General features: G+C 43.6%; 1 protein-coding gene across 3 annotated transcripts; it reads left to right on the forward strand.

Moving 5' to 3' along the window:
- The first annotated feature begins 6,657 nt into the window (after positions 1-6,657).
- LOC310823874 (GMP synthase [glutamine-hydrolyzing]) lies at positions 6,658-36,954 on the forward strand. 3 transcript variants are annotated; one of them, XM_083696758.1, is made up of 17 exons: positions 6,658-6,799; positions 17,388-17,536; positions 17,990-18,104; positions 18,198-18,295; positions 23,108-23,211; positions 23,367-23,560; positions 27,318-27,483; positions 27,704-27,855; positions 29,178-29,351; positions 29,528-29,633; positions 29,742-29,857; positions 30,381-30,506; positions 30,980-31,095; positions 31,168-31,298; positions 31,423-31,595; positions 31,789-31,902; positions 34,763-36,954. In XM_083696758.1, the coding sequence occupies exons 1-17, from the start codon at positions 6,773-6,775 to the stop codon at positions 34,862-34,864; spliced, it is 2,163 nt and encodes a 720-aa protein (XP_083552884.1). In that variant the 5' UTR covers positions 6,658-6,772; the 3' UTR covers positions 34,865-36,954. The 3 variants fall into 3 exon arrangements, with proteins under 3 accessions (XP_083552884.1, XP_083552885.1, XP_083552886.1); XM_083696759.1 differs by having other exon boundaries at positions 31,789-31,836; XM_083696760.1 differs by lacking the exon at positions 31,789-31,902.
- Positions 36,955-72,089: the final 35,135 nt, after the last annotated feature.

Consider the following 72,089-nt stretch of genomic DNA (forward strand, 5'->3'; position numbering starts at 1 on the left):
AACAGGGAGGCCCTACCCAGTATTAGTATAGTGTTCTAATAAAGGGAAGTCCTACCCAGTATTAGTATAGTGTTCCTAATAAAGGGAGGCCCTACCCAGTGTTAGTATAGTGTTCCAAATAAAGTGAAGTCCTACCCAGTATTAGTCAAGTATTCCTAATAAACCATACGGACAATGAGGAGCTTACAGACACCGTCCTCTCTTACATCCGTAAGTGCTCTGATGATGTGACCCACAAAAAGACCATCATCACTCGGGCTAACCAGAAGCCATGGCTGACAGGGGCTGTCCATCGGCTGCTGAGGGCCAGAGACAAAGCCTTCAGAGCCGGGGATGAAAATGGCCTGAGAACAGCGAGAGCCAGCCTGTCCCGTGGCATCAGGAAAGCAAAACTGGACTACACAAACAAGGTTACCTGCCACTTCAAGGACAGCAGAGACACGCGGAGCCTGTGGCAGGGCATTCAGACCATAACGGACTACAAGCCCGCGCCACAGACCTGCGACAACAACATATCTCTGCTCAACAACCTCAACAGCTTCTTTGCACGGTTTGAAGCAACAAACAACACAAGCCCACAGAAAACTCCACCCCCCCCCCACGATCAGGTCCTGTGCCTGTCTGCTGCCAGTGTGAAGAGGACACTCTCTACCATCAACCCCCGCAAAGCAACAGGCCCAGACAACATTCCAGGCCGTGTGCTGAGGGACTGCGCAGAGGAGCTTAAGGATGTCTTCACAGACATCTTTAACACTTCTTTGAGTCAAGCTGCTGTCCCATCACATTTCAAGAAATCCGTTCCATCCTGCTTCAATGACTATCGCCCTGTAGCACTGACCCCCATCATCATGAAGTGCTTTGAACGGCTAGTCATGTCTCACATTAAGTCCATCCTCCCCCCCACCCTGGACCCCTTTCAGTTTGCATACCGAGCAAAACGTTCCACAGAGGACGCAATCTGCTCTGCTCTCCACCCAGCCCTCACCCACCTGGAAAAAGCAGACTCATATGTGAGAATGCTTTTCATAGACTTTAGCTCAGCATTTAACACCATAATCCCACAACAACTGATCTGTAAACTGGACCAGCTGGGGCTCAACACCTCCCTCTGCAACTGGCTGCTGGACTTCCTCAGTGAGAGACCACAAGCAGTACGAGTCGGCAACAACACCTCGAGCAGCATCACACTCAGCACAGGGGCCCCCCAAGGCTGTGTGCTCAGTCCCCTGCTCTTCACCCTGCTGACTCACGACTGCACACCAACCTACAGCACCAATCACATGGTGAAGTTTGCGGACGACACAACTCTGGTGGGTCTCATCTCCAAGAACGACGAGACCCACTACAGGAAGGAGGTCAACCTTCTGACCACGTGGTGCAGAGACAACAACCTCCTGCTGAATGTCAGCAAAACGAAGGAGATTGTGGTCGACTTCCGGAGAGGCCACACCGAACACCCACCACTGACCATCGATGGTGCTGCTGTGGAGAGAGTGAGCAGCACCAAATTCCTGGGGGTGCACATCAACGAGGACCTCTCCTGGACCACCAACACTGCATCACTGGCGAAGACAGCCCAGCGGCGCCTCTACTTCCTCCGCAAGCTGAAGCGAGCGAAAGCTCCCACACCAATCCTGACAACATTTTACCGAGGCACCATTGAAAGCATCCTGTCCAGCTGCATCACTGTGTGGGGCAGTAGCTGCACCGAACACAGCAGGAAAGCACTGCAACGCATAGTGAACACAGCTGGTAAGATCATTGGTGCCCCACTCCCTTCCTTGCAAGAGACTTACTCCACCCGCCTCACCCGAAAAGCTATCTCGATTGTGAGCGACGCAAGCCACCCCGCACACAGTCTGTTCAGCCTCCTGCCTTCTGGAAGAAGGTATAGGAGCCTCCGTGCCCACACCACCAGACTCACGAAAAGCTTCATACCCCAAGCTGTCAGGAAGCTAAATTCTCTCCCCTCAATTCCCCCAGCCACATCCTCCAAGCTGTCAGGAAGCTGAAACCACCCCCCCCCTCCCAACCCTTCAGCCCTCCCCCCCTAAAAACACTACGGACTCTGGACAATCCACTATTCTATTGTTATAATCTACTATTGCACTATTATTTGTACACAGAATACACAGTATTTGGCTGCTACTTACTGTCTTTACTGACTGTTCTTTTTGCACTGTTTAAATTATTTTTATTGAATGTTTTACTTTTAGTATGTCTTGTCTTATCTGTTGTGCCTGGGCACTTTATCTGTCTCACCGTGGGAGAGTGAGAAACGTCCTCTTGATTCCTTTGTATGTCTTGACATGTGAAGAATTGACAATAAAGCCACTTTGACTTTTACTTTGATAAAGGGAGGCCCTACCCAGTATTAGTATAGTGTTCTAATAAAGGGAAGTCCTACCCAGTATTAGTATAGTGTTCTAATAAAGGGAAGTCCTACCCAGTATTAGTATAGTGTTCCTAATAAAGGGAGGCCCTACCCAGTATTAGTATAGTGTTCTGTGGTGGAAGTCTAGGATTTACCACTCTGTACTTTAGCTCTTCAGAGATGAGATTCAAGAAATAAAGTCCTGAGTAGCCACAATATCTGAGTCCGGTATTTATTATTGCTTGCAAACAAGAGACAGGAGCCTAACAGCAGCCCAGTGTAAATCCGAGGGACTGTTTAGTGCAAGTCTGAAGAGGCGATTCTCACGGTTGTCTTTATACAGATGAAACAACAAATGGTAGGTGCCACAAAGTCTATCACCTGGCTGACTTCTGCTTACACGAGAGGTCGCGGGAGAGAAAGAACAATGGGAAGACTTCCTATCATATCCTATTGATCAATCGGCGTTCAACATTTCACACCTATCCACCTTCCTGTCGGCAAGATATGTTTGTCCCCTTTGTTCTCTCTCTCTCCTACCCCTCACCCCAGAACCACAGCTATCCATATGGTAATCATATGTGTTTCTCAGAACAATGGCTATAGAACTTTAGAGGTGTGGTAATAAAGGAGAAAATGTAATCACAGTATTTACACAAGTCGTATCAGTCATATGGAAGTGTATGTGTTACAGTCCCTCCCCCTAACCAACCCTCTGGCACCACCTTGATACTCGATCATCGCTGGAGCGCCCAGCCCCTGTTCACTATCACCCATCATCACACCTGCAAACCATCGGCAATCACCTCCCTATAAGAACCCTGCCTGAACTCCACTACGGCGCCAGAACATACTGTGTCGAATGGTAATCTTCCACGAGACCCGCAGAAGCTTCAACTCTCCCAAGTATCCCTACGCAATCCTAGTGTTTTTGTTTTTCCTTGTGATTCACCTTGTCTTCCTGTGCCGCTCCAGAACCCCCCGGACTCCCTCGTTACCCCTTCCACGGACCCAGCCCTACCCTGCACTTCGACCTTACCCCCACCCCTCTCTGCTACTGGATTCCCCGTTAACATACCCTGGACTGGACCCTGACGAGCCCCTTGGATTATCCTTCTCTCCCCGACCCCTCTCTGCTACTGGATTCCCCGTTAACGTACCCTGGACCAGACCCCGACGACCCCCTTGGATTATCCTTCTCTCCCCTACCCCTCTCCCTATTTATTATTATTAAAATACACCTTCGGGCTACACATCTCTCTGTGTGCCATCATTTGGTTCCTCAGACGTTCCTTGTAATAGTATGTTCTTCAAACAGTTCAATCAATGTATTTTCCATAACAGTTCCTAATAAAGGGAGTATTACCCAGTATTAGTATAGTGTTCCTAATAAAGGGAGTATTACTGTTACGGTTCCCCCTCTTAACCAACCCTCTGGCACCACCTCGAGGCCGCGGCGGTCATCACTGGAGCGTCTTCCTCCCAGTTGACAGCGCACCTGGACTCGATCCTCAATCAGCACACCTGCGACCCATCCCCAATCAGCACCCTATAAGAACCCTGCCCGATCTTCACTCCAGTGCCAGATCGTACTGTGACTTACGGTAAACCTTTCCACGAGACCTGCAGACGCTTCTAGCCCTCCCGAGTTTTCCTAGCTGTTCCTTGTGTTTTGTCTTTTCCCTTGCGACTCACCTTGTTCTTCTGTGCCCCTCCAGAACCCTCGTTTTCCTCTGACCCCCTCGTCAACCCTTCCACGGACCTACCCCTCTCTACTACTGGATTCCCCCGTTAATGAACCCTGGACCGGACCCCAACGACTACCCTTACGGATTACCCACGGCTCTCTCCCCCTCCCCCGAACACTGGACCTCCCGCTATCGACCCCCGGACCGGACCCCGACGACCCCTTGGATTATCCTTCTCTCCCCTACCCCTCTCCTTATTATTATTATTATTATTATTTACCATTAACTACGCCTTCGGGCTAAACCCTACCCTCTCTGTGTGCCGTCATTTGGTTCCTCAGACATTCCGTTGTAACAATTACCCAGTATTAGTATAGTGTTGTAATAAAGGGAGTATTACCCAGTATTAGCATGATGTTTTAATAAAGGGAGTATTACCCAGTATTAGTATAGTGTTCCTAATAAAGGGAGTATTACCCAGTATTAGTATAGTGTTGTAATAAAGGGAGTATTACCCAGTATTAGTATAGTGTTGTAATAAAGGGAGGTCCTACCCAGTATTAGTATAGTGTTGTAATAAAGGGAGTATTACCCAGTATTAGTGTAATGTTTTAATAAAGGGAGGCCCGACCCAGTATTAGTATAGTGTTCCTAATAAAGTGAATATAATCAATAGGTACTGTTCTAACAAGTCCAGATAAGAGATGACAAAACAGATGACTTAATAGGGAATTGATTTTATTTAGACCGACCAACACATTGTACATCCTAGTTAAATGGGAAACAAAAGCAAACATCTTCAATTAAATTGCAGATCAAATCATAACATGCTCATCCACTTGATACTTAAATGGATAAAACAAATATATTAATGCAAAGATTTGCAAGGCCATCTCAAAATCACTTTATAGTCATACTCATAAAGTTTTTCTAAGAATAGAAATTTACAAATAATTGTTGGGTCTGCTCCAGCAACAAGTAGGTTCACTCGTTTCCAGCAGTCCATCGATGAGGGTCATTAACCACCACAGCCCCTGGAAAGACAAAATAATCTGAGATCCACTGCATGCATGTGTTCATTTGTTTATGTTAATTTATAAATGAATTATTTTTTCTCCAAATACTGCTTTGTTTCCTGGGGCCAAAATGCAGACAGCATCGGGAATCACAGGAAGCTCTGCAGCCTTGACATCCAACCCAACACAGATGCTCTTGCTCCTGGTGAGGACATAAAACCGAAGGCCAAGCATCCAGTGGGCATGTCCACAAAGCCATCAACAATAGCACGGAGATGGGAGTCTCCTAAAACCAGGACAAACTGTGAGAAGAGAAGTTGTATTACTGTCAGGGCAAGACAATGTACACAGAAAACTGCAGTAAAAAAAAACTGTTTATAGAGAAACATGACAAAGGAAGTGTGCTAACAATACCAAGGTCATTACTGGGTAATTATCACCTTTTTATCCAGGGTCTTGTTTGGCAGAGCTTGTGGCAATGGCCCGGAACACAAGGCCACTTCAGAACTTTATGGCGGAGACCAAAAGTTGACATGACTGTAACATTAAATAAATAGAGAAAAAAAACATTTAGTATCATAACATTTTGACCAGAACTTCATTACTCATATGACACTCCTCATGTTTTATACTCAGTTGATATGTATACTAGAAGTGTTGTGGAGTACAATGGTAGTGAAAATCATGTTTAGCTTTGGAAAATATTTTGTGTACAGTCCATTATGTGTCCGCTATGCAGTGCAGCAAGGGTAATTTGAATATTAGAAGAATTACAAACCCTTAAGAACAGAAATAATACATTAAGGGCCGGTTTCACAGACAAGGCTTTAGCCTAGTCCTGGACTAATTCACACTTTCAATGGCAAATTGCCACTGAGGATGCTTTTTAGTCTAGGACTAGGCTTGTCTGTGAAACCGGCCCTAAAAGGATTAAATGTTTATTTCCAGATATAGTTACATATAATTAGTGGTTCCTTTATCCATATTTAGTATTTCTAAATGCTTAAACAAGTTTCACGTGGGCTGTTTGAACAGGGTTTGAATGTATTTAGATACATTTACATTAACCGGCAGTAGGTGGGCGGAGTTCCCTATTGGAGCTCAGAGAACACAGACAGTGATATGTTAAGTAATTTCCAAAAATGAAATATACTCTTTAATTGTGATTAATATGCCTCCTAAAGACATTTCAAAGAGTAGAACAACTGTACCTCTTCATAACCAAATAAATAAGGAATGACTGTATTGTTTATGTTTACATAGATGTAATGTAAACAAATTGTGTATATGTTCAAATCATATTTTGAAAAAGTAATGCTGCTCTTAGGGAATGTACAGGTGTCACACCTTCAAATTCGCATGACATCAGTCAGATAACATGACTGAGTTCTAACTGGGGCCACTGGATAAACTGTATTATCTTTATGGGGGCATCTCTTTCTACTCAACCAACTTTTTTTCGTGGAGGTTTGTCAAACTCCTCCCTTGAAGGCAAAAAACATCGACGATTCAGATCCCACCCATTCGAGTTGTCGGATGTTGCAGCAGTACAGGGACACATTTGCGACAGTGGTCGGCGCGCAAACTTCGTTCTATCACACTGATTGCTACGAGCTTCTTGTCCCCTCTCTGCTGTGCACGAGATCTGAAGACGAACGAGGAGAAGGAAAGAACTCATTCCGCCACAGTCATCCATGGCTCTGTGCAACGGGGATACCAAGGTCAGTATGCAGCCCACAATGGCCTAGTTAACGTTCGCAAAGTTAGTAACATATTCCGAATCTTGTAGTTGTGTGTCGATTGGAAATTAGTGTCGAGGCTCCCGCTCGATGTCGGGCGCTGACAATCCTTGGTTAGCTACGGCCTGTGGTTAGCTAGTAGCTATGTGTGTTTAGCATGGCGTGCTCCGCCGCCGGTGATGCATGTTGCAATGTCTAGTATCTGCCAAACATCCACCGACAATGTCATTGGCTAGGTTTGCTACCGAAGTACACTGGTACTGTTCTTGGCTAGCAAGCTACATATTTTGCTCGGCGCACATCCCAAGCTGGGATAGCTGGCTCGTAGCTGATCCAACCGCGTTGATTTCTAGCATTTCAATCTGCATTGTGGCTCGTAGCTGCCGCGTCGTCGCCACAGCTGGATAGGGTAGCATACCATTTTAACCTTATTTGCAAGAACAGTGTGCGTGAATTTGTTTTGAGAATCCACGTAATTCAGTGTTGGTCATTGTGCAAAGAGCTCGCTAATCAGTCTATCTATGCAGATGTGTTGACAGATATCCCAGTTGTATAGCCTAGGCTAATGATCATTTCCATATGAAGTAGCAGCTCGACCAGACCACTCAAATGTACCTTTCCAGAATCTGCCCGACAGACTGAAGATCGTCACGCCGAACAAGCAAGGCGTGTTCATAAATTTCCAGCTCAAGATATCTGCAGTTTTGTGCTTAACAATCGGCTAATCAGTGAGAAAATGCTTGTTTTTAATTGACGGAAGTACCAAGTTTCAGTAACCACGTGGGGGCATGCTGCTCCCTATACTACTGCATAAGTGTACTATTTCTATTGAAAATTACATGCATGTCAAAGTAACATCTCGCTTAGAGTCCTGCATCCAGACAAGGTCCATTACGGATACATTTTGTATGGATCCAGGGTAATCGATGTGGAAATATTCCACATACTCTAGGTCCTTTATTTTGGAACGATAGGGACTTATTGGACCGCACTCAAAACGGACAGATGCTGTCTCTTTCATTGCGTACTGTTCCAGACAGACAGTTTGGCAGGGGTCACAGGCACTTTGGATTTAAGCCTATGAAACTGTCCCATTTAACTTTCTTTATGAACAATAAAAAGCCTGATTTGGCTTCCATTTCTTTTAATAATACAATTCAAGAACATACTGTAATTAGGTGTGGTACCACCAATGTTTTTTCCCCCCTTGCCATTGCAGAGAATATAGTATACACTTTGTGACAAAGTGAAGACGTCACATAAATTTAATCATCGAAAATAATACTTGAAAATTATAAGTCCCCGCCCCTTTGGGGGCGGATGTGGTGGGCTGTTGATGCTTGTCCAATGAGACGTGGGGGAGAGGCTAAGGTGTTCTGGTGTTTGTCGGAATTTGACATTTTTATGAGGATGTGGTCACCCACGTAGGCTATAGAATCGTGAGAATGGAATGTATGGATTAGGGGGGGCCCCAGGGGGCCCTGAACTGTCTGAAGAACCACCGTGGGTTCAGCTAAAGTTTGTCACTGATAAGGGCTGTGGGATGGGTGGTGATGACTTTATGCTGCATACAGGCATCTGTCAAAATTGCATATGAGGCTTAAAATAAAAGTTCAATACTGTGGGTTAAAATGTGCAATTAAAAAAAGGCAATTAAAAAATGGTTAGGCTGCTACTCTAGTGCTAGTATTGTGTTCAATAATGAAGGGTTAGGGTTAATAAAAGGGGGGCTTAAAAAAAAGGTTCAATTTTTAAAAATGTTTAGTTTCAAACGAGGGTCTGACCCAGTGTCACGGTCGTGTCACTGATAAGATCACGTGTTTCCCGGGCAAAAAGGTGTATATATATATATGATCCTGTGTGAGATCTGTAGTAGTAGTTGTGGCTATATGACAGTGTCTAAAATGGCGTCTACAAGGATGGAGGGGGAATTGGAAGGGTGTTTATTGCACCCTGAGACGTGGATGAGAGGCTAAGGTGTTCTGGTGTTTGTGAAATTAGTTGTAGCATCTTGACATTTTTATGGGGATGTGGGCACCCCCATAGGCTATAGAACCGTGAGAATGGATTGGATGGTTTAGGGGAATCCCAGGGCCCTGAACTGTCTGAAGACCAGCCGAGGGCCAGCTAAAGTTTGCCCCTGATAAGATCATGTGTTTCCTAGGCAAAAAGGTGTATATATATATATATATATATGACCCTGAGAGCTTTTTTCAACGTTTGCCATGTGGGACAGTGAACCTGCATTCTGTAATCCTAGTTTTTGTAAGATATCCTGAAGCATGTTCTAAATGTTTTTTCAAGAAAAAAGTGGCTTGAAAGTCTTGGGATCTTTAGCATTGAGCTGTAAGACCAAATTGTTAGGAATGTATTTGTTGGTCGAACAAAGCTTTTGGCTTTTTCCTTTTTTTTCTACATGCCAATGGAACAGCATTTTTAGCACCTTTTTTTTAAATTTGAGATGGATATGGGAAGTTTAGAAACCAATGCTGGATAACAATACAATCTGACTTAAAGAAGCGTATTGCATATCTTTGAATATAGACATGTTGCATATGTAGGTATGTTTGCAAGTAACATGTCTGTAAAGAAAAGGGTAATGAAAGTCATAGCAGCTCACCACCAAAAATCTGAATTTGACTATGGGTATTGTCTCTTATTTTAACCCTTGGCTTGACATTTTTAAATGTACAACATGTACCGCTATATTCCCATAGACACATATAGAGTTCATGAAAAGTATCACTAATTTGGATCGTTATCTCACAATTTGTTATTTAGGTCGATTTTTAGGATAGAACTTGAGTTGATGGTATTATTGTGGGAACTCAAATCAGTCACTCAGCTTTTTCTATTGGCTACCCTCATCAATACAGAATATGTGCTTGTCCATTGAAATGTGAATGTTCTCGTTTCAGTACGCTGAACGCTTCATCTTTCACTCCACCGTTTCCTAAATCATTTTACCTCATATCCTTTGTTCATCCTAAATTTGTTTCTAATACTGCTTATTCATGTTTTAAGTTACCTATTTATACCAGCACCTTAGATTACCAGACCTGTACAACATTTGATAACAATGTTATTTTTGCACTAAAATAAAATGACTTTTGGAGCTATTGCTTGAGTTGAGTCTAGTGTGTTTCAGATGGTTGGACGTTCAGATTGTTCTGTTTTAGAGAGGAGAGATGATGAGGGCAGGTGGATGTTCATCATGAAGCTTACTTTGTTTAATACCAGGCTAGTTTGTCGGGTGAGACCACACCAACTCATTGCATAGCTTGTTAACCAACTGGTCACGGATACACGTAATGTACGTGCACTACTAATTCAGAAATTCATTTTTACACCCATTGGTCGAGAGGGATACTAACTAGCCAACTAGCATGCAGTGGGTGATATTACAGAGAATAATGCCTTTAATGTTTTATTACAGAAATAACTGCCAATAGGTTGTCATTGAATCTCCCCCCATAAAATGTTGCTGTTCATTAGTTATGATCTCAGTTTTGAGCTATGGTGAAGCGTAACAGTGCATATGCAAAACATTGTGAAACTGACATTTATTTTGACTTTTGTTGGACATTCAATATGTAGGCTAGGCTATATCTTACTGGTTGTTTGTAGTCTGTCTGTCTGTCTATCTCTAGTGTGTGGAAAGTATCCAGCAAATTGGTTCTTCGATGAATGTGTGTAGGCCTAGTACTTGTTTCTGTGGTCACCAAAACTACAGCATTTATAGAGAAGTCAAGCTGCAAAAATGCATCATGGAATGATGCCACTGGCCATGCAGGTAGAACTAGTTACATATCAGGATGTAGTTGAATTATCTGTCAACCTGTACATTTTTCATCGTTAGGGGACACAGTTTATCTGAAGCTAATCTATTTCCAGTGAATGGATATGTTCATGGGTGTGTGTGTTGTCATTCCAATGAGGGATAAGTGCTTAATTTGAGAGTGACCTGAACAATAGCAAGCACAGGATGTAAATAATGAAATCACATTTAAATCATACATGCACCTTTTCTAGTCTAGTACTTGCATAAAAACTAGGCTTACGGGTGCCCTCTGATCAGATCTTGACAGTTTTTAGGGAAAAGGCACATTTAATTGCGAAAGAGTATGGTTATGAGGGGTCTGTTTTGTTTAACTAAATGGCATATCATCATGGATATCATAGACCAATTCAGCTCACCAGTAGGCACATTTCACGTGCCTCTGTTGCTTGAATGCAACAATTGAATTGGATTCAATTGGATTGTCTGTTGATCTTTTTTCATCATGCTTAATCGAGTTGTTGGGAGTGTTTTAGAGATTGTTTAACGTCGTCATTGCTCGGCTTTACCCTTTGTTGGTTTGTATGACTTCTTCAACTGGTCCCTACATGGATGTCTCAGTTCAGTTGTCAATCTCCATTCAAAATGGGCTAAGAATAGTATAGATGGATGCCTTTTCCATATGACCCATATTTCTCTGTGTTGCAGAAGGACATTCAAGCAAACAATGTTAATAACAAAATGAAACGTGAATCTGGGTTTGCACTATTGTAGGCCTATAGCCCAGTGTTTTTCAACCTTTTTTGAGCCACGGCACATTTTTTACATTGGAAGAATCTTGCGGCACACCACCAACCAAAAATGTTACAAAATGACACTCTGTAGCCTGATACAGTATATATAATTACAATATTAGTCTCTAATGGCATCTCCATCCACAAAACGCACATTGGCCAAGAGCTGAGAATGTCCACTAATATCCGTAGACTCATCAAGTTGCAACGCAAATTTCCTACTGATGCGTATCTTTCCCAAAACATGACTTTCGATGTCTGTAGACATGTCATCAATACGCCTGGCAATTGCGTTAACTGAGAGCTGGACTTTAGCTATGTCTTTAACCGCGTCAGGGCCGAGCATCTCGTTGACAATGGCTTTGCAGGCAGGTAGTATTAATGTCTCTGCCACAGAGTGGGACTTTTTTGATTTAGCTACGAGTTCAGCAACTAGGTAACTAGCTTTGAGGGCTTTCTCATTTACCTTTGTGGTTTTTCTCATAAAAGTTGCCTGTTTCTCTGTGATTTCACGCAGGCGAACAAAATAGTCCATCGGCTTGTTTTGAAGCGACGGGTGTTTCGTTTGGAGATGGCGTTTAAGCTTGCTTGGCACCATGGCGCTGTTGGACAGCTTCTCGCCACACACCAAGCATAATGGAGTCGGGGTCGTCTCATCCCCGGTGAAAGTAAATCCGAACGAAAGATAGCTTTCGCTGTATTGCCTCGAGCTCACCGTCTTTGCTTTCTTTTTACCACCACTCATACTAGGGCCTTCACCTGGGTCAGAATCTTGTCCAGGGCCCAGTTCGGAGTTTGCATTTTTCCATTTGAAAAACTTCTCCATCACTGTCAACCACGACCTGTCGCATGCGTCACTAATTCTCTTGTCTCTATGCAGGAAAGAGGCAATTAGCTACCTGCTGCCACCCGGACGAATATTACATTACTCTGCCAGTCACTATATTACAGCACAGACACTCGACAATGGCATATTATTTGCAGATAATAATTAATAAATGTTAATTAAAAAAAAGTGAAATTGGATAATTTCTCACGGCACACCCAACGATCTCTCACGGCACACTAGTGTGCCGCGGCACAGCGGTTGGGAAACGCTGCTATAGCCTACTGCTGACCATCTAAACATCTCCTAAAAGTATAATGTCAGATATATAGGCACAGTAATGCCTCTCTTTGCCTTTCTCCTATCTTCCCCTGAAGAGCTAACCGCCCCTTATAGTAGAGTATAACTTATTTTCTTAATTCAAAGGTAACAATAGGTAACACTGAATGTACTGAAAGCCAGAGTGTTGATATACTTTAAGAAATGACATATCCACCTGTAATATGCGTATTATGCATGTTCATTAACTTGAACTTATTGACCCCTCAAATTGGGATAGTAAGAAGTCGAAGTTGTCTTTGTTTTCTGATGTCTGTTCTCTGGCAAAAATTGACCCTAAGAATGAGACTGATGGAACATTAGTCATGTTAGTCGTTGAATAGGCATCTACTAGAAAGATTGAAGTTGACTTCTCTTGTATTTTCTGCAGGCCCTGCTACAGTATGATGGTCTCATATCTCTCTCTGTTTTGAGTAGTCAACATTTTAGTTTATTTTTACTCAAAACAGAGTGATATATGAGACCATCATACTGTAGCAGGGCCTGCAGAAGCCATCATACATATTTTTGGGGAATAAAAGAGCAACATCTAGACATAAGCTAAACAAACAAAAATACAAGAGAAGTCAACTCATAAACCATAACGGACAACGGTACGAGAAGCATCATTGTTATGGAGCCATTACGCGTATTAAAGGTTGTAGAGGGGGTTTAACGATAACCATAACATTTTCAGGCATTCCGCAAAAGGTGCCAAACATTAATTGTTTCTGTTGGTTACTTGAGGAAAAAACTGTCGTCTGATGGGAATATGAATAGTAAAAGCTGAAGCCAAAATTAAACATACAATAAGATCACACGACACCGCAACTATGGTAACAGCTCCTCTATTACAGCACCTCAACAGGCAATACAAAGTAGGACCAATCTTCGCACCAGCTCAAATTCAATCTTTCTAGTAGATGCCTATTCAACGACTAACATGACTAATGTTCCATCAGTCTCATTCTTAGGGTCAATTTTTGCCAGAGAACAGACATCAGAAATCAAAGACAACTTCGACTTCTTACTATCCCAATTTGAGGGGTCAATAAGTTCAAGTTAATGAACATGCATAATACGCATATTACAGGTGGATACGTCATTTCTTAAAGTATATCAACACTCTGGCTTTCAGTACATTCAGTGTTACCTATTGTTACCTTTGAATTAAGAAAATAAGTTATACTCTACTATAAGGGGGCGGTTAGCTCTTCAGGGGAAGATAGGAGAAAGGCAAAGAGAGGCATTACTGTGCCTATATATCTGACATTATACTTTTAGGAGATGTTTAGATGGTCAGCAGTAGGCTATAGGCCTACAATAGTGCAAACCCAGATTCACGTTTCATTTTGTTATTAACATTGTTTGCTTGAATGTCCTTCTGCAACACAGAGAAATATGGGTCATATGGAAAAGGCATCCATCTATACTATTCTTAGCCCATTTTGAATGGAGATTGACAACTGAACTGAGACATCCATGTAGGGACCAGTTGAAGAAGTCATACAAACCAACAAAGGGTAAAGCCGAGCAATGACGACGTTAAACAATCTCTAAAACACTCCCAACAACTCGATTAAGCATGATGAAAAAAGATCAACAGACAATCCAATTGAATCCAATTCAATTGTTGCATTCAAGCAACAGAGGCACGTGAAATGTGCCTACTGGTGAGCTGAATTGGTCTATGATATCCATGATGATATGCCATTTAGTTAAACAAAACAGACCCCTCATAACCATACTCTTTCGCAATTAAATGTGCCTTTTCCCTAAAAACTGTCAAGATCTGATCAGAGGGCACCCGTAAGCCTAGTTTTTATGCAAGTACTAGACTAGAAAAGGTGCATGTATGATTTAAATGTGATTTCATTATTTACATCCTGTGCTTGCTATTGTTCAGGTCACTCTCAAATTAAGCACTTATCCCTCATTGGAATGACAACACACACACCCATGAACATATCCATTCACTGGAAATAGATTAGCTTCAGATAAACTGTGTCCCCTAACGATGAAAAATGTACAGGTTGACAGATAATTCAACTACATCCTGATATGTAACTAGTTCTACCTGCATGGCCAGTGGCATCATTCCATGATGCATTTTTGCAGCTTGACTTCTCTATAAATGCTGTAGTTTTGGTGACCACAGAAACAAGTACTAGGCCTACACACATTCATCGAAGAACCAATTTGCTGGATACTTTCCACACACTAGAGATAGACAGACAGACAGACTACAAACAACCAGTAAGATATAGCCTAGCCTACATATTGAATGTCCAACAAAAGTCAAAATAAATGTCAGTTTCACAATGTTTTGCATATGCACTGTTACGCTTCACCATAGCTCAAAACTGAGATCATAACTAATGAACAGCAACATTTTATGGGGGGAGATTCAATGACAACCTATTGGCAGTTATTTCTGTAATAAAACATTAAAGGCATTATTCTCTGTAATATCACCCACTGCATGCTAGTTGGCTAGTTAGTATCCCTCTCGACCAATGGGTGTAAAAATGAATTTCTGAATTAGTAGTGCACGTACATTACGTGTATCCGTGACCAGTTGGTTAACAAGCTATGCAATGAGTTGGTGTGGTCTCACCCGACAAACTAGCCTGGTATTAAACAAAGTAAGCTTCATGATGAACATCCACCTGCCCTCATCATCTCTCCTCTCTAAAACAGAACAATCTGAACGTCCAACCATCTGAAACACACTAGACTCAACTCAAGCAATAGCTCCAAAAGTCATTTTATTTTAGTGCAAAAATAACATTGTTATCAAATGTTGTACAGGTCTGGTAATCTAAGGTGCTGGTATAAATAGGTAACTTAAAACATGAATAAGCAGTATTAGAAACAAATTTAGGATGAACAAAGGATATGAGGTAAAATGATTTAGGAAACGGTGGAGTGAAAGATGAAGCGTTCAGCGTACTGAAACGAGAACATTCACATTTCAATGGACAAGCACATATTCTGTATTGATGAGGGTAGCCAATAGAAAAAGCTGAGTGACTGATTTGAGTTCCCACAATAATACCATCAACTCAAGTTCTATCCTAAAAATCGACCTAAATAACAAATTGTGAGATAACGATCCAAATTAGTGATACTTTTCATGAACTCTATATGTGTCTATGGGAATATAGCGGTACATGTTGTACATTTAAAAATGTCAAGCCAAGGGTTAAAATAAGAGACAATACCCATAGTCAAATTCAGATTTTTGGTGGTGAGCTGCTATGACTTTCATTACCCTTTTCTTTACAGACATGTTACTTGCAAACATACCTACATATGCAACATGTCTATATTCAAAGATATGCAATACGCTTCTTTAAGTCAGATTGTATTGTTATCCAGCATTGGTTTCTAAACTTCCCATATCCATCTCAAATTTAAAAAAAAGGTGCTAAAAATGCTGTTCCATTGGCATGTAGAAAAAAAAGGAAAAAGCCAAAAGCTTTGTTCGACCAACAAATACATTCCTAACAATTTGGTCTTACAGCTCAATGCTAAAGATCCCAAGACTTTCAAGCCACTTTTTTCTTGAAAAAACATTTAGAACATGCTTCAGGATATCTTACAAAAACTAGGATTACAGAATGCAGGTTCACTGTCCCACATGGCAAACGTTGAAAAAAGCTCTCAGGGTCATATATATATATATATATATACACCTTTTTGCCTAGGAAACACATGATCTTATCAGGGGCAAACTTTAGCTGGCCCTCGGCTGGTCTTCAGACAGTTCAGGGCCCTGGGATTCCCCTAAACCATCCAATCCATTCTCACGGTTCTATAGCCTATGGGGGTGCCCACATCCCCATAAAAATGTCAAGATGCTACAACTAATTTCACAAACACCAGAACACCTTAGCCTCTCATCCACGTCTCAGGGTGCAATAAACACCCTTCCAATTCCCCCTCCATCCTTGTAGACGCCATTTTAGACACTGTCATATAGCCACAACTACTACTACAGATCTCACACAGGATCATATATATATATACACCTTTTTGCCCGGGAAACACGTGATCTTATCAGTGACACGACCGTGACACTGGGTCAGACCCTCGTTTGAAACTAAACATTTTTAAAAATTGAACCTTTTTTTTAAGCCCCCCTTTTATTAACCCTAACCCTTCATTATTGAACACAATACTAGCACTAGAGTAGCAGCCTAACCATTTTTTAATTGCCTTTTTTTAATTGCACATTTTAACCCACAGTATTGAACTTTTATTTTAAGCCTCATATGCAATTTTGACAGATGCCTGTATGCAGCATAAAGTCATCACCACCCATCCCACAGCCCTTATCAGTGACAAACTTTAGCTGAACCCACGGTGGTTCTTCAGACAGTTCAGGGCCCCCTGGGGCCCCCCCTAATCCATACATTCCATTCTCACGATTCTATAGCCTACGTGGGTGACCACATCCTCATAAAAATGTCAAATTCCGACAAACACCAGAACACCTTAGCCTCTCCCCCACGTCTCATTGGACAAGCATCAACAGCCCACCACATCCGCCCCCAAAGGGGCGGGGACTTATAATTTTCAAGTATTATTTTCGATGATTAAATTTATGTGACGTCATCACTTTTTGTCACAAAGTGTATACTATATTCTCTCATTGCTTTCCTTGCTCCCAACTAAAGTTCTTGGATAAGACTATCTTTCTCAAAAACATAACCTTATTTTTATGAAACCATCTGACCCTGTGTCAGGTGGGTCCCAAACATTTTAGAACCACTGGCTTATGTTTTTTTAATGTATTTTTGTCATTATTATTTTTTTTATTTTTTTTGGGGGGGGGGGGGGGGTACAAAGAATGGTTCGTGTGAGGGAGCAGTGGTGATTCTGGATGCTGGAGCTCAATACGGCAAGGTGATTGACAGACAAATCAGAGAGCTCTTTGTCCGCTCAGAGATCCTCCCGCTAGAGACGCCAGCCTTCGCCATTAGAGAACAGGGATTCAGGTGAGTCGATACAACATGATGCTATAACACACTAACAGTTGTGGCCATGGGGCAGTGGTTTTGGACAGGACCAACAGTGTGTGGGTGGGAGAGAGAGGCTTTTTGGAGACAGTTTTTTTCCATTACAGTTTGCAGTTTGAGAAATCATCACCCCCACCCTTACAAATACCTACATTCCCCCTCTTATGGATTATATACTTATGCGTTATTATATGCGTTATATACTTTTTTCATGATGCCGTGTTCTCTCCAGCCCCGCAGGGTTGTCTTGGCTCATACACACTTTGTCTCTTTAACACACACACACCTTAAGGACTCGCAATGGGAATAACCATGAGTTTGTGTGAACAGAGATAATGGGCCTGTCTGAACTATGCAAAGACTAGCCTGTTTTTCTCTTGTGTACATTTGATTTTAAATGCCCCCCCCCCCCCCCCCTTCCTGTACCCCCAGGGCGATCATCATCTCGGGTGGGCCTAACTCTGTATATGCCGAGGATGCCCCCTGGTTTGACCCTGCCATATTCACCATTGGAAAGCCTGTCCTAGGGATCTGCTATGGCATGCAGGTAAAATACATACACATACGCACTCAGTCTCAGTAACACTCCCAGGCTGCTATGTTTTACCATGATGGCACATACTGTTTGTCCTGTCTGCAGATGATGAATAAAGTTTTTGGTGGAACAGTACACAGGAAGAGCGTGAGGGAGGATGGGGTGTTCAACATTGGACTGGACAACTCCTGTTCCCTCTTCAGGTGGGTTTGTCTTTTGAACATGTCACCCAAAGAGCTCTCTTTACCCAGTCCCAAACCAATCCCTGGCCCCTAGGTATGTCTCTTTAGATATAAATTGGTTTTATTTATATTGGTCATGGTTTGCCAGTATTTATTGTCTTTGAGCTAATCTCTTGTCGCTGATTTTGTTGCAGTCCGGTTATAGGTGTTTTTGATTGAGGGGGCAAGCTCAACTGAAAACAGTTACACCCTAACCAGAGAGGGGGAGCAATGGCAAGAACAAGTTTCTCATTGGTTTGTCCCAAAGCCATGTTTTATATGTGAGCTGGAGAAAACTCCACCAGTTGCATACTTTCCCTCGTTGTCACCCAACCAATTCAGAAAATAAGATATCTGCAGTTTTCCACCTCTCAGACACATATATATATACAGTGGCTTTGGATTTTTTTTTTTTTTTTTTTTACATTTATGGCATTTAGCAGACGCCTTTATCCAAAGCGACTTACTTAACCAATTTGTGCCGGATGCTGCGCGACGCAACATTGCATCTACCGCCGGTTGCTGCGTGGCGCAGCATTTTTGATTTGTCGTAATTTTCATGAGTGCAGCATATCAATCAGACATACACGTGCGTTTAAAAAATCTACAATAAACGCACGTGTATGTCTGATTGATTTACGTGATTTTCGGCGAACCACACGACATTTGGGTGCTCACGTGGTTTTAAAAAATCAACAAGACCCACCTCGTGTATTTGAACCAATGACAGTGCATTATATGCTGCACTCATGAAAATTACGACAAATCAAAAATGCTGCGCCACGCAGCAAACAGCGGTAAATTCAAAGTTGCGCAATGCAGCAACCGGCGGTAGGCATCGCGCGGCATTCGGCACAAATGGGTTAAACAAATGTATTTGTTGTAAGTGAATCATCTATCCATCAGTCATCATAAGATAAAGCAATCGATGCTCGGACCAGGGGCCATAGGCAGTCACAATGCTAGAAGAAGGAAAAATTATTATTATTATAATTTTTTTCAATAATGACTTCTAACCGTCATGAACATGAATTAAACTCAGCACAAGTGGTCACATGACCAACTAATACAAGTTAACATTACGTTATATCTGACTCCAAAAGATATTGTATGATTGATAATGAGTTGCTCATCCCTGTGTGTCAGACACTATCATATCGGATCCTAGATTCCATTAAGAATACCCAATATGCGATGACCATGCTTATGTCACAAGACATGGTGAGGAGTTACACATGGTCAAATACCTGATGTGATGACTGGAGTCTACGTGTTAACTATGCATGTGAACTTTAGACATTAATGGTGAACTCTGTGATAACCTGGTCACGATTATGTTTTGCTGTTTTAACAGAGCCTTTATTTAGCACACATCACATTAATGCACATAGGAAGAATGAGTGTAGAGTGTCAACAAAATAACCAATTTAACAATTTCAAAGAAACATAAAAAATAAACAAACTGTAATAAACTAATGGAAGTCTAACGCTGTGTGTCAAAGACAACACAGGAGACCGGTGTACATAGGCCTAACCTGAGAAACTCAAATGAGATCGCTGTCCCTCTCCTTAAGTATCATTCCCAACAAAGGACAAGGTGTAAGATGCAGTGCATTGGAAAGTATTCAGACCCCTTAACGTTTTCCACATTTTGTTATGTTACAGCCTGATTCTAAAATGGATTAAATTAATTTTTTCCCTCATCAGTCTACACACAACACCCCATAATGACAAAGTGAAAACAGGTTATTAATAAAAAAACTGATATCACATTTACCTAAGTATTCAGACCCTTTGCTATGACACTTGAAATTGAGCTCAGGTGCATCCTGTTTCCATTGATCATCCTTGAGATGTTTCTACGACTTGATTGGAGTCCACCTGTGGTAAATTCAATTGATTGGACATCATTTGGAACCGCACACACCTATCTATATAAGGTCCCACTGTTGACAGTGCAGGTTAGAGCAAAAACCAGGCCATGAGGTCGAAGGAATTGTCCGTAGACCTCCAAGACAGGATTGTGTCGAGGCACAGATCTGGGGAAGGGTACAAAAAATGTTCTGCAGTATTGAAGGTCCCCAAGAACACAGTAGCCTCCATCATTCTTAATTGGAAGAAGTTTGGAACCACCAAGACTCTTCCTAGAGCTGGCCGCCCGGCCAAACTGAGCAATAGGGGGAGAAGGGCCATCGTCAGGGAGGTGACCAAGAACCCAATGGTCACTCTGACAGAGCTCCAGAGTTCCTCTGTGGAGATGGGAGAACCTTCCAGAAGGACAACCATCTCTGCAGCACTCCACCAATCAGGCCTTTATGGTAGAGTGGCCAGACGGAAGCCACTCCTCAGTAAAAAGCACATGACAGCCCGCTTGGAATTTGCCAAAAGGCACCTAAAGGACGGAAGGAGAAACAAGATTCTCTGGTCTGCTGAAACCAAGATTGACCTCTTTGGCCTGAATGCCAAGCGTCACGTCTGGAGGAAACCAGGCACTACTCATCACCTGGCCAATACCATCCCTGAAGCATGGTGGTGGCAGCATCAAGCTGTGGGGATGTTTTTCAGCGGCAGGGACTGGGAGACTAGTCAGGATCAAGGGAAAGATGAACGGAGCAAAGTACAGAGAGATCCTTGATGAAAATCTGCTCCAGAGCACTCAGGACCTCAGTCTGGGGCGAAGGTTCACCTTCCAACAGGACAACAACCCTAAGCACACAGCCAAGACAACGCAGGAGTGGCTTCGGGACAAGTCTCTGAATGTCCTTGAGTGGCCCAGCCAGAGCCCGGACTTGAACCCGATCGAGCATCTCTGGAGAGACCTGAAAATAGCTGTGCACCGACGCTCCCCATCCGACCTGACAGAGCTTGAGAGGATCTACAGAGAAGAATGGGAGAAACTCCCCAAATACAGGTGTGCCAAGCTTGTAGCGTCATACCCAAGAAGACTTGAGGCTGTAATCGCTACCAAAGGTGCTTCAACGAAGTACTGAGTAAAGGGTCTGAATGCTTATGTAAATGTGATATTTCCGTTTTTTATTTTTAATAAATTAGCAAACATTTCTAAACCTGTTTTGGCTTTATGATTATGGGGTATTGTGTAGATTGATGAGGGGAAAAACAAATGCAATCCATTTTAGAATAAGGCTGTAACATAACAAAATGTGGAAAAAGTGAAGGCGTCTGAATACTTTCTGAATGCGCTGTACATTACAATCGCAAAGGAATTGACATGGTGAAGGTGCGATTTCTTCAGGATGTCCACCAAGCTCATTCCACTGTAAATAGGTATACACATTTAAATCAAAGCTGACGCCACCAAAATCCATCTTCACTCCCAAAGTTTGGATTTTAAATCAAACAATTGCTATGATGTTAAAGTAGAGATGATCAGCTTCTATTTGATGGTATTTATGTCCATATTGATTTCACCTTTCAGAAATTACAACCCTTTTTCTTTTACCCTATTTTAGGGTACCCAAATGTAATGGGACAATTGGCTTGACAGGTGTTTCTGGTAAGTCAGGTGTGTTCTGTCTCATTTGTGCAGCCATAAGAGAGCTGGCAATGTCTAGTATTGATTCTAGGCTTTACATTTGCCTTTGGAGTTCGCTATTGGTGTCTGTCAACATGAGGACCAAAGCGGTGTCAATGAAAGTCAAGGAAGCCATTATTAGGCTGAAAAATCTGAAAAGAAACATTGCCAAATCCTTAGGCTTGCTGAAATGAAAAACATGCCCTGGTGAGTTCAGCAATCACAAACGGTCTGGTAGGCCAAGGAAGACTTCTACAGAGGATGACTGAAGAATGGTAGGTGTGAATGGGTCAGAGACCTACCATCTGCAGAGTACATCACCAGCCAAACTACAGATGCTTCACTGCAAGGTGCAAGCCACTAGTTATCCTCAAAAAGGATGGTCAGGTTAATTTGCTAAAAAGTACCTAAAAAGGTCTTGTGGACAGATAAGTTTTAAATGACAATATTAATGAGTGATTGCAGAGGAAGGTTTGGAGAAAAAAGGATCTGCCCAAGATTTACAGCATACCACCCCATCTGTGAACCATGGTTTGGAGGGTGTTAGGTTTGGGCATGTATAGCTGCCACTAGAACGTACTAACTTGTCTTAATTGATCATTGTTACTGCTGATGGCAGCAGCAGAATGTATTCTGAAGTGTACAGAAACATCTTGTCTGCTCGAGTATAAGCAAATGCCTCCAAATGTATTGGATGGCGCTTCATCTTACAGTAAAACAATGACACAGCAACTAGGGATTTTTTCTGGGCCAAAAAAAGTGTACATGCATTTCATTTCCTGATAAGACTTTAGGTACTTTCCTACTACTGAAGATTGCTGCAGAGCATCACCAGAGAAGATACCCAGCGTCTGGTGGGTCAATGGGTCTCAGACTTCTGGCAGTTATTGCATGCAAAGGATTGTTGACCAAATACTAAACATGAGTGCTTAATTTGGACATTTGATGAATCTGTCCCATCCCTTTTTGGGTACCCTGAAAAGGGGGGACCAAGCATAAGTGTGCAGACACCAATAGCAGACAAGAAATAGGGGGCGTGTTATAGAGTTGTAATTTCTGAATGGTTAAACCAATATCTACACAAATACCATCAAATAAAATAATCTCTACTTTAACCTCACAGTACTTGTTTGATTTAAAATCCAAACTTTTGGAGTCCAGAGCCAAAAGAAGAAAAAATGCTTCACTATCCCATTATTTACGCAGGGCACTGAAAATACACACACCCACCCTTTAACCCCTGTGTATATTCCTGCTCTCAGAGGTCTTCAGAAGGAGGAGCTGGTGTTGTTGACTCATGGGGACAGCGTGGACAAAGTGGCCGATGGCTTCAAGGTGGTGGCCCAGTCAGGAAGCATTATTGCAGGTAAGTTGGGGCAGAGGGACCCTGGGCCGGGGATGAATATATAGTAAGATAACTTGACCCCTAAACATCTTAATGAGTAGTGTTATGAAAACTTCTCTGACCCTGTATAAGTGTTTAGAGCTCTGAGCTCTCATCCCTCACTGCTGTCCCCCTAGGTATTGCTAACGAGCAGAAGAAGCTTTACGGCACTCAGTTTCACCCGGAAGTGGATCTGACCGAGCGTGGCATGGAGATGTTACATAATTTCCTGTTTGAAATCGCTGGGTGCACAAGTAACTTCACGGTGCAGAACCGCCAACAGGACTGTATTACTGAGATTCAACAGAAGGTGGCCAAGTCCAAAGTGCTGGTGAGCAAGCCGTATGTGTGTGAGCCAAACGCTTAGATCCAGAACATACAGAGCCAGAGAGGTGTAGCGGGCAGGGAGTTAAACTGAGCAATTAAAACACTCAATTTAAACCATGCTCGCTAGTGAAAAAAGGTGACTGTCTCCCTCTGCTCTCATAAAGTGGATTCCTTCTCAAGGGAGAAACTGAGATTCAAACACAGTGAGAACTAGGTTTTATCATCAGACATGCTTTGCCGAACACTCTACCCTAGTTCATGCATGCACACATTTTGATTTTGCAGTACATTGTGTGGATACTTAGCTTTGTAGTAATTCTAACTGTGAGTACTGTACAGTAGGCCAGTGTTTTTAAAAGGTTCATACTGCCATCGCAACGATGGTCAACCTCAACGCCGCCGCTGCTGCTACAAGTTGTGAAGATGTGTGATGTGCTGCCGAAAGTTTGCCTTATCAGCTTACCTTATCAGAGATTGGCAAAATCAAGTTCATTATAGCAGCTCATGAATTACAGAGATGAAGAGTGGAAATGGTTTCAATATCAGTTCATCTTTACGAGGACCAAGCAATGGGACCAACACTTTTCTCAGCGCGGGGGAAATGTTATAGCACAATCTGACATGAATAAGCGTGAGTCGGCTTTGATAATGCAATCTATTGATTACAGAATAAAGTTAGGAATTGTCAAGTGAGATAGGAGTAAGGATGTTGGGTTGAGACTGGATAGAAAAGTAGCCTGCAGTTATCATTAAAAAAACTTCATCATCGTTGTCATAATAGAATGTTCGAATTTTCAGCAGGGGGGCCTTCTCTCATCCACTCAATGTAAAACCCTGCTGCGTCAAACATCTTTATCAGAATTGGTGACATGATTTAATATTTGGGTGATATTAAATAGAAGTGTACCAGCCAGTGATTTACTGACAAATCCACTATTGACAGTTGAAGTTAATTTTGTCTGTCAAACAGCAGAGAGATGCACTACTGCTAGCTGCCTAAACCAACTAACAGTAAGGGTTTGCAGTAAACGTGAGGTAAAGTTGATCAGTATCTGCAACTATCTATCTATTGTAGCCTACCTACCAACGTGACATGGAAAGAAACATGTGAGCTGGCCGAGCGGCTGGCTCTCTCAACTAGCAGAGATTTGGCTTGTTGTGAACGTATGGCGACTGTATGAATTTCCTGACAGATTCACTGCATAAACTTCCATCTGATTTAGCCTAATTTGTTATTGATTAGATAAGGTAATGTCACTGTAGATAGTCGGTGGTCAGCCTTCCATAAAGTATCCATGGATTTTACTGTGTAGGCTATAGCCTATGTGGAACTAACTAGCATCTTTTGATTGGCTACAGAAGCCACTACATGCCGTAAAGCATTTAGTTTGCTTAACGTGAGGGTAAATTGGCCACAACATCGATGTAGCATGTCAAAAAAAAAAAAAAAGAATAATCAAATGTCATAATTAGGGGCATGCCTTTTTTCATATTGAATGTATGCATAGAGAGGTGAATGCCACTTTTATCAACCTATGTGGGAAATCTGTTCTGACTGCCCTAGACCATATTACATCAGATAATAGTGGTTTTATTTGATATAAACCAGAAAATAACCACAGTGTTTTCAATGCGTTTCTATCAGTTAGAGGGCAACGTTCGCAGAGCCTATTGTGACGCTTAATGATAGCCTAGTGAGGCTATATTAACAAGTGTTATGTTACGTATGTTGCCATGTTACTCTGCAGTTGTCAGAAAGAACATAAGTACCAATTTCTTTACAATTCCCTCTATCTTAGCTCACACCTTAATATACCGATAGCAACATGCGCTCTGGTAGATATCACACTGGTTAGGCTACTCCTAAAGCCTGCACTTCCTCGTGGTGTAGCCAAAAAGTAATTTGAAATGCATAAATGAACACAAGCATTTTCTTATTTTCGTGATGTAAAATGGAATTTCTAAAATATGCAACATTTTGGCTACAGTAAAATGAATGTTTGTATGTCAATCTTCTTCAGATTGATCTGAACTCCGGTTTTACAGAGCAGGTTTCGGACAGGTGATCCGGGCCCCTCCTGCCAGTGCTGGTGAATTCTGGGGGGACGTATGTAGCGGACACTACTTAGAGACACTGATATAATTCACCAGCGTGTTTGTATTGTGTTATATGGGCTAGGGCCTTTTAAGACTTGGTCGCAGTTGTGATGTAGGGGGTTACGCATTTTGTTTTTATGCTCCAGTTGTTTTCACTGTGGTGATGCTAGTTGTGAGCGGAAAATTCATCTCAACGCATTTGGGCTTTTCACTGCAAACAAGTCTCCGGTTCCATTGTTCCCTTTGACTCCTACATGCCCACAGCATACTACCTCATCTGTGAAACATGGTGGAGGGGGTGTTATGGTTTGGGCATGTGTAGCTTCCGCTTGAACTCGCTAACTTGTCTTCATTGATGATGTTACTGCTGACAGCAGCAGCAGAATGTATTCTGAAGTGTACAGAAACGTCTTGTCTGCTCAAGTACAAGCAAATGCCTCTAAATTCTTTGGATGGCGCTTCATCATACAGTAAGACCCAAAACATACTGCCATAGCAACTTGGGAGTTTTTCAGGGTAAAAAAAGTGTGATGTTCTTGACTGGCCATGTCTTCAGATTTAAATCCTATTGAACATGCCTTTCATTTGCTGAAGAGGAGACTTAAGGCAAAACGTCCTCAAAACAAACAACAACTGAAGATGGCTGCAGTACAGGCCTGGCAGAGCATCACCAGAGAAGATACCCAGCGTGTGGTGGGGTCAATGGGTCACAGACTTCAGGCAGTTATTGCATGCAAAGGATTGTTGACCAAATACTAAACATGAGTGCTTAATTTAGACATTTGATAAATCTGTCCCATCCCTTTTTTGGTACCCTGAAAAGGGGGGACCGAGCATAAAAAGTGTGCAGACACCAATAGCAGACTCCAAAGGCAAACGCAAAGCCTGGAATAAATACTAGACATTGACAGCTCTCTTATGTCTGCACAAATGATGTGAGGGAACCCACCTGACTTACCAGAAACACCTGTCAAGCCAATTGTACATTTGTACCATCAAATAACAGCTGAGAATCTCTACTTTAACCTAATAGTAATTGTTTGATTTTTAAATAAAAAATGTTGGTGGTAAGGCACCAGGGTATATTCCATGTCTGACATAATTTTATAAAGTGTTCATGAAGACACAAGTTTATCCAAGGACCTCATTTTAGAATTTCTCCGACAATAATTTGTACTTTTCCAAATTGAAAAAACAACTGTTAGGCTACTCCTCACGTAATTCATCCAGCTTGCCATTATTGTTAATTAAGTTAAAATAAATGCATGTTTTCACAGTGAATTAAATTAAAATATACAATTAATATCAGCTCACCAATTGGGAAAGTGAAGATGCTCATTAGCTACGGTTTCACAACAAGCCCATCCATTAGAATTGCTCAACAATGCAGTGGTTGTATTGCCGAGGTGAAATGGCTAAAATAAAATGTGTGGAGAAGGCCAGTTGATTGTCACGGTACCTCGGCAATGCCGCCACACCTACTGTGTATGTAAATACTCAGGGTGGGTTATTTCAACAATTCACTCAGAGATATGTAAATTATACTGCCTGTAAAGAGACTGCTGACCAATGTCACCCTGATCGCAATGACCGACAGCACCGTTCACCAAAAAAAAAAAACTGATTGCTGTTGATTGACATGCGTGTCCAATGGTGTTTGCTAGGTGCTGCTGAGTGGTGGGGTGGACTCCACAGTGTGCACTGCCCTGCTGAACAAAGCCTTGAACCAGGATCAGGTGATTGCAGTGCACATTGACAACGGCTTCATGAGGAAGAGGGAGAGCCAGAGTGTAGAGGAGGCCCTCACCAAACTGGGCATCAACCTCAAAGGTCAGGTGTCAAGACTCAGATAGCCATATGTTGACTCAGGAAAACTACAGTGTGAGAAGCAATGGGATGTATTGGGTATCTTTTTAAGTCCTTCCCTCTTTTCTTCAACCCACTTCCTAATGAGATAATGGTGGGTTTGTCTTTCTTTTTGCCCCACCCCTCCCTATCTTTCTTGTCCTTCCATCTCTTAATTTCCCTCTTCCCATCTCTTTCCTTCCAGTGGTGAACGCAGCACACACCTTCTACAATGGCACGACAACCCTTCCCATCTCAGATGAGGACCAGACACCACGGAAACGCATCAGCAAGACCCTCAACATGACCACCAACCCTGAGGAGAAGAGGAAGATCATTGGGGACACCTTCGTAAAGGTGCGTCGGTCTATCTGTTTATCTAGACAGGTCTACCTGTCTATAGCTGTTCTGGCTGCACCTCTCCCAGGGCTCCAGGCGGAGCTTTTTCATTTGATGGCACCAGCACATGATTTGGTTGCACTAAATTGTATTTCCGCAATTGAAAAGTGAGGAGGCTAATTATCTCTCGTCATTACAATGGTCTTACTATTTACAAACGCATACAGAATCATCGCCTATTCTTCGATGATACAAAAATAACAAAACATTGTTTGATCATGACATTGCAATCGCATGCGGGAGAAGGCACTTCCAGGCAGCTGCATAACACTGACATTATAGGCCAAGAAAAAAATCGTAGGATATCAATTTATTTTTTTTATTTTTTTTAATAATAATAATTTTTTTATTTTTTATTTTAAACAGCTGTCCACGAACAGAGTTAAAGAGTATATACAAATGATAAGGGGATGAGATCATGAGATCTCCTGAGAGAAAACCTAAATATGTTTTCTTACTGGACATTTTGTGCTGCTTTTGTGAAAGCCTCCGCTCTGTATACATAATGTGCATGCAAAATACAATATCCTTGTGTTGCCACAACTTGAAGGGTCAGAAATTAACACCTGACAGACACACAATGCGGGTAGGCCTACATTTCCCTTGTGGCGGGTAAATCTCAGTGATCACGTGCCACTCTGGCGGATGCTTGTAAATGGCAGCACTTTATTCAGTATCATCAGAGTTTTTAAATATCTATCTGGTATTATAATTCAGGTCTAATCATTTTAGTTCCTCGGCTTTCAAAGATTGGACAGATGCGTTTCGCTTTGACACTGTGCACAGTTTGAGGTGGATAGACCAACTTGCAGTGCGAGAGTGGTCGTCCTGTAGTTTTCCTTTCCCAACATCAATGTAGCAAATAATTTATCGGTTGATCATTGTTGTTTTTATGTAGGCCCATGGCTTTCCCTTCAGCCGGAAAACTACCAGAGAATAGTTTTGCAATCGCAGCGATTGTAAACATGTCTTGTCAAGGGAAATGCGCAAAACAATGTTTTTCCTGATGCAAAGCATCAGTCATGGGCCATAAGGTTGCCATTGGAACAAAATGACAGAGAGGGCTGAATGAATATCAAACATTATCAACACAACATTGTGTTATAAAAATATTATGTAGGCTAATGAGAACTCTAAGAGAGTTTTTGCAGCTCGTGTCTGGGGCGACCAACACATTATTTTACTCATGGTCGCCTTGTCTCCTTTGTCCAACCCTCTTGGACTGTACAAACATCATTACTGTTGTGGTTGACTTCCTGCTGTGTGATTGGCATCTACAGGTGGCCAATGAGGTGATAGGAGAGATGAACCTGAAGCCTGAGGAGGTGTTTCTAGCCCAGGGTACCCTGAGGCCAGACCTCATAGAAAGCGCCTCTTCTATTGCCAGCGGCAAGGCAGAGCTCATCAAAACACACCACAATGACACCGAACTTATACGCAAGCTCCGAGACGAGGTATGTCAGGCCTGCGGGATCATTGTCAATACACACCTGAAACGGCTCTAAACATGCCCTCAAAACTCCTGATAAAACACAAGCATTTTTTTTTATTTTTTTTATCTCAACTGAAAACAGCCACTGTGTAGAAACATTGTATAAGCCTTCTCTGTCTCAACTGACATCTCCACCAGGGAAAAGTAATCGAGCCACTGAAAGACTTTCATAAGGATGAGGTCAGAGCACTGGGGCGAGAGCTGGGCCTGCCAGAGGAGATCGTCTCTCGACACCCTTTCCCTGGTCAGTACCACCGCACGCACGCACGCTTTAGCAACACTGAAATACACAGACAACTTACGAGCGTGCCCCAGCATAAAGTTTCCCCCTCTCCCTCCCTCTCTTCTGCAGGTCCTGGTCTGGCTATCAGGGTGATATGCGCAGATGAGCCCTACATCTGTAAGGACTTTGCTGAAACCAACAACATACTCAAGATCATCACAGACTTCTCTGCCAGTGTCAAAAAGGTCAGAGGTCAATAGAGCTGTGCACCCTCCATTAATAATATATAAACAACTGGATGAAGTGTGTTATGTCTTAAACTTCCAGACTAACAATATATACACTTATGAACGGAAACGGAGGCAGAGAAGTGCGTTTCTAACGAATAAGAAGTTTACTGAAAGACTTCACATGTTTACATTCGGGAGTCCAGTGTTCCAGGAATAGGGACTGTATTACCCAGTGATAGTGTTATAACTACAGCTACGGAAACCCGCATAGCTCAAAATATCAACGAATACATAACAAAGTGAACTTTCAAGTTTCAGGTAATGTTCTCGCAGTTCGGGTTGAGTTGTGCCAGCTCCCTGTCCTGATGGCGGGTTATGGCAGAATTGTTGCGGGTTGGCTGCAGGTTGTGAAAAATTGACCGCGCAGGACGCTACTGCCCAGACATGAATTGGAGTTGACTATAACACAGAGACGACACACAACCCTCATAGCCAGTCTCCATCCACAAGTGGATTATAACACACTCTTTCTCCCTAGCCCCATACGTTGCTGCAGAGAGTGAAGTCATGTATATCAGATGAGGAGGAGGAGAAACTCTTGCAGATCACCAGCCTTCATTCACTTAATGCCTTCCTGCTGCCAATCAAAACTGTTGGCGTCCAGGTAAACACAGCCTTAATGTTAGCCTTTATTCAGGGGAGGTGGGCCACATAAGGGCTGGACAGTTCTGTTTCTCTTTTTATGAATAAAGGAAAGGGGCCTGTTATGAGGCTAATATAACCGTGGTTGATGTGAGTGCGTTGTGGCTTTAGATGTTTATTTGTTTGTAGAGTGCTGTACTAGCAGTGCAGCTTATTCTAGCAACTGGAATAATGACACTCATGGCTCCGCCTATTCAGCCAAACCCACCCACTAAAATCAGCAAGTGATGTGGTTGTAGGTGTGACTCTCTCAAACTTCCTGCCTAAAGCCACAGAGTGCTAAATTAACCCTAAAGCCCAGACCAGGGGGCTGGAGGAACATCAGACAGGAGGAGGGTAGACACACAAGACATTTTGGGTGGGAGTGAAGGGAAATCACAGAGTACGATGACTAACAGGCAACAGCTCTAACGTGTTCTGTCTCTCTCTCTGCAGGGTGACTGCCGGTCATATAGTTATGTGTGCGGCATTACCAGTAAAGAGGCACCACACTGGGAATCCCTCATGTTCCTGGCCAGACTCATCCCTCGCATGTGCCACACCATCAACAGGTACCCCCCACACATACGTGCATATGCCACAACATCAACACACACTAACTGTTGTCCCTCTCCTTCCTCCAGAGTTGTGTATGTATTCGGACCCCATGTGAAGGAGCCTCCAACAGACATCACCCCCACCTTCCTGACCACAGGTGTATTGGGCACCCTCCGACAGGCCGACTTCGTTGCCCACTTGATCCTCAGAGAATCTGGTAAGGGTGTGTTTGCGTCTGTGTATATTAGAAGCAATCTTTCAACAGGCAATAATGATTTACTCGATCAACACCATGTTGCCCTATGAACCCTGTATGGTATTCTTTCCCCCTCTCCCTCCAGGCTACTCTGGTAAGATCAGTCAGATGCCAGTCATCCTGACCCCTCTGCACTTTGACCGCGACCCCCAGCAGAAGCAGCCGTCCTGCCGACGCTCCGTGGTCATCAGGACCTTCATCACCAGCGACTTTATGACCGGGATACCTGCCACACCCGGCAACCACATCCCAGAGGAGGTAAGGCGTAGTGTAGCTGCTTCCCAGGATGAGATTAAGAGGATTTGATGGACATTATATCAGCAAATTAAAAGACAATACACTACCACAGTATGTTTTAGGTCATTGTCTTACTGTATGATGAAGTGCCGTCCAATGAGTTGGGAGGCATTTGCTTGTACTTGGGCTGACGAGATGTTTCTGTACACTTCAGAATTCATCCTGCTGCTGCCATCAGCAGTTACATCAACAATTAAGACAAGTGAGCCAGTTCCAGTGGAAGCCATACATGCCCAAAGCCATAACACCATATTTCACAGATGAGGTGGTATGCTGTGGATATTGGGCAGTTCCTTTTTTGTCTACACACTTTGCTCTTGCCATCACTCTGGTACATGTTGATCTTTGTCTCATCTGCCCACAAGACCTTTTTCCAGAACTTTGCAGGCCCTTTTAGTTACTTTTTAGCAAACCGTAACCTGGCCATCCTGTTTTTGGGGCACCTTGCAGTGTAACCTCTGTAGTTCTGCTGGTGAAGTCTCTGCGGATGGTAGGTCTCTGACACATTCACACCTACCTCCTGGAGAGTGTGTTTTGGGGGTTTTCTTAATTATGGTGAGCATTCTTCGGTCATCCACTGTAGAAGTCTTCCTTGGCCTACCAGGCTGTTTGAGATTTCTGAACTCACCAGTGCTTTCTTTCTTTTTAACCCATTTGTGCCGAATGCCGCGCGACTTCTACCGCCGGTTGCTGCATTGCGCAACTTTGAATCTACCGCCAGTTGCTGCGTGGCGCAGCATTTTTGATTTGTCGTAATTTTCAAGAGTGCAGCATATAATGCACTGTCATTGGTTCAAATACACGAGGTGGGTCTTGTTGATTTTTTAAAACCACGTGAGCACCCAAATGTCGTGTGGTTCGCCGAAAATCACGTAAATCAATCAGACATACACGTGCGTTTATTGTAGATTTTTTAAACGCACGTGTATGTCTGATTGATTTTCGGCGAACCACACGACATTTGGGTGCTCACGTGGTTTAAAAAATCAACAAGACCCACCTCGTGTATTTGAACCAATGACAGTGCATTATATGCAGCATCCGGCACAAATGGGTTAATGATGTTCAAACTGTTGAGGGTTTGTTGTAGGTTTAAGTTTTTGGCTATGTTTCTCATTCAGATATTTCAGCCCAATAATGGCTTCCCTGACTTTTGTTGATGCCTCTTTAGTCCTCATGTTGACAGACACCAATAGCAGACTCCAAAGGTGAACACAAAGCCTAGAATCAATCAGAAACTCCTGTCAAGCCAAGTGTCCCATCACTTTTGGGTACCCTGAAATAGGGGGGACTATGCATAAAAAGTGTTGTAATTTCTAAATGGTGAAACCAATATGTACACAAATACCATCACATTAAAGCTGAGAATCTTTACTTTAACCTCACAGTAATTTAAGTAAATCCAAACTTTTAGAGTGTAGAGCCAAAAGAAGAAAAAATGCTTCACTCTGTCCCATTACTTACACAGGGCACTGTATACGTACAGTGGGGGAAATAATTATTTGATCCCCTGCTGATTTTGTTAGTTTGCCTGATTACAAAGAAATGAGCGGTCTATAATTTTTATGGTACTTTTATTTTAACAAATAGACACAGAATATCAAAAAAAAAAGTCCAGAAAAACATATTATATAAAGTTATAAATTAATTTGCATTTGATCGAAGGAAATAAGTATTTGATCCCCAAGCAAAACATGACTTAGTACTTGGTGGAGAAACCCTTGTTGGCAAGCACAGAAGTCAGACGTTTCTTGTAGTTGGTCACCAGGTTGGCACACATCTCAGGAGGGATTTTGGTCCACTCCTCTTTACAGATCCTCTCCAAATCCTGAAGGTTTCAAGGCTTTTGCTTGGCAACTCGAAGCTTCAGCTCCCTCCACAAATTTTCGATAGGATTAAGGTCTGGAGACTAGCTAGGCCACTCCATGACCTTAGTGTGCTTCTTCTTGAGCCACTCCTTTGTTGCCTTGGCCGTATGTTTTGGGTCATTGTCATGCTGGAAGACCCATCCACGACTCATCCTCAGTGCTCTGGCTGAGGGAAGGAGGTTCTCGTCCAAGATCTTACGGTACATGGCCCCGTCCATTGGCCCCTCAATGCAGTGAAGTCGTCCTGTACCCTTAGCAGAGAAACAACCCCAAAGCATAATGTTTCCACCTCCGTGTTTGACGGTGGGGATGGTGTTCTTGGGATTGTAGCATTCAGCATCGTCGAATTTATGCCAAAGAGTTCAATTTTGGTCTCATCTGACCACATCACCTTCTCCCAAGCCTTCTCTGAATTATTTAAGTGTTCATTGGCAAACTTCAGATGGGCCTGTACATGTGCCTTCTTGAGCAGGGGGACCTTGCGGGCACTGCAGGATTTCAATCCGTTACGGTGTAGTGTGTTACCAATGGTTTTCTTGGTGACTGTGGTCCCAGCTGCCTTGAGATCATTACCAAGCTCCTCCTGTGTAGTTCTGGGCTGATCCCTCACCGTTCTCATGATCATCCTTACCCCACGAGGCGAGATCTTGCATGGAGCTCCAGGCAGAGGGCGATTGATGGTTATTTTGTATTTCTTCCATTTTCTAATAATTGCACCAACAGTTGTCTCCTTCTCACCAAGCTTCTTGCTGATGGTCTTGTAGCCCATTCCAGCCTTGTGCAGGTCTACAACTCTTACCCTGATGTCCTTTGAATGTTCTTTGGTCTTGCACATGATGGTGGAGAGGTTGGAATGGAAGAGATTGATTCTATTGACAGGTGTCTTTTATACCCATAACAAGCAGAGATTAGGAGTACTTTTCCTAAAGTGACAGGACTAATCTGTGTGCCTCATGGGCATATAACCGGTCTGTATGAGCCAGAATTCTTGCTGGTTTGTAGGGGATCAAACACTTATTTCCTTCCATCAAATGCAAATGAATTTATAACTTTATGTAATGTGTTTTTTCTGGACTTCTTTGTTGATATTCTGTCTCTATTTGTTAAAATAAAAGTACCATAAAAATAATAGACCGCTCATTTCTTTGTAATCGGGCAAACTAACAAAATCAGCAGGGGATCAAATAATTATTTCCCCAACTGTATGTGCCAATCATCTATATCTCTCCCTCCTCTTCCTTTCTCTCCCTCTTTCCTCAGGTGGTGCTGAAGATGGTGAATGAGATTAAGAAGATCCCAGGTATCTCCAGAGTGATGTTTGATCTGACCTCCAAACCACCAGGCACCACGGAGTGGGAGTAGAGCGAGTGGGAGGAGAGCGAGAGACCTCATCTCTTTCCCTCTCCTATACCTCCACACTCCATGGCCTGCCCCCCCTCCCTAATCCCCCAACCCCACCCCACCCCTCTTTAGAACATTCCCATGAAAGGCAAGCAGTACTTTGACCAGCACACACTTGAAGCCAAGTGTGTGCTGGTGGTTGTATTATTGATAATATGATGAACATTCATCTTTTTTTTCTGGATACATGCGTGACTGCATTTTCTTAATATGTTTTGAGTGCAAGTGCTTCTTCCTGTTATGAAGCCAGCTGTTAAAGGTCAAATGTTAGAAGGTTCAGGAAGTGGATTGAGTACACAGTATGCCTCCGATTGCAGCATGAGACGAGCAAAGCAAGAAAGCTAACATACATAGGACATGGTGGAAAAGGAAGAACCAAAAACAAGCCAGTGGATTAATGCGTCACCCATTGCTTTTTGCGTTTTCTGTCGCACCTTTTTTTTTAAAAATGTTTATACTGCAGTAGTTCAGACTTTTCTTTGTCCCAGGACAATTTTTACCCGTTTCTGTTCCAGCAGTATACTGTGCAAAGAGGCAGGGGTTGCCTATCCAAAGTAATTTAGCAGAGAAATGTGACCAATTTACTATTTCTAAACTTTTTCTGTTTGCCAAATGTAGATAAACTGTGGTAAAATCATTATTTGGGGTTTCTGTTACACAGAAGGTCTGAGGAACCAAACGACGGCACACAGAGAGGGTAGAAAAGGCCCGAAGGCGTATTTAATAATGGGAATAATGAACGGGGACATGTGGATAATCCAAAGAGAGTAGTCGAAGTTCGGTCCGGGGGTCGGCAGGCAGACGGGTAGTCGGACAGGCAGATGGTCGGGCGGCAGGGAGGTCCAGTAGTTGGTAAGGGGGCTAGGTACATGGAAGGGTCGACGAGGGGAAAACCAGGGAGGACGAGGTATCTGGATGGGCACAAGGGAACGCGGTGAAACACAAACACAAGGAACACGAGAGGATATCAAGGGCTTGAAGCGTAATGCGGGTTACTGGGAAGGTTACCATGGACACAGTACGTTCTGGCAGGGTTCTTATAGGGCGGAGATTGCAGATGGTTTGCAGGTGTGCTGAGGGGAGACAGGGAACAGGTGCACTGTCGACTGGGAGCTGGATGCTCCAGCGATGATTGCCGGGGCCTCAAGGTGGCGCCAGAGGGATGGTTAGGAGGGGGAACCGTAACAGTTTCAGCCCTTTTGACGATCCACTCGAAGCAAAACGTGATGGTCAATACCTACAGCGGTCAACAGAAAATGTAGTTGGCTAGTAAGCTGTAGTAAGCTAGTTTATTATCACAAATGTGTAACTGTGCAGGAGGCCCCCAAAATGTGGGGTGTCCTTTTTTTGTGCCTGTTCTTTTTGTTTTGTTTTTTTATTTGAGCTGATCTAGACTATCACCTAGGAATATACTGGGGGAGTTCCTACATTGTGTAGGAACAATTATTGTCTGCTAAATGCCATAAATGTAAAAATGTATTGCACAGACCTCTGACCTTTGTTTATGCATAAGCCTTGGTGCTTTCCTGACATGTAGGGATAGCAATTCTCTATAGTTCAAATGTTGAGTGATATGGGTTTTAAAATCCATCACAAAGAATCCCCTGCTCGTGGGAATTTGAAGCCTTTCATTGGTGGCCAACGTTTAGACCACTTTAGAACATGCCTCTGTGTTTATTGTCTTTGTACCCCTCATCTTCACATCCTCCATCTTATTTACTCTAATGGCAAAAAATAGTGGCAAAATTAATCTGTTCCTTAAATGCAATTACTGTTGTTAGTGTCTCCCTCTGTGTTGCCTTTTACCTGTGTATTTTATGATGCATATGTCTCTACTTGGAAAACAACGTCTTAAAATTAACGGACATTTAATTTGTGGATTTTGCTGTAATATTGAAATAACATTAATTTATGCAATTCTGTCATGTTCTTTTTTGTTTTTCATGTCAAATGATTAATGCTCATTATCCTTAGTAATGTGCCTCAAACCAAGCCACTGCATGCAGTTTGAACTTTGTATAATGAAATGAGCTTTAATAAAGAAATCCATGTTGAAATGCTCCTTCCTCTCTTCTCTGTACATGTATTTAAAGTATGTAGGCCTAGATTATTTGTGCCCCTCACACAATTATGTTTATTATTCAACTTCTATCTATATTTTGATAACTTAATGGTGCATCACAGAACTCAACATTTGATGTGAAGAATTAGCGACTAAAGTGTTGACTGTTCATTAAGCAGTCTGTTTCACTATAATTGTTTCCAAGTATTCAGCCTGCCACTGGCCATCCTGGAATGCATGACAGACTTCATCCAGTCACAAGAATGACATTTCATGTGCATCTGGGAAAGATCACGAGTTAAGTGACCTTCATACACGCTATATTTTTCAAACATTAGAAAGCACATGAAGAGGAGTCAACTCAGTCACAACCATAAAAACCACATACAGTGGGGGAAATAATTATTTGATCCCCTGCTGATTTTGTTAGTTTGCCCGATTACAAAGAAATGAGCGGTCTATAATTTTTATGGTACTTTTATTTTAACAAATAGAGACAGAATATCAACAAAGAAGTCCAGAAAAAACACATTATATAAAGTTATAAAGTAATTTGCATTTGATCGAATGAAATAAGTATTTGATCCCCAAGCAAAACATGACTTAGTACTTGGTGGAGAAACCCTTGTTGGCAAGCACAGAAGTCAGACGTTTCTTGTAGTTGGTCACCAGGTTGGCACACATCTCAGGAGGGATTTTGGTCCACTCCTCTTTACAGATCCTCTCCAAATCCTGAAGGTTTCAAGGCTTTTGCTTGGCAACTCGAAGCTTCAGCTCCCTCCACAAATTTTCGATAGGATTAAGGTCTGGAGACTAGCTAGGCCACTCCATGACCTTAGTGTGCTTCTTCTTGAGCCACTCCTTTGTTGCCTTGGCCGTATGTTTTGGGTCATTGTCATGCTGGAAGACCCATCCACGACTCATCCTCAGTGCTCTGGCTGAGGGAAGGAGGTTCTCGTCCAAGATCTTACGGTACATGGCCCCGTCCATTGGCCCCTCAATGCAGTGAAGTCGTCCTGTACCCTTAGCAGAGAAACAACCCCAAAGCATAATGTTTCCACCTCCGTGTTTGACGGTGGGGATGGTGTTCTTGGGATTGTAGCATTCAGCATTTCTCTCCCTCCAAACACGAAGAGTCGAATTTATGCCAAAGAGTTAAATTTTGGTCTCATCTGACCATATCACCTTCTCCCAAGCCTTCTCTGAATCATTTAAGTGTTCATTGGCAAACTTCAGATGGGCCTGTACATGTGCCTTCTTGAGCAGGGGGACCTTGCGGGCACTGCAGGATTTCAATCCGTTACGGTGTAGTGTGTTACCAATGGTTTTCTTGGTGACTGTGGTCCCAGCTGCCTTAATATCATTATCAAGCTCCTCCCGTGTAGTTCTGGGCTGATCCCTCACCCTTCTCATGATCATCCTTACCCCACGAGGCGAGATCTTGCATGGAGCTCCAGGCCGAGGGCGATTGATGGTTATTTTGTATTTCTTCCATTTTCTAATAATTGCACCAACAGTTGTCTCCTTCTCACCAAGCTTCTTGCTGATGGTCTTGTAGCCCATTCCAGCCTTGTGCAGGTCTACAACTCTTACCCTGATGTCCTTTGAATGTTCTTTGGTCTTGCCCATGGTGGTGGAGAGGTTGGAATGGAAGAGATTGATTCTATTGACAGGTGTCTTTTATACCCATAACAAGCAGAGATTAGGAGTACTTTCTTAAAGTGACAGGAGTAATCTGTGTGCCTCATGGGCATATAACCGGTCTGTATGAGCCAGAATTCTTGCTGGTTTGTAGGGGATCAAATACTTATTTCCTTCGATCAAATGCAAATCAATTTATAACTTTATATAATGTGTTTTTTCTGGACTTCTTTGTTGATATTCTGTCTCTATTTGTTAAAATAAAAGTACCATAAAAATTATAGACCGCTCATTTCTTTGTAATCAGGCAAACTAACAAAATCAGCAGGGGATCAAATAATTATTTCCCCCACTGTAAGTCTTGCATGTGAATTTATTGGCCTACGCAAGTAAATGGTCATTGATCTTTAGATTTTTTATTAAGAAACATTGCATATGCAAAAAAAACATGACTCCATCAACCGTTGTAGTGTGAACAGTGGGTTAATTCGAGTAAGCACCTGTTACGAACTCTTCGCGAGTGATCGTGTCCCATGGGTGCCTCTCCAGGCCCGGGGTTCTCCACTGATCACTGATGCATAATGCCAGTGCAAGTCGCCACACGCAACTGCTAATTAACTCGAGGCCTGTGGCGCTTTGTGTTATGTCGTTAACCTGAATAATGCTAATTAGAATATACTGACCGGTATTCGGAGTGATGTGTATTTGTTATGTTGCCAGAGAGCTTTAATTATCTACATTTCAGTTCATTGGGGGGTTGTGTCATAAAATCATATATAATCGTTCTATAATCGAAATGTGAAATGCTTGGCCTCAGCTTGGCCACTTTTTAGATGAGATGGATGTCCTTCTCAGCTTCTTCCCTGAGGACGGCACACCGCTCACACTACTGGGTGACTTCAACATCCAGTTGGAGAAGCTTCATTCTTCTGGAGCACTTGACCTTCTCTCCTCCTTCAGTCTTACCCTGTCCCACTCATAAGGCTTGACCTTGTCTTCACAAGATCCTCCCATACTTCAAACCTCACTGTTACCCCTCTTCCGGTTTCTGACCATCATTTCGTATCCTTCTCCCTCCCTCTCAAATGCTCACCCTCCCAACCAGTCTCTACCCACACTGTGTCCTCTCGCCGCGGCCTGCGCACCCTCTCCCTCACCACTTACTCACCACTCTATCTTCCTCTGTCTTATCCGCCCTACCCTCTGTTGAATCCTTCTCTCTTCTATCCACTGATGCAGCTTCCTCCACGCTCCTGTCCTCTCTTTCCTCATCCTTCGACTCTCTCTGTCCACAGATCTCAAGGCCGGCACCATCCACTCCACGCGCTCCCTGGCTGTCTGAAACCCTGCAAGCTTGTAGAATAGGGCTCCGGGCAGCTGAGAGGATATGGAGAAAATCTGGCCTTCCTAATGATCTAGACCCTTATCTCTCTCTCCTCCTCAACTACACCTCATCTGCATCAGCTGCTAAAGCCTTATACTACCATTCCAAAATTCAATCCTCTGTCTCTGACACAAGGAAACTGTTCTCCACATTTTCCTCACTCCTCAACCCTCCTCCTCCCCCTCCTCCCTCCTCTCTGTCTGCCGATGACTTTGTCACCTATTTTGAAAAGAAGGTTGATGACATTAGCAGCTCCTTCCCTCTACCTCTCACCAACAATGCTACCTCTCCTCCCAAACCCACTGCGCAACACCCAGTCTCTGGTTTGTCAGATTTCTCCCCCCTTTCCCCTGATGATGTTCTAAAGCTGGTCACATCCAAGCGGGCAACCACCTGCCCCCTCGATCCTATCCCCTCCCCCTTTCTCCAATCCATCTCCTTCCGTTCCTTACCACCTTAATCAATTCCTCTCTATCCACAGGATCTGTCCCAGCTGCCTTCAAGACAGCCAGAGTTAAGCCTCTTCTCAAGAAACCAACTCTTGACCCGTCTGCTGTCCATAACTACAGACCGGTATCCCTTCTCTCCTTCTTATCTAAAATCCTTGAACGTGCTGTCTCTAACCAACTGTCTAACTACCTCCTTCAAAACAACTTCCTTGACCCTCACCAATCCGGCTTTAAAGCTGGGCACTCTACTGAAACTGCTCTCCTCGCTGTCACTGTTCTCATTCTTCTGGACCTGTCTGCTGCAAACCACCCAATCCTTCTCTCCACCCTCTCAGAATTGGGCATCTCTGGCTCTGCACTCTCCTGGTTTGCATCCTACCTGGCCGGTCGCTCCTACCAGGTGACGTGGAGAGGACAGCGACCCCTCACCACTGGTGTCCCCCAGGGCTCTGTCCTTGGGCCTTTACTGTTCTCTCTCTATACCAAATCTCTCGGCTCTGTAATTTCTTCATATGGCTTCTCCTACCACACCTACGCAGATGACACTCAACTTTTTCTCTCTTTCCCCCCTTCTCACAGGTGGCAACACGTGTCTCGGCATGTCTTGCAGACATTTCTGCTTGGATGTCAGGCCACCACCTCAAGCTCAACCTTGACAAGACTGAGCTGCTCTTCCTCCCAGGGAAAGCCTGCCCTCCATCACAGTAGAAACCTCTACTGTGACCTCCTCCCATACAGTCAAGAACCTTGGGGTGATCCTTGACAACCACTTATCCTGTGTGGCGAACATCACAGCGACAGCACGCTCCTGTAGATTCTTCCTCTACAACATCAGAAGGATACGTCCATTCCTCACCAGAGAAGCAGCACAACCTTTGGTCCAAACACTTGTAATCTCTCACCTTGACTACTGCAATGCACTCTTGGCCGGACTCTCCACCTCCTCCATCAGGCCTCTGAAGCTCATCCAGAACGCTGCCGCTCGTCTGGTGTTCAATCTCCCCAAATTCTCCCATGTCACGCCCCTCCTCCGCACCCTCCACTGGCTCCCGGTAGCAGCTCGCATCAAATTCAAGACCCTGGTGCTTGCCTACCGGGCATAAAAGGGAACAGCCCCTGCCTACTTGCAAGCAATGGTTAGCCCCCAAACCCCTGCAAGATCACTCCGCTCGTCAACCTCGGCTGCCCGCCTGGCACCGCCGCCTCTACGTGGATGCAGTGGCCGCGCTACTCGGTCACGGCTTTTCACTGTCCTGGCGCCCCGCTGGTGGAATGAGCTTCCCACTACTGTCAGGACTGCAGAGTCACTTCCGATCTTCCGCCGTAGATTGAAAACCCATCTCTTCAGGCTACATCTTAACAGTCCCTCCGAAAGACCGCTTCACCCTCACTACCCCCCCTATACTAACCCTAACCCCAACCCCAACCCCAGAGACCTCTTCATCCCCGCTACCCCCCTGTACAAGTTCTCTCCTGCTAATAAAAAAATAAAAAAATAGCCTACTGGCATTACGACTGCCAATGGCCCCTGGTGTGAGCATTGATTACTTTGTCTAATGATGACTGTTGGATAGATGATTCACTTACAAATGTATTGTTGTAAGTCGCTTTGGATAAAGGCGTCTGCTAAATGCCATAAATGTAAATGTAAAAAATGCAGTTTGACAGCATAAGTTACCCCCTTTATTTCCTACACAGGCCAGACCAACAGGCCGTCCTCAAAACAGGGCCTAGTTTTGGTAGCCTATACACTAAAGTGAGAGACGAGGCTGCTGGGGAAATGTGACCACTCTCAATTGTATAGACAGGACTCTGGATGCAAGGACTAACAGTCCATGTTATGGATGGTTAAGTAGTTTGAAACATATTTTATAGCAACAAGCAATTATTACAACATTATATCTTGGATTATGATACGGTAAAACAGTTAGGCTACTAAGATCATTCGGCATTTATAAGTCATACAGCATTCTTTTAGAATCAATTGCTATATGCATGAATTTAAATAACAATTAAACAGCAGAACAAATCCCAGATTGTGTTTTAAACCACCTACATTCAAAAAAATTGCTCTCATTTTCTCTGTGTGGAGACTGTTTTGCCAGGTTTTTTTATGCAACGTTCCCCCGGGAATTGATGGAGGCACCTGTTACCTGTTCCTTCAGTTTCTGTCATCATGAGCTCCACTACTTTTGCTCCACATTTAGGCTACAACATGTATATTACCGGATTATATCATACAAATCTCTTGTTTTGGGTCTTATGCGCGTTACTACACTTTCTAGCTGCAAACTGAAGGCCAAATTTAACCTGAGCGGGTACAAAAACGTGGAGAAGAAAAAGGTGATCGTAGGAGGGAGGCTTCCCGTTCACCGGCACATCGCCTCCTCCAACACTAACACCTCGTAGGTGCCCATATCCTCGGGATGTGCTGGGTGAGTTTGGGGCTTGCCGGTGATGTACGCGTAGCCTATTTGGAATCCCCAAATGATATATATTTTTCAGATTGAGATTTGTGTCATTGTGACAATTACCTTTCTGAAGATTGCAACTTTGAATATGAAGCCACATGTTTACAATGTTATACATGGTAAACTCTGCTGGTAGAAATGTTTGATTGCAATCTATTGGATGTGTGATTGTTCCTCTCCGAGAAATCAGTAATCCTCTTATTTTAGCCAAGTTCAATGATAAGGATATTTGGGAATGATGTTGAAGGACTCAAGTGATCAATAATGAAGGATCAGACGGTGGATATTCTAGGCCTTTATTTACTTTCAATGGCTGCAGGAGCACCAAACTCTTAAGTTGACCTATGACCACTTTTCCCCGACCCTTCAGTCCCCCCTTCTCGATAGCGACAGCGTCATCGAGACAGAGGTCGGGTTCCCTGTTGCCCAAGTAAGTGTATGGGAGTCTTTACCGGCTAGGACACGTAGGTCGCTCGGTCTAATTGGGCTTGGGCTCAAATCCACGACATTGGGGCTCGAGCTTCGGTCTTCACGCGTGCCAGTCTTGTTTGGTACCCCTGTAGCCTCTTTATCAATCTCTTTATCCTGTGGAGCACATAGAAGAACAGCATCAGGCAAAATATGCACATTCCCCATATGAAGAAATCTCTCCACGTGCCAAAGTATATGTCAAATGATTCTGGGGTCAAATTAAGAATGGCTGCAGCGTTTGTTTTAGCTTAGGTCACTTCATGGCATGGTGTAATTGGCCGTTACTCTCCTCTATGGTTGCTTGGAAGACTTCCATCCCCTCCGACAGGTCCGTGTTGTCCTCTGTGGCCAAGTCTGCAGTCCCACCACAAAGGTCTTGGTCTTCCACACCTCTGCCAGGTTACCATCCCTGAGTTTCAATTGACTACCTCTGGGTTACTGGTTACTGGCTCCCTAAACTTTAACCTTTAATCCCTTAACATTATAACCTCTGACCCCTCATAATTTGCCAACATCTCCAGAGTCAGGGGATGTCAATTGTTTGACGTTAGTGTTTTCAGTGTAATCATTGAAAAAATAATGCACTGGTTGTGTTTAGTCAGGACTTAAGCATCATTAGAATATCACATTTTGTATTTTAAAGAGCTGCATATTGAATATAACATAATGACAGACACAATTGTACACCGAATAAGGTACAATAAGAAACTAGTAAGTACTAAGTATATGCAACTAGGTGCATTAAGTGTTTTTCTTTTCATGAATAAAACCGTGAATAAGTATTTCAACCAGTGGTCAAATGTGAAGCGCTTGACAAAAGGTAAAAAACAAAACACATGTGAATCAATAATGACATTGTAATTTAATATAAGTGTACATGTATGCAAGAAGGTCTATACACCAGTCATTTGTTAAAGTAAAAGAATTTAAAGTGGATACAAAATTACTTCTTCTTTCAGAGCCTTTACGCAAATGTGTCAGTAAAGTCCACGGCCAAATCCGTCGGTCTTATGCTCCCAAATTCAGCATTCAGCACTCTGCCCCTCATCAGCTCCACATTCGAGCCCCTCAGTCACGCAGCCATCTTCACCAAACTGGACCTACGGAGCGCCTACCACCTTGTCCGCATCAAGGAGGGAGATGAATGGAAGACGGCTTTCAACACACACCTGGGCCACTTTGAATACCTGGTCATGCCCTTCGGACTCACAAATGCCTCGGCCGTCTTCCAGGCGCTCGTGAATGATGTGCTGCGTGACATGATAAACGTGTTCGTGGTGGTCTACTTGGACGACATCCTGGTCTTCTCCAGGACCGAGGAGGAGCACCACCAACATGTCCGCCTGGTCCTCCTCTTGGAGAACAGGCTCTTCGTCAAGGCCAAGAAGTGCCTCTTCCATGCCGCCTCCGTGGAGTATCTCGAACACATCGTCGAGAGGGGTCACCTTCAGGCGGAAGGGAGGAAAATCGAGGCGGTGGTGGAGTGGCCCCAACCCACGAACCGTCAGCAGCTATGGCGTTTCCTGGGCTTCGCGGGGTTCTACCCACGGTTCATCAAGGGATTCAGCCAGGTGGCCGCCCCACTTACCGCCCTCACCTCCACGCTCTGCCCATTCTCCTGGACCAGGGAGGCGGAGGCTGCCTTCTCGACCCTGAAGGGTCTGCGGAGGACCAGAAACTCCACCCCTGTGCCTTTTTCTCCCAGCGTCTGGGTCCAGCGGAACGGAACTACAACGTAGGGAACCGGGAGCTGCTGGCAGTATACGAGGTGGAGTGGAGACACTGGGTCGACCACAAGAATCTCACCTACATCCGGTCGGCTAAGAGACTCAACTCCCGCCAGGCACGCTGGGCCCTCTTCTTCACACGCTTTAATTTCACCATCACCTACCGACCTGGGTCTAGCAAAACTAAAGCCGACGCTCTCCCAACTGGCACCGGAGGAGGTGACCCCGTCGACGCCTGACACCATCCTTCCTCCCACCCGGGTGGTTGGCGTCGTCACCTGGGCCATTGACTCGGTGGTCAGAGCAGCCCAGCGCACCCACCCTGGACCAGGACGCGGGCCCCCTGGTCGCCCCTTCATTCCCCCGTCTGCACGATCCTCGAGTGGGGTCATGCCAGCAGGTTCGACAGCCATCCGGGAGTCGGTCGGACACTATCTTTTATCCGTTGGCGATTCTGGTGGCCCGCCATGGAGGCGGACACCAGGGAATTCGTCGCTGCATGCACCACCTGCGCCCGGAGTTAGGCCTTTCACGCCTCCATGTCCATAAACCCTGTTTTCCATGTGTCCCAGCTCAAGCCCACGGTCTCCAGTTCCCTGTCTCCCCCTGTTGAAGCCCCTCCACCGCCCCGAGTGCTAGAGGATGGTGACCCTGTTTGGACAGTGAGAGAGGTCCTGGCTGTCTGCCGTAGGGGCCGAGGATTCCAGTACCTCGTCGACTGGGAGGGTTACGGACCTGAGGACCGGAGCTGGGTCCCGGCCTCCTACTTCGCTGACCCCACCCTGCTGTCCGACTTCTACCAGTCCCACCCAGACGCCCCTGGTCGGTCGCCCGGTGTCTCCCGTAGGGAGGGGGGTACTGTTACGGTTCCCTTTTCTGACCGACCCTCTGGCACCACCTCGAGGCCACGGCGGTCATCACTAGAGCGCTCACTCCCCAGTCGACAGAGCGCCTGGGTCAGATCTCCAACCAACACACCTGCGACCCATCCCCAATCAGCACCCTATATAAACCCTGCCTAAACTCCGCTATCTAGTATCACTTATGCTAAAGCCTTCTCAAATTCCTAGATCTCCTTGTGTTTTGCCCCCTCATCGTTTGTCTCACCCTTGTTTCCTGTGTTTCCCCTGCAGTCTCGACCCCCTTGGATTCCGCCCCAACCCTTTCATGGACCTAGCCCCCTTCGTCTCCGCGACCCCTACCCTGTTCCACGAACCTATCCCCTTGTCTCCACGGATCCTCTCCCTCCCTGTATACTGGACCCCCCCCCTCTATCGATCCTGGACCGGCCCTCGACTACTCTCCCTGGACTACAGATTACTTTCCCCCTTTCCCCTAGCTGTTTATTCCCATCCCTTACCCCTCTTATTAAATACGCTCGTTGGGCTAACGGTCACCTTCTGTCTCTTGTGTCGTCATTGGTTCCACCAGTCGTCTCTGCGTAACAGGAAACGCTCCGTGAGTTTCACCACTACATTCTCAGACACTCCCGCTGGCCGAGATGCATCTTTCCCCACGGCTTGTTAGCCATGTACTGCTTAAAACAGCACCGAGCTTTTGTTAGAAACAATTGCTCATCAACAGTGATGTTGTCTCCTGGCTTATAACAAGCAATTGAGTTACACACAAAAGGGTTTCAAATGTCTGTAATCGGGGCGAATTTGTCCGTCTCTTTGCGCATGGGTCTCGTGTCCTTATCGTCAAATCGGATGAATCGCATAATTTTACGAAAGTGGTTCCGTGGCATAGTGTTATGGAAAATACATTCATAGAACTATTTTCAGGTTATACACTTTCCTATGACGGATACAACTTGTGTAACTACTGTGATTACATTTTCTCTTGCCACACCTCTAAAGTTCTATAGCCATTGTTCTGAGAAGCACTGTATGATTTACCATATGAACAGCGGCGATGTCGGAGGGAGTGGGGAGAGAGCGCAGTAATGGGGGAACAGACATATCTTGCCGCTAGGTGTGAAATGTTGAACGCCGATTAATCAGTAAGAAAGCGCTGATTGATCGGTGAGAGAGTCTCCCCATTGTTCGTTCTCTCCCGCCCTTTCTCACGTAAGCACAAGCCCATCAGCCAATAGCCTTTGCGGCGCCTGCTATTATGTTCAAACTGTATAAAAGACAAACCTGATCATTGTCTCTTCAGACTTGCGCTGAACGGACCCCCAGATCTATGCTGGGCTGCTGTTACGCTCTTGTCTCTTGTTTGCAAGCAATAAATACCGGACTCAGATATTGTGGCTACTCAGGATTTGTTTCTTGATTCTTACCTCCGAAGAGCTAACGTACAGAGTGGTAAATCCTAGACTTCCACCACAATAGTCTCTGGGAAGATAGGCATTCGCCCGTGGTCAGCTCTCCAAAAGCTCTCCAATTCCATAGACTTTGGGCCATAGGCTGCGCGGATGTATAGGAGACAAATTAATGCTTGCAGTTAATCAACAGACATTTCCCATGTATTGTCTCCTTCTACCGGGTGTGTTGGTTCCTTTCTGGGGTTTTTGCGTGGAGCCCGAAGTGTTGGAGGCCGAGGTGACACCGTTTGAGTCGGTTCTGTTCTGGGGTTTTTGTTTTTTTTGATTTTTGGTTTTGGCTTTGTTAGAATCGGTATCACTGTAATCATCACTATCATCAGTGATGGTAGCAGGCATGTCATCAGGGTCTGAATCACCGTCAACATTCTGTAGCCACTCCAACGCTGCCTTCGGATCAAATCTCTTTCCAGCCATTGCGAATTACACACGCTGATTAGATCTCACTTGAGATGACTTATATCACGTAAATGAAAAGAATAAGCCCACCCCTAAATATTCTACCCATGTCTTTATCAGGCTGGGTGCGCGCTTCTATTCACATGTAATCACGCATTGATCATGCAATTCGACAAAAAACACCTGCTATTGTCTTTCTGCAAATGTTGCTGATAGTAATTATGGTTGAAATAGGTAAGCCATTCATAACTGTAAGGTCAGTTTCGATTTACTATTATGAGGGTAAATCTAGGGTGAAGCGCAAGTGGAAAACAACAGGTGCTAATCGCACCTCACAATGTGACTTGGAGGCGTTGGCTATCAATATGGTATGGGAGGTGCTTCCAGATTTGTCTCTACGCGTGAATTTGAAATTGTAACAACGCTAACATGTTAAAAACAGACTTTTAGGAAAAGTCAGGGAAGGAGGGGGCCATTGGTTTCACAACAACACAATTATTTTCATTATAAAGTGTCACAGCGAGAGTGTTAATCCAACCCGGCCAATCACTATTGGTACCCTCGATCTCCACCCGCCCAGCCAGTCCTGTTATGCCTGTGGGCCCACAGGTCCAACCACTGGTGCACTGGCACGTGATCAATCAAAGGAAAGACGTACTCACTTCGCCGAGGAAGAGCTCTGTGCATCCCAATGCTAACACCAATGGTGTATCTTCAGAGTACAAGATGATGTTTTTATTGACAAGACAGGCGCAAACAAAACAGGCACAAACAAAACAGGCACAAAAGCAGCAGACAAGACAGGTGCCTGGGAGAAATTTCTCAAAGGATAATTCTCCTGTGCATTCACAGTTACCTGGTTCTACGTTAGATTTAGCATTGCACTGATTGGTCTTTTCTTATGGGAGGAATCAAAATTAGCGTATCATATTAGAACACCGTAACAGGTTTTGGGTTTCAAATCAACAGTGAGCTGTTAAATAAATGTCTTGCAGGGTATGAAATCACATGCAGAGGTGACACCTTGACCAAATAATGAGCTACTTCTTCACCCCGTCTTATCTTGCCCTGTGCCACGCTCTGCGGACCACAAACTCTCCGGGTCCCACGAGATAACATTAAGGAGTAAAACACTTCTCTAATTAATACTGGACACCTGCATACAACTTCACACTCAAAGAGACTGTGTTCTGTTAACTAGATTGTTGAAGCAAAATATGTCAAACAGAGCAATAGTACACCAAAACCATTTGAAATCAGATAATTACTATGAGATTAAAGTAGTGATTATCAGCTTTTATTTGATGGTATTTGTATACATTGTGGCTTCACCATTTAGAAATGACAACACTTTTTATACATAGTCCCCTATTTCAGGGCACCAAAAGTAATGGAACAATTGGCTTGACATTTATTTCTGGTAAGTCAGGTGTCATTTGTGCAGGCATAAGAGAGTTGTCAATGTCTACTATTGATTCTAGGCTCTGCGTTTGCCTTTGGAGTCTGCTATTGGTGTCTGTCAACATGAGGACCAAAGAGACGTCAATGAAAGTAAGGGAAGCCATTATTGGGCTGAAATCAGAAACAAAGTATTAGAAACATAGGCTTCCAAAATCAACAGTTTGGAACAACATTAAAAAGAAATAGCTCAGCAATCACAAACGGGCTGGTAGGCCAAGGAAGACTTCTACAGTGGATGACCGAAGAATGCTCACCATAATTAAGAAAACCCCCAAAACACACTCTCCAGGAGGTAGGTGTGAATGTGTCAGAGACCTACCATCCGCAGAGACTTCACCAGCAGAACTACAGAGGTTACACTACAATGTGCCCCAAAAACAGGATGGCCAGGTTACGGTTTGCTAAAAAGTAACTAAAAGGGCCTGCAAAGTTCTGGAAAAAGGTCTTGTGGGCAGATGAGACAAAGATCAACATGTACCAGAGTGATGGCAAGAGCAAAGTGTGTAGACAAAAAAGGAACTGCCCAATATCCACAGCATACCACCTCATCTGTGAAATATGGTGTTATGGCTTTGGGCATGTATGGCTTCCACTGGAACTGGCTCACTTGTCTTAATTGTTGATGTAACTGCTGATGGCAGCAGCAGGATGAATTCTGAAGTGTACAGAAACATCTCGTCAGCCCAAGTACAAGCAAATGCCTCCCAACTCATTGGACGGCACTTCATCATACAGTAAGACAATGACCTAAAACATACTGTGGTAGTGTATTGTCTTTTAATTTGCTGATATAATGTCCATCAAATCCTCTTAATCTCATCCTGGGAAGCAGCTACACTACGCCTTACCTCCTCTTAGAAACATAGGCTTCCAAAATCAACAGTTTGGAACAACATTAAAAAGAAATAGCTCAGCAATCACAAACCGGCTGGTAGGCCAAGGAAGACTTCTACAGTGGATGACCGAAGAATGCTCACCATAATTAAGAAAACCCCCAAAACAACTGTCCCACAGATCAGGAACACTCTCCAGGAGGTAGGCGTGAATGCGTCAGAGGCTACCATCCGCAGAATACATCACCAGCGGAACTTTGCAAGGTACAAATCACTAGTTATCCTCAAAAAGGATGCTCAGGTTACAGTTAACTAAAAAGCATGCAGAGGTCTAGAAAAAGGTTTGTGGACAGATAAGATTAATATTGTCATGTACTATATGGTACTCTATGGTAGAGTAGCGTGACTGACTGTTGTTAAACTTCTTTGAGAAGTAACAGACTGGATGGCCCAGATCGTCGGAATCCATCTGACTCAGAACCGCATCTGACTCAGAACCTGCATTTACTTTGATGGTAAATGGCTTTTGAAAATCCGGCGCACTAAGGACAGGGGTACTGCATAAAAGTGCTTTAACCCTTTGGGGACCTCAAACGCGCGGCCGCGTTTTCAGGGGTTTCCAAAATGTTTTGATCAATATTTCCGTGATAATATGGCGTAGAAACATGGTTTAAATATGCTTCTATGTGGATGAATTGTTTTGGTGCTTGAAATTCATTTATGAAGTCCTGACCTACACAGAAATGGTATACAATATGAATAAAATACTAGACAGAATATAAAAAAGGACTTATAATGGATCCTTGTAAACACATCTTCTCTGCTATCTGCTATCTGAAATGTTTGTCAATACCGACAATGCCGACAACACGTGTAGTGAATCGGTAGACTCTCAGCTTTCGATTCCGCCCTCCTCCTCACTCACAGACAGAGCTATGAGCCTCGGAACAGCTTGGTACATGCCCTCCCTGCGTAATTGGTGAATTTGGTAGCAGACTAGCTTGAGTCGCTCAGACACTGCCTTTTACCGTCGATGATTGGTCGATTCACACGTCCATCTTCTTCACTACACGTGTTGTCGGCATTGTCGGTATTGACAAACATTTCAGATAGCAGATAGCAGAGAAGATGTGTTTACAAGGATCCATTATAAGTCCTTTTTTATATTCTGTCTAGTATTTTATTCATATTGTATACCATTTCTGTGTAGGTCAGGACTTCATAAATGAATTTCAAGCACCAAAACAATTCATCCACATGGGTAAAGGTATGTTTTCACATGGGATTTGAAACATTTCTGAAAAACGGATTCGAAATGTTCAAGTTTAGGCTTACTTACCTCTTCACACAGTGCTCTTGGGGTAAACATCCATCACAATCAAGAAAGCTGAGTTTGTACTGAAACTATTGACATGAAACACTTGGGTATTATTTTGTATGGAAGTGCCTTCAAATTGAGAAAGAAAAAAAGTATGTAAAAATCGAGAAAATACCCCTGGTCCCCAAAGGGTTAATGCATTCAAACGCTGTTTGGCAGTAAGCAGACCACACAAACGGTACTGAGGGACTGAGTAAGTCAGTTAGTGGGGCTACAACTGAGGAAATATTGCGGCAAAACCCCCTGTAATAACCAGCCATACCTAGGTATCGACGCAATTCCCGCCGTGTGGTGGGCACTGGAAATGTTGTTATGGCAACAACTTTGGGATTTATGGCAACCTTCAACGGGATGCACTCGTCCTCCGCCCACCTGCTTACCTTGATAGGTAACAGTGGCTTTGCCAAATTCGCACTTGGCTAGGTTCAGTGTCAGGGAAGCGGCTGCCAACCGCTGAAACACTGTTCTTAATGAACTCACAAGCGCAGACCAATCAGTAGAGTGTACTACCACATCATCAAGATACACTGTACAGTTAGGCACATCTGCAAGCACAATGTTCACTAGGCGTCGGAGCGTTTCGCATTCCGAATGCCATTACTGAATATTGTCGAAACCCATCAGGTGTAACAAATGCAGATATCTCTGATGCCTGAGGTGAAAGGGGCACCTGCCAATAACCTTTCAACAGATCTAGCTTGGTGACATAACGGGCCGAACCAATTGTATGTACACAATCATCCAAGCGTGGCATGTGATACGAATCAGGAATTGTGATGCTGTTCACTTTCTGGCAAAAGCGAATCTCAGAGTTGGTTAATCGAGGAGTTTGTTGTGCAGCATTATGCAGACTTAAACCATCCTCATCACTCACGGTGACAATAGAAGGGCTGGGAATCACAGCAACCGGCACAGCAGATGCAAAAGGCCGCACCTTGAGGGTCGGACTGGGTTTCGCTTCTAGCATGGTCTAGCTTTAACATATTTATATGACACGCACGAGACTGCTGTCTCCGATCAGGAGTTCTGACAACATAGTCAGTATCACTTAACTTCCTAACAATAGAGTAAGGACCTGAAAAACTAGCATACAGAGAGGAGCCAGGGACTGGCAGCAAAACCAAAACCATGTCACTTGCCTGCAAAGAACGCGTAATTGTTTTCCGATCGAACTGACGCTTCATCTTCGTTTGGGAGACTTTCTTTAGTGATGCTGCAAGCCTCATGCAGCCGCTCGCGGAATTGGCTCACATAAGCCAACACATTTTTTTCCGAGGCCAAACTTTTACACATAAGCTGACCCTTTAAAACTTTCAAAGGCCCTCTTACTGTGTGCCCAAATACAAGCTCAGCTGGGCTGAAATCTAGGGACTCCTGCACTGTTTCTGGGGTTATCACACTCAAGCATAGGTTTGTCAACCTCCTCGGCAGGAAGCTGAGAAGACACAGGGGCGGAAACAACAGTCTCATCAGACAACACAGTAGCGAACACCCTATCTGACAGGTCGACTACTTCACCCAACCTACGTGCCTGAGCTTGTGTGACCGCACAAACAAGAAACACACCAGGGCAATTCTGAGCCAATACATCTGACTGCAGAATTACTGGGCGGTCTAACACTTCCAAAACTGGTAATACCTTGCCACCAGCAATGTCATTTCCCAGATTAAATGTGACACCTTTTATAGGTAGAGTCGGGCGCACACCCACCTTATAGACTCCACTGACCAAGCTACAATGTAAGTATACCTGGTGAAGAGACACAGACACAGACACAAAACTCATCTCAATACCCTGTACCAAAACACTAGACCCACATGATGAGTCATCAGACAAAGGTAATACATAACACAGAATAAAATACTGTACAGCTCCAGTATCCCTTATGATACGGACTGGACACTGGTCCAACAACTCTCCACTTAGGGAAACCATTCCATCAAGCATAAATGGCTTGTAACTGGGATCCAGAGAGTCATTCACACTAGCCACTTCAGGCATCAATGTCACTGGATTCAACAACGTCTGCACTAAACCAACCTCCTTTGGTCGCTCAATGGGCTGGGTCTGCCTGCGCATATAACAGTCAGCAATGACATGTCCGGTTTGATGACAATAAAAAACCTCTTTGGAGCGTGGAGACAACGGTCGCGGCTGACTAGACTGTGTCCTAGCAGTGGCAGAGGGCGTAAAAGTCCTATACTCACGGGGATATACAAATGTCTGCTTGTGTGTCAGTACGAACTCGTCGGCAAGCACAGCTGCTTGCGCCAATGACACAACCTTTTGCTCGTTTATATACGTCACTAAACGTTCAAGCTATTAGCCAACTTTTTGTGATTGCGAAACTTGCCTATACGCCTCGGGCACTAGCTCATACGCACGAAAAACAGTACTCTTAACCACCTTGTAATGCAAACCATCCTTCAAAGATAAAGCAGACAAAATGTCTTGAGCTTTACCAGTCAACTTGCACTGCAGCAAAAGAGGCCAAACATCTTCAGGCCACTTCAGAGAGGATGCGCCAAAGTATGAATCAACCTCAGTTTCACGAAACTGGGGTACTAATGCTATGTGCTTACTCCCATCAAAACTGTCAGAAACTCTCAGAGTGTCTGAGTGAGCCGGTATAGAACACTCCATATTGGCAGCTTCTAATTCTACTCTACGTAGATTTACCTCTTTCTCTGCCTCAATCTCCATCTTGCGTATCTCTAGCCGGTGACTGTACTCAGCCTGGCGGTGTCTCTCCTGCGCCTCAATCTGTAAACGGGCCAGACGTATTTTAAGGCGAGAATCACTACTTGGACCGGAAAACGTCTGGGAAAGAGGGTCATATCAAGGCAAGGTAGCAGGGGGCTTATCATCACCCGGAGAAACAACCTCAACATCCTGTCTCATCTCTAATGAGAGGGGAACAGCAGTAGCACACTCACCTCCACCAAGCACCTGCCTGTCTACCACGACAAGCTCAACAAGCTTACTCTTTACAATAGTCTTTGGCACAACTAAATCAAAGTGTGTCGCTGTGACGAATAAGTCAGCCTTTCGACAGGCTTTAAGCCGATCCAGAGATGAACCTTCCAAAAAACTCTCCAAATCAAAAGAAGCCATTTCTACAACAGCGGAAATGGAACCTAATGGAAACTACGCACCAAACAAAACCAACCAGCAGTCACCCTGCACACCACCATAGAAAATGTGCGTAACACAATACCACCACACAACGCCTAAACAATAAATCTATCAAGGCGGGCGAGCCCCCATTTATGTTACGGCCCTTTTGTCGAGGGTAAATGAAGGGCCTAACACGATACAGGGAGACTGCTGAATGTAGGTGCGCTGCAACAGAAACACTATGAACCGGGACTAAAATAAAATAATATTTATTGTTTTAACAAATGATCGCCACAAGAGAACAAGGGAACTGTGAACGGTGCCAAAGGAATGAACTCATTCAAAGAAAGTCCTGGCTACCTAACCAAAAAGATCTACTAAAAAAAACACATGAGGGGCTCCCCTTCCTAGCCTAGTGTTTATAACAGAGATTATAAACAAGAAACACTATGCCATGTATCGTTTAACCAAAACAAGAAACAGCTGAATATGCACGTGGCTTGGCTACTTCGCTTTCAACAATGGATAACCACAAAACACGACAGACGATGACTCCCGAACAGAGGGCAGGAGGGCTTTAAATAGACGGACGGATGGTTGATTGGTCCGGAACAGGTGCGCAACTGATGATGGATGGGACTGACAGGCCAATCGTGGACGGACACCTGTATGAGAGTGAGAGTGAGAAGAGGAGACATAGACGGGAACACAACACAGCACAATAGGAGAACCCACCCACATACAGGACGAGGGATGTAGCAGCATGTGTAGCTGCCACTAGAACTAGCTAACTTGTCTTAATTGATGATTGTTACTGCTGACCGCAGCAGCAGAATGTATTCTGAAATGTACAGAAACATCTTGTCTGCTCAAGTACAAGCAAATGCCTCTACATTCATTGAATGGTGCATACTGCCATAGCAACTAGGAGGTCTTTCAGGGCCAAAAAGTGTAAAGTTCTTGACTGGCCAAGTCTATCTTCAGATTTAAATCCAATTGAACATGCATTTTGCATTGCATGCAAAGGATTGTCGACCAAATACTAAACATGAGTGCTTAATTTGGACATTATATGAATTACTGTTGGTGCCTTGAAATAGGGAGACTATGTTTAAAGTCATTTTTAAATGAAGAAACCAATATGTACACAAATACCATCAACTAAAAGCTGATAATGTACACTTTAACCTCATAGTAATTGTTTGATTTCAAATCCAAACTTTTGGAGGAGAGCCAAAAGAAGAAAAAATGCTTCACTGTCCCATTACTTACAGTATGCAGGGCAATGTAAGTGTAGGAAATTTTCAAATTTCTCTGCCCCATGAGGAGCGAGGATAATGACAGTTAACAGATGTAAGAAGTATAGGTAGACCTACCAAATACTTGTAGTGTTTTTACTGATATCGATTTAGTTTATGAATTAATAAGTGATTAAAACTGATCATTCTGTTACCAAAACGGTAACAGAATTACTGAAATTGAATTGGCTACATTCACTTATTGTATAGGCTGTACAGAACCTACAAGGGTTCTTCGGGTGTCCCTGTGTGAGAACCCTTTAAGGAACCCTTTTCAAAGAGGGTTCTACATGGAACCCAAAAGGGTTCTACATGGAACTTAAAGGGGTTCCAAAAGGGTTTATAGTAAATTTCTATGGCAAATAAAGAGAGAACATTCCACATCGGACAGGACAAGGAGGCCAATTGTGGATGTTCCATGGGAGGACAGGTTGATGTAGAGAGGGAGTAGGACCGGGAGATGGCCAGAGGTTGATTTGTGAGGGGAGTGATGTGGAGAGGTTCTTGGAGGTTGCATGGGGGGATCGGAGCTTGGAGGAGGCAGATGACCAGAGCATGGAGGGCAGGAGGTGATGTAATGTTAACCAATTGTGGACATTCCATGTGGGACAGGACAAAGAAGCCAAAAGTGAGTTATGGAAACCAAATACACATATTCCATGAGAAAACAGGATAAGGGATAGAGGGAGTGACGATTTATGGAGACACTGATAACAGTGCGATCGGTAGGTGAAGGGAGGTTCATCGGTACCAAGCACTAGAACCACAGTACTAATATTCTTGTGATAAGCAGGTTCAGAGGCAGCTTCTTCCCTACGGCTGTCACCCTACTGAACTCGAACTCTGCACCTAGGTGACAGCCTACCAACCACTGCACCCCCCCCCCCCCCCCCGGACAATTGCACTACCCTTACAGTACTCCTATAAACTGTACATACTGCATCCACACTTGTACAAACTGCTCCCACTCCATACCACTGCTCTTCTGTACATATCTGTCTATACTGTACATAATCTGTCTATACTGTTCATATTGCACATATCCCTATATTTTCTTTAATACTACTGTTAATACACTGCACATATCTGTACATACCTGTTTATACTGTATTCCATATTTATTCTGCTATTACCCTAATGTTACTGTTAATACATACATACTGCTAGACTGTATTGCCTATACAGCTCATACGCTGCTACACTGTTCATACTGCATCCTATTTATTTATTCTGCTTATAATGCTACTGCTAATTCATATACTGCACTACTTATACTATACTGCACTACTAGACTGCTCATATACTGCACTACCTGTATATACTGCTCACACTGCACTTTCTGCTTTTTTGCACTTCTGGTTAGACGCTAACTGCATTTCGTTGTCTCTGTACTTGTACTCTGCACAATGACAATAAAGTTGAATCTAATCTAATCTAATCTAATCTAATCTAATCTAATCTAATAATTACGATGAGCTCACCACCAATATTGTAGCAACCCGAGAACTATCTTTAGAAATGGGAGGGGAAACCAGGCCGTGACGAGGTATAGGAACCGGGTGAATGATGTTGGTGGCGAACAGCCAGGAAGTGTAAATGATTTGCATATGGGGGATGGAACCTAAATTTGAAATGTATAAACATGGTGTATTTGGGAGAAAGAAGGGAGATGCTTCGCGAACCACCTCGCCTTTTGTTACTCGTAATAAAAGTCTCTGAATAAACCATCAGCTCTAGTCTTTGACATTTTATTTCAAAGTATTTTAACTTAGAATTCCACCACATATTCTTGGCGTCACAAACAGGATTTGAAAAGGGCCCGGGCCGGTGGACGTTCGTCTAGTCCGTCCTCGACGGTAGGACACTAGCATGAGTCTTACCAATTAAAGGAACCAAATTTAGGATTTGAACTAGAGCTGTTGGGGATTTCAGAAACTGTAAATAAGTAAAGTTAAAGCCCTAGGTAGGGTCACATGTGCAAGACCTGTGGGTACCGCCATATTTTGATCAAGTGATCAATATGAGGCTGAACGGACAGGCAAAAATGAATAATCGCTCTGTTGTGTTGGGGAAGTAAATCAACAGAAGCTGATTATATAGACCGAAGTTCAGCGAATAAACTCTATATTGTGTTGAGGAAGTGAATCAATATAGTGCTGAATTGCTGGGCAGAAGTGTGTAATATTACTATGTTGTGTTGTGTAATTGTATGTTAATACTGTGTACGTATGCGGAAGTGGATGAGCAGGTAGACCGAAGTGTTTACGATCGCTGTGTTGTTGTGCTGTGTTGTGCTGTAAAAATGTGTAAAATCGCTGTGTTGTGTTGTAAAAATGTAATATAGTTGTGTTATGTGCGGAAGTGTAGCAACAGAAGGCTGAATAGGGAGACAGAAATCCTGTATAAAACTGCGTGTCTGGTGTTGAGGAAGATAATCAGAACCTAGGATAAGTAATGGGGACAAACGTCTAATTTAACCGAAAGACTGCAGACATTACATACAGAAGAACAAAGGGTAAACAATTTTTAGATGAAGTGTCAACGTGCACAATTTATGACAAGTGTCTCCCAGAGTACAAAATAACAAGAATATACTGTAGATTCAGGAGTATAAGATGTTGGTAGGAAGCCATCGTTTGATACATGTGTTAAAAGATCCATCAAAATAAGAACACCAGATAGAAGAGACAACCATTGGGGAATTGGGATAAAAGCTGTAAGAGACACAGTGGAAATTGACTTTAGGAGACAAAGATAAAATAGATAAATAAGATAGCATAGACCATCTGAAGGGAGAGAAGGGCTGCGCACCGTCTTGGACCGTCACTCAAGTGTGACGGCCTCAACCTCAAAGGGGGATAGATAACAAAAAAAAAAAACAGTTCAAGAGGTTTGTTAGTTCATAAAGAGAACTATACAATACCCAGTGTGCTGAGCTGTTTCTGCAGTCTAGGATTTAAACCAGTTAGTTTTAGGTGGAAAACTATATGTCCATGCAATGGCCGTAAATATTTATTTTTTTGACATTTTTTTTATTGTGCAGTATATGCTGTGAAAGTAACTTTTTGACTTGTAGAATCCCATGTCTAAGCTCAGATTGATTTATTTCACATTCTAAGGTACCATACATACACACACACACACTCACACACACTCATATCACACACACACACACATTCTCACACTCTCATACACACACACATAGACACATACCACACACACGCTCTCCCACTCTCATACACACACACTCATTTCACACACACACACACACACACACACACATCACCCTTTTACCAATTTTACCATCACCCTAAAAACAATTACTGCAAGTGTACAATACCAATAAATAAGATCTCCAGAAATACCAGACTAATAGACGGAGTGAGATTCACTCACTGGGTAGAGATAAAGTTGGGGCAAGAGTTAATTTGGCAAGAAAGCAAAATAAAGGGAAGGATATTTAAAGAATATGAGAAGGGGATAAGACGGCAAGTAGTATTACTGCGCCCCGCAATAAAGCAACACAGTTGAGAGAAGTACACTCCCTACATTTTTTAGATCAAATAATAAACTGGTTACTAAAGAGTACGTGGGAAATAGACTTTGAGGAAAAAATTGTTGTTGTTGTCCTATTCAATAAAAACAGAAACTGAGTGCCGAATTCAATTGTGGGGAATATTAATTGAAGTAAAGATAAAGAAAATTAAGAGTGAGTTGGTGACAGCGGAAGAATATCCACAGCCGTCTTCCCCATATGTGTATGTCCCTCACTTTAATATAAAACCACAGCCCAAATTAACGATAGTCACAAGCAAAGGGATAAAAAGAAGAAGAGCACACCTTGCCCTATCATAGTGGTAACCACAAACACTCAGAGGTGGGTGAGGTAAATGTTCCAAGTTCCAAGAACAGGAACTAATAGAGCAAAAACTGTGGGGAATAACAAGGTGGATAAACCTAGCCGAAATACAAGAAAGGTTCCCAGAAATACCCTGGATAAGAATACTTAAAGCGGTGTGGAAAGTGAAACAATAAATTATATAATATAATAAAAACCAAAGACACCTAGACCCGATCCCCAATCAACGCACCTGCAACCCATCCCCAATCAACGCCCTACAAAAACCCTGCCTGAACTCCACTACAGTGCCAGAACATACTGTGTCTATGGTAACCTCCCCACGAGACTGCAGATGCTTCAGCCCTATCGAAATATCCCTACCCGTGTTCCTAGTGTTTGTTTTACCTTGTGACTCACCTTGTTCTCCTGTGCCCCTCCAGAACCCTTGTCTCCCTTGGACTCCCTTGTTTATCCCTTCCACGGACCTAGCCCTACCCTGCACGTCGACCCTACCCCTACCCCTCTCTGCTACTGGATTCCCTGTTACTGAACCCTGGACCGGACCCCGACGACTCCTTGGATTATCCTTCTCTCCCCGACCCCTCTCAGCTACTGGATCTCCTGCGAACGAACCCTGGACCCGACCCCGACGACCCCTTGGATTATCCTTCTCTCCCCTACCCCTCTCCCTATTTTTATTATTAAATACGCCTTCGGGCTACACATTCACTCTCTCTGTGTGCCGTCATTTGGTTCCTCAGACGTTCCTGTGTAACAAACTTCCCACTAAATGGCCTAAGGAAGAAACATTTGACATTGCACTGTGTAGGGAAATGGGGACGCTGATAAAAAACCATAAACCTCGAAGTACAGGATTGGCCAGCAGAAGTACCAAATCCTCACACACTGTTCACAAATGTCCCTCCAACGGCCAAATACTATACAGTGATAGATTTATGCTCAGCCTTTTTCAGTGTACCATTGGCAGAAGAAAGTCGGTACCTGTTTGCATTTACCTACAAAGGAAAACAATACACTTATACTAGAATGCCTCATGTATTCAACCAGGTGTTAAAAGCTGATCTAGAAGACCTGGAGCTAAACAGCACTGTAATCCAATATATGGATGATTTGCTAATCTGTTCACCCACGTTGGAACAGTGTCATGAGGACTCCATAAGAGTTCTCCAAAAATTGGCAGTAGGGGGACACAAGGTGTCTAAAACAAAACTGCTGTATTGCTTACCCCTGGTTGAATATCTGGGAAGAACAATAGCACATGGGTTAAAAGCAATCTTGCCTTGTACTCGTCGGAAGCAAAAGGCCAAATGATGACATTTCCGGGAATGACAGGATTCAGTGGAGATTGGATAGAGGACTATGCGATAAAAACAGCAGCCCTGAGGGAGCTGATGAAAACAGCCGGTCAGCAGAACTTAAAAGCCCCTTTGACATGGACAAAAGATGCAACAATAGCATTCGAGACGTTGAATGAGAAATGCAACGGGCGGTGGCATTGGCTGTGCCCGACTACAACAAACCATTCCTGTTATATGATTCAAGATTCAAGATTCAAGATTCAAGATTCTTTATTTGTCACGTGCATACAAGTATACAGTGAAATGCAAAAGTGACAGTGCCACAGAGTAGTGCAACAATACAATAGTTTTAAAATACAATAAAATAAAAATAGAAGTACTAAAAAATATACAGTATGGACAGTATAAACAATATGAACAGTATAACCAGTAAGCATATAAGTAAGCAATATAAATAGCAGATGGATGATTATCTCTGTTCTTGCTGCATGACAGCGGAGGCGTTTTCCTGACCGCAGCGGCTGGAACAGTCCATGTTTCGGGTGGTGAGGGTCCTTCATAATCCTGTAGGCTCTGGTCCTACACCTCCTGGTGTACAGGACATGGAGAGGGGGGGTTGGAGCTCCCATGGTTTTTTCTGCCAGGCATACCACCCTTTGCAGAGCTCGCCTGTCCTGGGCCGTGCTGTTACCGTACCAGACGGTGATGTTGCCAGCCAGGATGCTCTCCACAGCTCCAGAGTAGAAGGACTGAAGGATCCTCCGGGAGACTCTGAATTTCCTCAGCTGCCTGAGATGGAACAGACGCTGCCTTGCCTTTCCCACCAGAGAACTGATGTGGGTAGTCCAGGTCAGGTCTTCTGAGATGTGGACTCCCAGGTATTTAAAACTGCTCACCCTGTCCACAGCAGTTCCTCCGATATGTGGCAAATAGAAGAAATGGGTATGCCTCAGCAGTGCTAGCACAGGACACATGCAGTTGTAGGAAAAAAACAAGCCCTAGCCTACCATAGCACCAAATTAGACAGTGTGGCTCAAGGGTACCCGCCATGTTTTCAGGGAGTGGCGGCTATGCACTATGCCTATGAGAAGGCCTCGTCAGTCACAATGGGCTACCCATTAACAATATACACACATCACAAGACAGTGGAACTGTTAGAGCAGGGAAGGTTTGTTCTGACGCAGGCTAAGAACCTGTCATATTTATCGTTATGAACATACCCAGACATCACAATCAAGAGATGTAGCACAGTCAGTCCAGCTGAACTAATACCATTGGCAGATGAACGGGAAGAACATGATTGTATAGCACACTCGCTAAAATTCACCAGGTTAAGACCAGACTTAGAATCAACACGCTTACAAGACGCAGAAGAGACATATTTTGTAGATGGTTCAAGTTATAAAGATCACCTCGGGAATCATGCAGGGTATGGCATAGTTAGACAAATAGGGCAGTCATTCCAAGAAGAAAAGATAGACAGTTTTCAACAACCATGCTCTGCTCAATTGGCAGAACTAAAAGCACTGACAGAAGTCTGTAGATTGGGAAAAGGCAAATCAGTGAATATTTTTACTGACTCAGCGTATGTGCATGGAGTCTGTCATCTGTTTGGAGCAGTATGGAAACAGAGAGGGTTTTTGAAAAGTGATGGATCGCCCATACAACATTTTGAACAAATCACAGAATTAATGTTGACCATGATGAAACCAAAGCGATTAGCCATCATTAAATGTCAGGCACACCGGAAAGGCAATGATTACATTATCCAGGGAAACAATGCTGCTGATGAAGCGGCAAAACGAGCATCAAAATGTGCGGTGGCTGTATTGGCCCTAATGGTATTGGTAGAACCAATACCATAGAACCACCGCAACCAGAGGACATCATACGCATGCAACAGAATGTGGGGCCATATGAGCAATCCATGTGGCTCCAAAGGGGGGCAAAGGCCGACTCTACAGGACTTTGGAGATCTCATGAGGGAACAATAGTAGCACCTACGGTGCTGCTGGAGATTTTGATCACTGATAGAGAATATAGTATTCACCTTCTGTCAAAAGGTGATGACGTCACATGAATTTAATCATCAAAAATAATACTTGGAAATTATAAGTCCCGCCCCTTTGGGGCGGATGTGGTGGGTGTTGATGCTTGCACAATGAGGCGTTGGTGAGAGGCCAAGGTGTTCTGCTGATTGTGAAAATAGATTTAGGAACTTGACAGTTTTATGGGGTGGGTGTTGATGTTTGCGCAATGAGACGTGGGTGAGAGGCCAAGGTGTTCTGCTGTTTGTGAAATTAGATTTAGGAACTTGACAGCTTTTTGAGGATGTGGTCACCCCCATAGGATATAGAACCATTAGAATGGATTAGGGGACCTTTTCTCTTTCTAGGAACCCAGGGGCCCTGAACTGTCTGAAGACCAACCGAGGTCCAGCTAAAGTTTGTCAGTGATAAGGGCTGTGTGATGTGTTGTGATGACTTTATGCCGCATACATACATCTATGTCAAAATTGCATATGAGGCTTAAAATAAAAGTTCAATACTGAGGGTTAAAATGTGCAATTAAAAAAAAGGCAATTAAAAAATGGTGGTAGTAATGTAGTAATCTAGTGGTAGTAATGTGTTCAATAATGAAGGGTTAGGGTTAATAAAAATAAGTGTTCAATAATGAAGGGTTAGGGTTAATAAAATGGGGGATTAAAAAATGGTTACATTTTTAAAAATGTTTAGTTTCAAACAAGGGTATGACCCATGTCGCGGGGGTGTCACTGACAAGATCACGTGTTTCCCGGGCAAAAGGTGTATATATATGAGCCTGTGTGAGATCTGTAGTAGTTGTCACTATATGACAGTGTCTAAAATGGCGTCTACAAGTATGATGTGGGAATTGGAGGACGGTCGTGTAGTGCGTGTAGAGTTTGCATCTGGAGGTGCATGCCCCTATGTGGACATATACACTTTCGAAAAAGAATCTGAGAATCTTCTGAGAATCTATTCATCAGAATTCGAAAGATTGAAGGGTCACATCCTGGAATTCATCCGCTACATGCATTCTGTGCACGACAAGCAAAATGTGACCCTGGTGGGTATGAAACCCTCTATCCAGATGAACGTGGATCCCAGAGTACCAAGCCGTTCCCTGCAGGAAGCTTTTCTTGTTGACTGTTCAAGATCTCACATATGGCTGTTGGTGCGATTCCAGACAGAGGCAGAGTCTTCTGAAAGACCAAAGACGGTGATGGAGAAAGAGCGCTACTGGCCTATTAAACTGGCATTCAAAGTGGTAGATTTCTCAAGGTTGACAAATCTCCTGAAAGCTATCACCGAGTTTTTCAATCAGGAAAGTCAGAGACTGAGACTCATCCTGCTGGCAAAACGTCTGAACACGTGCTCTGGTAAACGGATCTCAGGCCCTTCCAGGCGTTTAACCCCTAGATCTCTGTCTGGCTCTGAGCCATACAGCCGTAATCTTTTTCCTGAAGACAGGCTTGAAACAGACGGTGTTGAATCATAGTAAATCATGCTAGACACCTCTACTACCAATGGCTACTAGACATGTCTACTAGACACGCCTACTAGACACGCCTACTAGACACAAGCCCTTCCCCTCCCCTCACCTTCAATCTATATAAGAAGTTTGGAAAAACGAGTTTGTGCGACATTACTTATTACTTCAACATGGCTGATTTTTTCACAGTCAACGATTTCATCATTGTGTGCTCAGTCCCCTGCTCTTCACCCTGCTGACTCACGACTGCACATCAACCCACAGCACCAATCACATGGTGAAGTTTGCGGACGACACAACTCTGGTGGGTCTCATCTCCAAGAACGACGAGACCCACTATAGAAAGGAGGTCAACCTTCTGACCACGTGGTGCAGAGACAACAACCTCCTGCTGAATGTCAGCAAAACGAAGGAGATTGTGGTCGACTTCCGGAGAGGGCACACCGAACACCCACCACTGACCATCGATGGTGCTGCTGTGGAGAGAGTGAGCAGCACCAAATTCCTGGGGGTGCACATCAGTGAGGACCTCTCCTGGACCACCAACACCGCATCACTGGCGAAGACAGCCCAGCGGCGCCTCTACTTCCTCCGCAAACTGAAGCGAGCGAAAGCTCCCACACCGATCCTGACAACATTCTACCGAGGCACCATTGAAAGCATCCTGTCCAGCTGCATCACTGTGTGGGGCGGTAGCTGCACCGAACACAGTAGGAAAGCACTGCAACGCATTGTGAACACAGCTGCTAAGATCATTGGTGCCCCACTCCCTTCCCTGCAAGACACTTACTCCACCCGCCTCACCCGCAAAGCTACCTCGATTGTGAGCGACGCAAGCCACCCCGCACACAGTCTGTTCAGCCTCCTGCCTTCTGGAAGAAGGTATAGGAGCCTCCGTGCCCACACCACCAGACTCACGAAAAGCTTCATACCCCAAGCTGTCAGGAAGCTAAATTCTCTCCCCTCACTTCCCCCAGCCACATCCTCCAAGCTGTCAGGAAGCTGAAACCACCACCCCCCCCCTCCCAACCCTTCAGCCCCCCCCCCCCCCCCCCCCCACAAAAACACTACGGACTCTGGACAATCCACTATTCCATTGCTACAATGCACTTTTGCACTATTATTTTTTTATACAGAATACACAGTATTTGGCTGCTAATTACTGTCTTTACTGACTGCTCTTTTTGCACTGTTTAAATTATTTTTATTGAATGTTTTACTTTTAGTATGTGTTATCTGTTGTGCCTGGGCACTTTATCTGTCTCACCGTGGGAGAGTGAGAAACGTCCTCTCGATTCCTTTGTATGTCTTGACATGTGAAGAATTGACAATAAAGCCACTTTGACTTTGACTTTGAATTTGGGGAATGTAAACCCCTAGAATCTCAGGATGAAGAGTCTAAGCTTCTCAGCTATCTTCCGAGCCTTTCTCAGGAATCTGGCGGCTGCGATGATTTGTATAAACCGGTTCTTGAAGACTACCGGAATGCCCAGACGGCCGACCTCACAAGGTAGAAAGCCCTAGAGCATCAGAGTGATTCCGAGGCGCCTATTAGCCTTGTCACCTACTCTCCCGACTCGCCCGACAGCGACGTGTCAAATACTCTGTACGGGCCTCTTGAATTCCCCGTCAGAAGATATAAGCCATATACCGACAAGCCAACATCGGACAAAGCACCCTGTCTGTACACCCCTGGGTGTCAGGCTTCAGATTTTGCTGCCCCCGTGGCTGAAGATCATTCTGTCCTCAACGCCTATCCTACACCTCCGAATTCGCCTCGTCTGCAAGTAGCGGGATCCCCTGTGGTTCAGAACGAACCCTACCGGCTTCAATCTCAGCATCTGGGTGGTGATGTTTTTCTGGACACGGTGAAGGCCAGCGTTGCCCTTGTGTTAACATTGGTGATAGATGATCAGATAAAAAACAAATGTTATGGGTGTAAAACCGGTCATCCAAGCCAACGTCAGCATGCTTGTCTGTACCCTCTAGAGAGTGATTACTTTTACAGCAACTTTGAGGCGCTGATGACAGCCCTGTGGACATGGAAATTCCTCCCGACTCTTAGGGTTGCTCTGGAGGCGGTTGGATTAGGTGAGATAGCAACCGGCCGTGTTCAAGGAGCAGCCGAGGCCTTTCTATACGGTCTGAAGTATGAAGAAAACATCCGGGGGAAGCTTAAAGAGATTGTTGATGCGTATGTGGGGGTTAACAAGGACCGGGATCATATGACAGATGAACTCGTATCCTACTGGAAGAGTGTTGAAATAGTTCACACCCTCTTTTGAACTAGTCTAAACTGATCAAAAATGGGGAATGCTTTCAGACTATTCTTTAACTTTTTAAATTCCGCTTCAGGTCATCCTGGGGTCAGCTCTCTTGTAAAACGTGCTATTGCTAATCGTGTTAATGTTGAATCTTTATTTCAAACATGTAGCGATGTTGACATTGAACAAGTTGTCCGTTTTGAGAGGTCATTGGAAATTGTGAGAGGTTGTGTGTCTTTTAACCGTTGGAAGGAATTGGTGTATATTGGTTCAAATGCATCTTGTGTGGGGAAATTTGAAAAAACAGTAGGTGGAATTATTAGAGAAGTGTCTATGCATAGCTTCAAATTTGGTCATCTCATGGTGTTGTATACCTATATAATTGATGTAGCAACATATCGCTTTAAGAAGGGTCTACCATTTGATGTTGATAGGGCCCTAAAGGCCTTACACGCTTCTGGGGGGTTGTATTAAAAACATGTATTAATCATTCAAATGTAATGACATGTAATCAATAAATAATTATGCAAAATCGTCATTGTACTCAGATCTTGCATGCTTACTAGTCGTCATGACCTCAAAAAAGTCTGAGCGTGTAATGAAGAGAATATATTATGACCCTGCACACCCGGGATCATTTGGAGGGGTAGAAAAACTTCAAAAAGCCGTCGAAGAGCAGACGGATGAAAAAGTTAGCCCTGATCAAGTACGAGAGTGGCTGTCTGGTCAGGAGGCGTATACCTTACACAAAACGGCTAGAAAAACCTATGCTAGAAATCGTGTTTTTGCGCCACGTCCTATGTATCAATTTCAAGCGGATCTTTGCGATATGGGTGCACTGTCTAAAGACAATGATAACTTTACATTTCTGCTTACAGTAATAGATGTATTTTCAAAAAAAGCTTATGCACGCTCTTTAAAAAACAAGACGGCCGTCGTAGTTGCAGAGGCCTTTGCTGCAGTGTTAGAGGAGAGCGGTATACCTGTTCAAATTCAAATGGATGCAGGAAAATAATTTTTTAACCGTATCTTTGAAAAACTAATGAAGAAACATAATATTCAACACTTTGCAACGGGTAGTGATTTGAAGGCGTCAGTCGTGGAACGTTTTAACCGTACGCTGAAGACGAAGATGTGGAGGTTTTTCACAGCTAAGAACACCCGCAGATATATTGATGTGATTCGGGATTTGCTTGATAGCTATAATAATAGTTATCATAGCAGTATCAAAATGAAACCTGTTGAGGTAACACCCTCCAATAGCATGCAAGTCTTTGAGAATTTATACGGGACTTTACCTCTGAACAGTAAGCCCCCAGTGTTTAAATTCAAAGAGGGTGACATTGTGCGGATTTCCAAATACAGGGGGATATTCGATAAAATGTACGAACAATCATTCACTGATGAATACTTTATAGTTAACGAATGTATCCCTAGACTCCCGACCGTTTATAAATTAAGGGATATAAAAGGTGAAATTCTTACTGGCACGTTCTATGAGGCAGAACTGCAGAAAGTGAGAATCACCCCTGACACAGTCTTTCGGGTAGAAAGGATTTTAGACAAGAAAATTCAAAATGGACGGAAGATGGTTTTAGTCCACTGGCAAGGTTGGCCTAGTCAGTTTGACTCATGGCTGCCTGCTAAAGAGGTCATAGAGCTCAGGAAGAAGAAAAACAAGAAGAAGCCAAACTAGAAGAAGCAAGGATGGAGGAGCGAGAATCTTTCTATGTGACGCTCCCTTCAAATGCATGTCACAACGTTTACCCGAGCAATGACAGTTCAAATTATACGATAACGCTGTCTCAGCCTATAGAGTTACATGGACCTTATGAGGTGGCGTTAGCAGAGATAATGTACTGTCATACATGGAATAATATTATAAGTTTAGAAGATACCTATGACCTGAAAGACCATTCGAAACCGCGGGACCCTCCAATCAACCAGAAAATCCCTACAGGCTATTATGACAATGTCGATGCGTTAGTGAAGGAGATAAATGCCTTATTTAAGAAACAAAAAACAGATCTACTTTTATATTACTGTTCTATACATAAAAGAATTTCTATATTAGGACCTGATAAATATTCTCTCAGGTTCAAGGCTCCACTAGCCTACATGCTAGGGTTTGAGCCTGACGCATGGACACGATCGGGTGGAAAACCCTTGGGTAAATATCCCAGCGATATTAATGCAGGGCAGTATAATTTTTTCGTCTATACGAATATCGTGGAAGCACAGCATGTTGGAGACTATGTTGTTCCCCTTCTAAGAATCGTTAAAAAAGAAGGATCTTACGGTGATGTAATCACTCTCTCCTATAGCAAGCTACACTACGTTCCTGTTAATAAACAGCGCATACAGGATATACAGATTGAGCTAAAAACGGATTTAAACAAGCCGATTCGATTCACATACGGGAAGACAATTTGCAAGCTGCACTTTAAACCAAAGTCTCTCATCTGAATCTATAGAACAAAGCAAAAACAGCCGCAAAAAAATTTGTCCTACTGTTCAGATTTGTCCTACTGTTTCTTAAGCGAGGGGCAAATATTGTTAAACCACATTTGAAATCAGCAGCGAAGGGGATAGCATCAGACGTTGTGGGGGCCGTAACCAGTCATATCGCCAATCGAGCCAGCCGGTCTCAGGAAGGATCTGGAATAGGACGCCTTGCCAGAGGAAGAAGAAGAAAAAGATCTGTGGCATTGTTAGAGCATCGCACCTCTAAGAAACGCATATCAAAAAAACCCAGAAAGGCTAAAAGACTAAGTGACGGAAATATATTCTAAAAATAATAAGAATAAGAATAAGAAGAATGTCTCTTGTGCATCATCTCTCAGCTGAGTGCACCAAGTCGGAACTTGACCTTTTTGCACCGCCCATGACCCAATTGTCTATAGAACAAAGCAGTTACGTGGAGATCCATCCTCTAAACTCTATTGTGGATCAAGAGGTTCTGGATTTTCAGATATCAGGAAGTGGAAGTGCCTATCTAGATCTAAACTCAACATTGCTCTATCTACGCCTCAAGATTACCAAGGCAGATGGAACAGATCTTGCAGGCGCTGATAATTGTGGAATAATACAATACCCATTAAATACTATATTCTCACAGGTAGATGTCAGTCTGAATGATGTTCTCATTAGCTCATCGTCCGCAACACATCCTTACAGATCTATTATTGAAACTCTGCTCAACTTTTCAAAAGAAACCTTGGAGAGCCAGTTTTCAGCAGGGCTCTGGTACAAAGATGAAGGTGCAGATTTGGATTCTGTATCTATCGCGGCTGATGGCCCTAACACAGGGCTTGTTAAGCGCGCGAGCTTCTGTCGAGGTTCACGTGCATTCGAACTAATGGGGCCTCTACACAGTGACATATTCTTCTCCGAAAGACTCTTGTTAAACAATGTGGATGAAAGCCAAAAGTGCTTTTACACTGGTGTCAGCTGCTGACCAGGAGTATGCATTAAAAATCCTATCTGCAAGTATTTTTGCGAAAAAAGTACAGGTTTCACCCGATGTCATGTTAGGACATTCGGCTGCTCTGATGAAATCCAATGCGTTATACCCTATAAGCAGGGTAGTCGTTAAGAATGATACAATCCCTAGAGGCTCACGGGTGTGCGCGCAAGACAATTTATATTTAGGGAGGCTCCCTAAATATATAGTAGCGGGATTAGTTGATCATCGAGCTTTCGTTGGAGCAAGGGATAAGAACCCGTTCAGATTCCATCACTCGGATCTTGAATATCTCAGTCTCAGTGTAAATTCACGCTTTATCACCGCAAAACCCTACCAACCTCACTTTGATACACATCAGAGTGTTCGAGAATTTTACAACTTATATGTGGGTACAAACCGACATATCAGAGACTCTCCGCTCTGCATTAACCGTGACAACTTTGAAAACGGTTACTCACTGTTCCTGTTCAATTTGTCGAGGGATGATGAATTAGACAGCGAGGCTCTCTCACCCTCGGTGCATGGTACCTGTCGTCTGGATTTAAGATTCAGAGTAGCCCTGCCTCAGACAATGACCCTGATAGTGTATGCCTGCTATGACAGTGTCATAGAGATAAACTCAAAGCGCCAAGTCCTGATCGACTATTAAAAAAAGTGGAAACCTTTAAACCTGAAAAAGGATGGATAACCATCAGCTGGAGTCTATATTAAAGCCAATTTTAGGTGATGCTTTTGCAGGTCTAGTGATTTACTACCCTCCAAGATAGATAGACGGCCCAGCTATCTAGTCGTTAACACGTACGATCAGAACAGAGAAGGCGAACATTGGGTGGGTATGATTATTGAAGCTGAACCTGACAAGGCAACATTTTTTGATTCATATGCAAATCCTCCAGATCACAGATTCTACCCTGAAGCGTTTATGCGTTTTCTATCAAGGAATGCTCATGAAATACGCTATAACAAACAGAAGGTTCAAGATGATTATTCAACGACTTGTGGAGCCCATGTAGTATTCTTCCTCTGTCAACGATTTAAAGGACTCTCCTTTCAAGAAACAATGCGATTGTATTCTGATCATTTAAAAAAGAATGATGTTATGGTCAGCAAGTTTGTCAAGAAATATGCTAAATGTATTTCACGGGTGAAGACTGTTAAAATGTATAATCAGAATGCCTGCTCTTTAAAACTGTTTAAAGAGTGTTATAATTGTCATGAATGAATACTCTTTCGGTCATATATTAATTTCAATAAATCATTTTATTGATTAAAAGATCATACAGTCTGCTTGAATTAATTTTTTTCGATTGAAATCTAGCCATCTAGGATAGATGGGTGTAGAGAGCTGCCATTCGGTGGGCGTTGACCATTCAGAGTCTGCTGATGTAGCCATCTGTAATATATCCTTAGGTGTTTTAGAAGGGGTCCTGGCGTAAGACATGTCTAATAATAATGATGTTGACAATGGAGATTTTTTTTTTTTTTCTCCACGGTTTCTCTTGCTGTGACGTATCTGAGGAATTGATTCACTCGAGGTTTTGGAGGGTTTAAGTCGTAATTGCTGGCGAGCCAGTGTGTTCGTAACCGTTGTGATTGGAATATTTAATTCAGAAATTGTATTTAAAAATACATCCCATCCTCGTGGTAGAGTTCCGGAATGGAACCGTCGGTTTGACAGCGTCTTCATCAAATCGAAAATATGAGATCCTTTAATAGGGGTATCCTGGACAATTATCTCGCCTGAACGATTCCATCTTAGAAGGTT

This window comes from Argentina silus, assembly GCF_951799395.1.
Source record: "Argentina silus genome assembly, chromosome: Y".
In the NCBI taxonomy this organism is placed as follows: domain Eukaryota; kingdom Metazoa; phylum Chordata; class Actinopteri; order Argentiniformes; family Argentinidae; genus Argentina; species Argentina silus.

What these genes read in the sequence shown, in the direction of transcription:
- LOC310823874 (XM_083696758.1), top strand. Translation starts at nt 6,773, where the DNA reads ATGGCTCTGTGCAACGGGGATACCAAG. An exon ending in TGTGCAACGGGGATACCAAG is followed by an intron (nt 6,800 to 17,387) that starts GTCAGTATGCAG and finishes GGGGGTACAAAG; the next exon opens with AATGGTTCGTGTGAGGGAGC. An exon ending in TCTCTGCCAGTGTCAAAAAG is followed by an intron (nt 29,858 to 30,380) that starts GTCAGAGGTCAA and finishes CTTTCTCCCTAG; the next exon opens with CCCCATACGTTGCTGCAGAG.